The sequence below is a fragment of the Diachasma alloeum genome, unplaced genomic scaffold (genome assembly GCF_001412515.2).
Source record: "Diachasma alloeum isolate Michigan unplaced genomic scaffold, Dall2.0 Dall_scaffold_00200, whole genome shotgun sequence".
Lineage (NCBI taxonomy): Eukaryota > Metazoa > Arthropoda > Insecta > Hymenoptera > Braconidae > Diachasma > Diachasma alloeum.
In genome coordinates, this window is record NW_021680365.1 from 114,305 (window position 1) to 184,710 (window position 70,406).

Consider the following 70,406-nt stretch of genomic DNA (forward strand, 5'->3'; position numbering starts at 1 on the left):
GTGGGTGTCAGGTAATGAGGGTCTAAATATAAGTCATATATTATGCTTGATCACCGTTTTTAGCCCTTATATGACCCTCATTGCCTGACACCCACTTTTTTTAACCCTAACATTCTGACCCTCATTCCTTCACCTTTACATTCAGGCCCTCAGTTTTTGACTCTGATATTCCGACCCTCATTTTTTAATCTCCACTTTTTGACCCTTATATTCTCACACTCAGTGCCTGGCCTTATATTACACTTGAGAGCGCTTGGTACAACCCGGGCTGATACGAAATAAACACCCATCCCCCATTGACTTGAAATAAAAAAAAGTCTTAAATTTTGTTCTTTTTATTGCAAGACATTACGAACCCGTCTTGTCTATCTAAAGACACAATTTTTCACAATGCGATGAGAAAATAGAGAGCGAAAATTTAATTCCTTATTCAGGAATATTCCCGGAAAAATCAGGGTATCGCGTTCTTTCCCCTTCAATAGACACTCGATCTATCCCCGGAGCATTGTTGTGACAGGACATGTAAACCCGACATTCTCTTATCAGTCCGCCGTTTACTGCTCACAGCATGTGTGGAGATACTCCCGAATTGATGAACCAAAATTTACGGGAGACATGTCGCATAAGTCTCGTACGCTGCGAAAATTGTATCCTCAGGCAGCATACGGAAAACTCGGTAGTCCGCTGGTTCTATCCTCTTTATGGATTACCTCCACACGAATACCCAACAATGAACGTGGAATACATCATGAATGTAAAAAAAACTAAAGGATCTTCGGGACAAAAGACCCGCCGTAGTTTCATTTCATTTGTATCTGGACAACTCGTTACTGTCAGAGAAATGACCCATTTGAAGCGAATAACAATCTTTATCTGAGAATTTTTTATTTATTCCAATAATGTTTTGTATGAAACTACTTAATTCACAGATTCATTGAGATAAAATTGTCTTTTGTTTTAATTACAGAAAATAAATAAATCGTTAATTTTAAATTGTCGATGATGATTTATCTTCATTTGTAATTAATAAATGTGTTGAGTCTATATTTGGTGGTTTTTTCTTGAAGGATACTCAAGTACTTTGGCTATATTTTCCCCAGTGAAATGCCTTTCTACTTTTGTAGTCGAACATCAGAGCGTTTATTTTAACTCCATTGGACCCTAAGTTTCCGGGTATTTTACAATGATTTTATTCTTTAAATTTTGAAGGTCTGAATTTGAATCTCGATATTGAACCGTTCGAAAGAATTTTTTTAATTTAAAAAAAAAATTAGAAAGTGTACTTTTAGAGGAAGATTGAAAATTACGAGAATTTTGTATAAATAATTTATAAACAATCAATTTTCCACAATAACAATCATTTGATTGGGCTCTTAACAAATTTATTCATATTCAGAATTTTACTAGAAATGGATTTCATGACTAAAAAAATACGGTTTCAAACAGTTTAAACAATTTTAATTATTTATTTATAAACAACGAATATTTAAAGAATAATAATTCTCCGCAAAATGCAATTTGAATGACCCTGAAAATTAATGATTTTTTCCAATTTTTCTTACGCAATTTAATTAACAAATTTGATGATTGCAAATGATTGACTCTATACAGTGTGGTCTGTACCAAACTATAAAAGATAATTGCATACCCTTCACAAAGAAATGTTTGTTTACATTAAAAAAATTATTTAATTGGAATAAACGCAAATAAAAATTAAGTTCACGTCTTGATAACAACTCAAAATAAACCCATTCAATAGATTCAAATAAATAACATCTCTGGCAGCGTCAGAAAATTTTGAATGGAATGGGGACACGCCGTTTTGTGTTCCGAACTCGATCGAGAGAGGATTTAACTTACGTGTTTACATGGGGGAGTAATGAATATCCGTGTTTGCGACTGAACAGTTAGCACAAAAACTTTGCACTGCACATTAGCACTGAATTCCGTATAAATCCTCTCGAACCACAGGACGGGGGATTCACATTTGTCTCACTGCTTCAACGTGTTATATCTGTAATTGCTCACTTTCACACAGTGTCAATTTTTTTTTTCAATGCTGAGAGAGCACGTTCATGCCCAGCATCAAATATTCACTTCACTGACTGAGTCTTTCATGTCTTTTTGTCACGAACACTTGTTTGGAAAAAAAATAGTGCAAAAAAGGGGTTCGACAAAGAGGAAAATCTTATTATCCTCTGTGACGGTTTCTACAGAACTATTGGCACTTCATTCCTTCACATTCTCTGAGCACGTGGGGGACTCATTACTTAGGATATTCCACGGGGAAAGGTCAGATGCCGGGAGTATTGCGTTCGCTAAAAAAATCTTGATTAATTAAAAATGTTATGGGAGTAAATTAAAAATTCTTGATCAAGGGGAATTTGTCATTTACTTCACCTCAAATTCCAACTGTTTTTTTGTAGTATTCAGGAAAAATCACCGTCTAAGAATTTTAATATGTTTTGATTATGTTTTTGTTTCTAATTCAGGTAGAAATTCAATTTTTAATTAGATATGGCAACGAAAGTTGCAGAATATTTGTAATTTATTGCGTTCACATTATGTTAGAAAATTGAAAATTGTTGATCAAGGGGAATTTGTCGTTCACTTCACCCCAAATTCCAACTAAAATCTTCTCTGATATTCAACACAAATTAATCAAAATTTAAAATTTTTAATATGCTTTGTTAATGAGCTTTGTTTTTGTTTCTAATTAAGTTAGGGTTCAATTTTTAATTAGATATAGCAACCGAAGTTGCTCAAAATTTGCTATTTATTGCGTTCACAAAATATTTTAATTATTTGAAAATATCACGAGAGCAAATTGAAAATTTCCGATCAAGAAGAATTTGTCGTTCACTTCACATCAAATTCCAATTGAAATCTTCTCTAATATTCAACACAAATTAATCAACACATAAGAAATTTAATGTTTCCTTAATGATAAGCTTTCTTTTTTTTGTAATTCAATTCGAATTCAGTTTCAATTACATATAGCCACGAAAATTGCTAAAAATTCGCAATTTATTGCGTTCACAAAATAAATTGTTGATCAATAAAAATTTCCCATTCACTTCACCGGCAATTTCAACTGAAATCGCTTGTAATATTCACCCCAAATTAATTAACATTTTCGAATTTCAATCCGTTCCGTCAAAGATGAGCTTTGGTTTTTCTAAATTCAGTTGGCATTAAATTCTCAATTAGTTATTCCACCGAAAGTAGCTGAAAACTTGCAATTTATTCCGTTCCCTCCAATTCCACTGAAATGTGAAATTTCATGATTTCTTTCCCCTAGAAGTTTAATGTAGCTCTCCAAAAAATTACCAGTCAACTGCCCACGAAATGTCAACTTTTCCCCAGTGTCTGTGACTATCAACACCTTTCAAAAAAATTCTGGTCCGAAAGTTATCCTAACAACAGTGTCACTGAACATCACATGGCAATGTTTGTAAACATCGTCAGCTGATGACACCAACAGCTCTTCGAGTATCTCCACAATCCCCCAAATTCCTCCACAAAATGTTCAAAATAATAAAATAAATAAATAAAAATACTAAAAACCCGGAGTGTAATGATCCAAGAAATAAGAACTGATCTGCGAAAATGATTGAAAATTTCACGTCGATCTTTACAAATATTCAGTATCACCAACACATTCTGCTCGGACGTAGCACAAATGCCTGGTTTACACCAGCTGTGAACACCACGAATATCCAATAACACGAGAGGAGTGTTTGTTGACGGAAATATGCCTGTGTATCTATTGGAGAGGATTTTCGTGGAGTGTGCGTCATGGAGTCGCAACACGGACTGAGCGCGAAGAGTCTGGCGGCCCGAGTGGAACGCTTTCGGTTGGCGCGACGCCCTGTGTGGAACCCCTAGAGCAATGTACGATGAGCTGATAGGGGGTGCATGTACAGGTGTACAGGGGATTACTTTGTGTTCAGCGCAAAATGTTCATTACGATGAGAATTGCCTGGGGATCGAATATTGATCTCCATGCCCGCAGAAAATATAGTGCGCGGAAATTACTCTCGAACCTTTGAGCGAACACGTACGAAAAAAAATTCAAAAACATTTGACAACAAGACGAGCGTTTGCGTAATATAGAAAACAAGACGAGTATTTTGAAAAAAAATTAATTAATCGGATCAGTAGTTTGAGAGACATTAGGCGGAACCGTTTTTTTTACAAAAAGTTGAATATTTTATAAACCACTTGTCTGATTTCGCCTACTCACAATTTCATTTTTAAATATCAATAAGAGCGAGAATCTCACCAAATTTAAACATCCTATCTAAATTTTTTCGGGAGTTATCCTATTCATTGAATTACGTTTCGCTCGACGGTTACTTTTCGTACAGTAAAATTTACCACGATTTTCTGGATAATTTTCATCCAACTTTTTTTTCACCGTGTGGTAATTTCTTAAGTCGGTAATTTTTTTAGTCAAAACAAAATAAAGTTTTGGCTTCCGTTTTTGTAATTTCTATGGCCTTTTTTTAAATCTTTTTTGATCATTTATCCCTCATTTATTTATTATCTCTTTTTGAACCCTTTTCAATCCTTTGCTCTGCTTTCTTTATCCTTGCTCTATATTTTTCTACTCATTTTCTGAATATTTTTCGATCATTCATCTCTTACTTATTTATAATAAAATAGATCATTTATCCTTTTTCAACCCTTTTCAATCTTTTTCTATGATTTCTTTATCCTTTTTCTATATTTTTCCATTCATTTTCTGAATCTTTTTGTAATTACCACGAAAATCAAATGTGGAATTTTCATGATTTTTCCATAATTTATTTATCCTATTTTTAACCCCTTCTTATCCTTGGCTATTCTTTTGTCATAAAATTTAGATTCGTCGTTTAGAAAGCTAGAGAGAGAGGGGGAGAGGATGACACTCGAGGAAAATAAACAAAAAAGCAAAAACGAAAACGTTATTGAAGTCAAACGGAAATTAAAACAATAGAAACGTCAAACTTCAAGACATGTTCCTAGACCCTTCATGATTATGAAATTCATTGATTTTGTCACCAATTTTCCGTGACATCATCACCAATTTCCCATAACATCATCACTAATCTTCAGATTAATTCCCCTGATTTTCAGGGATTCGTCCAATTTTTGGGAATCCATCACCAAATTTCAGTGATAAAAATCACTGCCGATCAGTCTTTTTAATCAGCATCCAGTATCACCCAACTTGATGATAGATTCCTATAATTCCGTGGCATGTCCCTTTAAATCAAACCCTCTGTGGATGACTCCACTTGTCAAAATCAATACTAAAAGCGGTTGATACAAACTCGCATGCAGTTTCCATAGCAAAAAACAGTCTCAACTCCACAACATACCTCCCATCCCACCCCGCCCCATGACATACCATATTTCGAGGGAAAAATAGAGATCAACCGAGTGAACCTCCCAATCAAAATGCTTTCGTATTAGCTCCCACCGATCCAAATTGTTGTGCCGCTATTGACCACAGGATGACTGACTCGATGAATCCCGGAATGTGAAGGACCATTTGGGTGACGATACCGCAGACTATCCTGTGGTTTTTCACTATTTTATGAAGTATCAGACAAACAGCGGATAAATTGAAGGGTGATCAATCGAACTCAACATGACGAGGGGCCATAGGTGCACCCAGAAAAATTGTTTATTTGAGTTCAATAAACATTATTTGAATCAAATGAATCTAGTGATGCGGAACACAGCGAAGCTTTCCGCACGAGAATTACGTACGCTCGTGAACTTTACTCACGCCGTGCGGAAAACAACCGCTTTACGCACACTAATCCCTTTCGAAAAGTGCACTTTTGAGGCAGGTATCACAAAAATAGAAAAAAAAACCTGAAGTAAAATTGTTTGTAATTGAACTTTTTTTATTTTTGTGTTGTTTGTACACGTTCTTCCATGAAATGTCGCATTTTCTTTTGTTTATTTAGTTTGTAAGACATCAGTGATCATTTTTTTGGCAAATTATTGCTTGAATTGACGCGAAATAATATACCGTTTTGGCGTTTTACCATTATTGACTGACTCACGAAGTTTCATGATAGTGCAATTATTTTCCTGCATTTTTTCTAAAGTTTTGTGAATTTCCGAAAAGTTTTAGAAAAAACGCAGGGAAATGATTGGACGATCATGAAATTTCGTGAGTCATTAAGTAATGATAAAACGCAAAAAAGATATATTTTTGCACGTTAATGAATTTTGGCGAAAAGGGTGTAATACATCCTTAACAAAAATATTAATTTTCCGATAAAATTAGAATAAATGCATATACAATACTACTTCATTGCCAATCCGCGACGTTTCACTCTTCATTCCAATAAATATTAATGAAAATGAAAATTAAATATTAAAAATAATAACAATGAACTAATTTCCGAAAAACGATTGCTGAAATGAAAAAAAAATCGATGGACAGTTTTACATTTCCGAGAATAGATGCCCAAATTATGAACGAAACTCACTGATTTACCTGACGAGACAAGGAATGATTAGTTCCTCAATATTGGGAATCCAACGCCGCTCCTCGTTCTACCCCAGACCTAATCAAACAGTGAATCATTGCAGGACCGATCGACTACCCGTAAATCACTTAGTATGCATCGTACACCATAATTACATCTCCACTTCCTGAATTTAATTGCATCTCATTACGAATAGAAAAAACTTCTTAGAGACTGTGGAAGGATGGAGAGAAGTCATTAATTCAGTTTAAGCTTGCAGAAGAGAAGCTTACAGAAGCTTACCCCTCTCTCAATTTTACACAAAATGCACCCGCGCCAAAGATCCCAAAGCTGTTGGTGTAATTGTGAAATAGTTTATCTAACTGTGCCTCGTTTTATGGCGAAACAGAAAAGTTGAGAGCTTCCATCAGTGGCTGGACAATTCATCCCCCAACTTTATTATCCTGGGACAGTTCATCCCGGTATTTTCCATCCTCTTTTTATCTTACAGATGGAAAAATGGTACATCTGAATCAAATAAAAAACTTTATTTGAAATTTTTCAATTTTTCAATCTTATCCAATTTTCTCCGCATGCATAGAAAGATATCTGAAATTTTGATTAACATACTATTCGCATTATTGGATATCAGATCTCGTGTTGGCTCCCCCTGCAGTATCTCGGAGAAAGGAAGTACTGTTTCCCCTCACGTAATGTTTAAACCTCAGACCTTTCTTTTCCAGATCACGAAGACTTGCAGTGCCCTCTAAAAGGGGTATCGATCGCCCCAACAGCACGAATTACCTATTCACGTAGCAGAAAAACGCTCGCAGAATGGCTTCAACGCCTGCAATAACTTGAAAAAGTCTTGAAAACCCTTTCATTTAGCGCTAATACCTTGGAGTAACGCTGGAAAATTTATTTAATCCGCTGAAGATAAGATGAGATTACTCAGTTTGAAACTGAACATAAGTTTCAATCTCGGAGAAGCTTCTTGAGTACAAAGATGGGTTCGAAGTCTTCTCCCGGGTCCCTCCCCTTATTTTCATGCTCAACAGTTCATAATTATTTTCGTTAAGCCCCAACTTTACTTGTTACCATTTAGCCACTGTCTATTCCATTAGTCGTGCTGTACTGTCAACGGACATTTTCGTGGTCGAAATCCCGGGAGACTTGCAGCACTGCGAGTCCTTTGAACTGTGTTATCATGGCAAACAAAAGATTAGCTTTAGCAGTGTTTCTATTACGATCTCTGACGAGTCGAGAAAGTTTTGTGTTTGAGACATTGCCGTAAGGGTGGTTGAAACCAGAAGCTATATTGAACTGGTGTGAAGGTTAATTATACTGAGGACAAATACACGGAGAAGAAAATTTTTGTATACTAAATTCTGTCAAAGACGTAACCGCGTTTGGAAGGGTGGAGGGCACAAGGATAAGTCAGGAGTTGGGTAGAGTGGAGGAATACGGGGAGGTTCCTTCTTTGGCAAGAAGCACTTTACGAAGTACTTCCTCAGAGTTAGTTGACATCAGAAACTATATTTCGTTAGGGACGAAGATTTCTTATTCTTAGTCCAAAACGTGGATTCATCTTCGAATATCCTTTGGATAAATACTGTTTATGAAGATCTCATTCAAATGAATTTACCTTCTGAGTGGTTCTGAGTTCCTCCTCACTCCATCTCCGTCGATCTACAAATGCTTTTAACCCGAACACGAGATTTGTTGTAACAGTGTTTCTATTACGACTTCTGTCGAGTCAACAAAGTTTTGCTTGTACTAAATTCTGTCAAAGAAGTAACCGTGATTGGAGGGGTGGAGGGCACAAGGATAAATCGGGAGTTGGGTAGAGTGGAGGTGTAGGACGAGGTTCCTTCTTTGGCAAGAAGCACTTTACGAACTATTTCCTTAGAGTTAGTTGGCATCAGAAACTATATTTCGTTAGGGACGAAGATTTCTTTTTTTGAGTCCAAAACATGAATTCATCTTCGAATATCCCTTGGGTAAATACTGTTTATGGAGATCTCATTCTAGTAACAAATATATGAATCAACAAATTTTATGAATTTTGAAACATGAATTTTGTCATATCGCCCTCAATTAAACGCATCCTACATTAAATCTATCGAATGCCTCTAAATGTGGCTTCTGAGTGGTTCTGAGTCGGTACTCACTCCGGGTTCCTCGCTCGACAAATGTTGTTAACTCTAACACGAGATTGGTTTCAACTGTATTTCTGTTACGACACCTGCCGAGTCAGCAAAGTTTTGCCCACAAGACATTCCCGCAGAGTTATTTGACATCAGAAATTGTATTTTGATAGGGATGAAGATTACTTATTCTGAGTCCAAAAATGTGGATTCATCTTCGCATGTCCTTTGGCTGAACATTGTTTATGGAGATCTGATGCAAGTGCCACATGAAATCATTCATAAATTTTGTAATATCAACCTCAATTCAACGTATTCTACATTTGATTTATCCAATATCTCTGAAAATAGCTTCTGAGTGGTTCTGAGTCTGCACTGACTCCAGTCAATTGCGCCACATAAGCTCATCCAAAGGGACCGCTTCACCGGTCCACAACAGTTACCGGAGACCCGAAAAATCGGAGAAAAATGAAATGTAATAAAAACGGTATTATACCTCTTCAGTGCAACAGGTGGATACAACGAATGTCGCCAAAAATATGAAAGTCCTTATCCATATTTACTATTTGGGTTCGAGAGGCGAAACCAAGATATCGAGCGTCAGCGATCGTTTCCAATTGAACGGGAATACCTACGATACGGACATGCCTTTCCAGATGATGGATAATTCCTCGAATACGTAACAGAGCTCATGAATATAGAAATATAAGGACTTCGAGCGATCAATACAGAAGAGGAAAGAAAATTACGCTGGTGTGTACTGCAGTGGAATCCACCGAGAAAAAAATCGACGAAAACAGAAGAACAATTAGTGTCTGAAATTAAGATACTCTTGTCCCCCTTTTCAAGACATTTGGGTGTACAAATTTAAGTCATTTCTAGTGTCACAAATTAAGGCAATAAGACTTGTACTCCAGACATTCTAGGCAGGGATGGGCAATAATATTAGATTCCGGAAACATTAAGAAGCATTATCTCATTATATTGTACAAAGTTTAACTATATTTAAACATTTTAAATATTGTAAAATTTAATAACTAAATTTTTCGATTATTCGTGAATAAAATATTTGATATTTTTTGAATGTAAATTTGTCGTTGAAAAATTAATTCTCTTTTTAGGTACTTGCTTTTCGATTATTCAAATAATCGTCAAGCTTCATACCTAAATTATCAGTTAATAGATTATTTCAAAATTTGAATGTGGAAATTGATGGTCAATTTTATATTTTTGAGATTTTCAAGATTTATGTTAAACATTGACATCTTTATGGTTTGACGAAAATTATGATTGATGGATATGCCTAGCCCTCATTCTAGGTGTCTTAGTCTAGGATCTTTTATTTCGAAGCCACTGAATTACGTAATATCTACGTAATTGCAATTACGCAGATTGTACAGTAATTTTTTGTCGGTTTCTTTTTCCTTGTACAGAACAGTAGCTCGTTAAGCGCGTGTAACGAACGAAAAATACGGTGGATTAGGGAGTCTATTCTCGAGTTGAAATCGTGCGTTCGATTTCGATAGGTCGCATGCGACTCGTGGTACGCCTTATGGGCCGTATGCGACTTGTTGAAGTCGAACTTACGATTTCAATTCGAGAATAGGCTCCCTGAATCGAGTACCGTAGTGAATCTTCTTCGCCATTCAATTCCGTCGAGACGGTCCAACTCCTTTTCTCGGATTGGTGCCTTCAGGGAGGGATCAGGCACCAAAGCGATTACTCTGCCATTGCCCGAACATCTGAACTGCCATGATTGAAACCTAATTAACGCTTGAATTGCACCTCAGCGCATTTGCTCATTGATTGTGGCATTAGTTGGTTCCAAATCGGCTTACGCTCGTTCTGGAGCAGAGTGCCTTGTAAATCCTTCTTTAATGGATAATTAGTCGAGCGAAGCTGCTGTTTCCTTAAAGTTTTTTAGGTAATTTTTATTTTAGGTAATTTTACTGTACGAAAGGTAATTGTGGAACGAAATGTAATTTCGGCGCAAATTACCCTCACGTTCAGTAAATTTTTCCGGACCAACAGAGAAAAATTCACTATTCGTCTTGCACTTTGTCCCCAATATACACTGAGAAAAAAATTAGTTTTGTCGAATATCCATTTTCTTGAGAGAAGTATTTATTTTTTCAATACCATAATTCGTCACACGGGGAGAAATTTTTGATAAAAATTATCCTACCCTTCTATAAAAGTGTATCATGAGTCATCGTTTCTCCATTTCTATCCCGAAATTTAGTAAAAATTAATATATGACGAATTTTATTTTACGTTAGAGAAATTCTATCCATTAAACCATCTGAAGGACGTCTGTGAAACCTTTTGAAATACGACTGCTATCTGGATCTGTCGTCATTCTATTCATTCTTTCGTCATTCTATTCTCTGGAATTACTGAAGTGAACATCGATTGTGTTCCACGTTCGTAACTCATACACTGTCCGCCCCTTTTATTAATTCGCTACGTGTCCGTCCACCTCATTTCTCCAAACGTAACAACATTACCACTAATACCAACCAGAACATTCCTCCTCATATTATCTTCCATTTAGAATTCATTTCAGATTTCAATCTCCACGATTTGAGTTATGTTTACACTACTCTGCTGTGTGTTAACGCTCCTCACAATTTCATAATTTCAGAACAGTTTCTTTGATTATTTTCCCCTTCTGTTCCATTAAAAGAACTTCACAACGTACTCACCAACAGTCCGCGGTAATAGTACATCAAAGTATAAAGGCACATTTGTTGAAATGATATTTTACCCAACGAGTTGCTAACTGACGGAGTCTACAGCCGGAGCCAAGGGCGAGTCAAAAACGTAATTTACCCCGAGTTATGTAAAACTGATAGCGGACTCCCATCTGCATAAATCTGCGCATCACGTTAATCACAATAATTAAGGCTTGAACCCATCATGGGAAATAAAAATAAAAATTCTGAAATACATTCCATCAACTAAAGGATTTTCATCCAGCAGTTTCACATTCGTTTATACGGATTTATTGCCCGGAAACCCGTTAAATTATTATGGAAAACTGAGCCGAAGCCGGATCGGAAGAATTTGAATTGCAAAATTGTTGAATATTCGGGGTTTCGTTGTACTCTCCCATATTTGATATGAGCAGTCCTTTGAACGTCATATTAATTCGAATGAAAATAAAAATGGATATTTACAGATGGAAAGGGAAGTTTCAAATGCACTTTGTCAATCGTTCTGTGACGGTTGTGAATGTTTGCGGGCTATCCCGTTTTCAATACGTTTGAACAAATATGACTTCGACATGGCCATGAACAATATTTTGAGTACACAAAGTCGGATGATTTAATTCTAGGGTTCATAAGTATTTCATTCAACAATAATAACTAGATTGATAAAATTTAATAACTTGATTTGCCGTGGACAAAATGAAACCCGAATGTATATGGCGTGTGCAAATAGCAAGATTTCTTCATTTCCATTATTTCGGCATTTCTGGCACCTCTGAGGGTTTCATTGGCATTAGAGGGGCCAATCAATACAGAATCAACATTCACTTGAAAAAATTCGATTTTGGCGAAAGTTGCCTTTCCCCCGGAAAAAATCCAAGATCTGACCCTTGACCCAGTGAAAACGAAAAATTTTTTTTTCGTCTTTCCTGTCGCCTCCGAGGGTTTCATTGGCATCAGGGGGGTCAATAAATACAGAATCAACGTTCGCTATTTTTTATTTGAACACCCCATGCAAATGGGGAGATGAGGGCGGCTAAAATATATTCTGCAACCCTCTCTCCTTGTTGGGTACAAATTTCAACCCTCCGCATACATGTCTTCCCCCTCCTCAAATACCTTACCAAGTTACCTTTTTGTACCTCGAGTACAGAAAGTTGGACGAGTCGTCAAAAAAAAGGTATTTACACGAATATAAATTCTTTGGTTAATAAATATTCAATTTAACCAAAATAAGTGGATTTGTATAATGCAAGAATTTTATATTTCATACATGCCAGCTCTCGCTATGAATTTTGGCTTCTAACCATGCATAAAAAGAGGACCCGAATGAAATCTATCCTGTACAAATAGCAAGCTCTCTTCATTTCCATATCAAAATATTAACCAGACTCGGAGCGATCAAACTGGACGAGAAATTACTCGACACGGAGGAAAATGTATAATAAAATTATGATGGTAAACTGAGTCGAAACGGGATCGAAAAAATTTGGATTAGAAAGTTGTTGAACGTTTGAAACTTTTATGTATTTTTTCATAATTAATATTCCTTTCAACGCCGTATTAATTCGAATGAACATAAATGGATATTTACAGATGGAAAGAGAAGTTTTACATGAATTTTACAAATCGTTCTGTGACGGTTGTAAATGTTGAAACGAATACAATTTCGAACTGGTAATAAAAAATATTTCAAGTACAGAATGTTGGACGAGTTGTCAAAAACCAGGTAGTCACACGAATATAAATTCCCTGCTTCATGAATATTCACATCAACAAAAATGACTCTATGATCCAAAAACTTGATATTCCATGTATGTCAGCTACAGCAATGAACCTGGACTTCTAGCTCTGCATCAAAATGAAACTCGAGTGTAACGTGGCTTCTGAAAATAACAAACTTTCTTCATTTCCATATCAAAATATGTACCAGACTGAGACCCTCCAACTGGACGGAAAATTACTCGACTCTTATTAATCGACGCTAATAAACGGAAATCAATGTTCAATCCTCGCTTAATGAGGGCGGCGCCGCCCGTTTTCATTTTTTTTATATTTCAGCGTGTTTTTCGACGCTTATAAATTCTGAAAAAAATTGGAGTTCCTAGTTCAATTCTTTTAATAAGCGTTGGCGTTGTCCGCTTTTTTCCCGGGAAATTTGTTCAGCTAATAAAAAAGAAACGTGGAGCGGACAGAACAGCGCCGCCCGGTGCGCATGAGTCAGTGTCGACCGCTCGAGCGACAGTGTTGCTACATTCACTGCCACACTTGCAATGCGCGCGCGGCGGTAAGCGCCACTGTGGCAACAGCGCGCTCGGCTAAGCCGGCTGCGCTGCGCTAACCGCGTGCCGGATGAAGGCTGGCGTCCGAGTGCGAGTGATCGAGGGTTAGTAAAAATTGATCTGTGAAAATTGCTCTTTGTTATCGTAAATTTTGAAGAATAGGATAGTGGGGTGATAATTGCCTTCTTCGTGTAGGAAAAAATTACAACTTCTCACTTCTCATAAACCTCCTCACCAATGGGCAGTATTAACCCCTAATTTACATTTCACCATCACATATTTCAGGCCGTTAACCATGACTAATAGTACCCCATCATCAGGTTAAACCCTCTCTCCAGTAGCGGCGAGGAAATAAAAGAAAATTTAGTCGGTTAGAAACACGCGAAACACCGAGTGACTCCCAAAGGGAAGCAAGTAAGAAGTAACACTTCGATCAATAGACGCCACCCTGTATGAAGACAAATTCGCCATTTTCCTGTACATACTGTGTCAATTTTGGGCAGACCGGAATTACACATCCACTGAATGAGGTATTCTGGAAATTGCATTAAGCTCATTGCGGATTTCCGAGTCCTCAGGGCCGAGTGAATTTTGCGCTGGAGTATTTGCTCGACCGTAAAAATTATCCAGCGTTACGGGAGACAGATGGAAACACTTCTTGTTGGATTATCAAAGTGTGTTAAGCACATCGGGTTGATGCACAACGTTTTATAAAGAATCGGAAAATCGGATTGCAGGGAAATTCACGTTTCTTAGCTGATTTCTGCTCGAGATTACGCTCCAGCTTGTTCTTATTTGTGAGGACTAATGATTATCTATTTTTGGGAAATCCCAACTTTTACATTACATTTGCCTGGAGGGAAGCTAGTGGGGAATCGCTTTCCTCACAACATAGTCTATATATTTCTGTTGATAGAATTGAATAAGTTTTATTGAATATGAAGAGATAAACTTCTTTGTTTCAAATTTTCGTTAATAAATTGGCAATTTGGTTCCGAATGGAATTTCAAGAAAAAGGATTTGATTATATTGAACAAACAATTTAGTTATTTAAAGAAAAATATTAAATTTGAAAAACTAATTTATTTATTTCAAATAAACATTTATTAATAGTAAAAAAACATTTGTTTAATATAAGCAACACTTCGAATCCAATTTTTTATTTAATTTTAAAAAAAACTTTATTTGGTATTATTTAAATAACCTTATTTATTTAATTTAAATAAACTTCATTTGATTCAAATAAATTATTCTTCTGGGCGTTGATTCAACCATTTTCAATCATCAAATTTGTCAATTAAGTTGCGTGTGGAAAGTTTGAAAAATAATGAATCTTCAGCATTTAAATTATATTTTGTTCTAAACTACTATTTTTTCAACCATTCGTTGTTTATAAATAAATCATTGAGATTGTTTAAACTTTAAGAAAAATACTGCAGGTAAAATTCTGAGTACGAATAGAGTTATTTCAATTCCGAACAAATGATTGTTATGGTGGAAAATTGATTGTTCACAAATTATTTGTAGAAAATTCTCGTAATTTTCAAAAATTGCATTTTTTAAATCATTTCATCAATCTTCCTGCAAAAGTAAACTGTCTCATTTTTTTAGATTGTAAAATTTTTTTCTAACGGTTCAACATCGAGATTTAAATTTAGACCCGCAAGGTTTAAATAATAAAATCATTGGAAAAAGTCCGGAAACTTGGGGTCAAAAATACTCAATTGAAAGCTCTGATGTTCGATTACAAAAGTAGAAAAACATTGCAGTGGAGAAAAAATAGGCAAAGTACTTGGATATCCTCGAAATCACGATTATAATTTATTCAGCTAAGAAACAATCCCTGAATTGGATAAATTCTGAAAATAACAAAAATAAAAATGAAAAAAATCCGATAAATTCATGACAGATTTCAGGAAAAGCAGTAAACGACCAAATCGGAAACATCGAAAAGAGATTAACGTTCGATAGAAATTTGTATATGCGCTTCGCATCGCTTGGATTCGGTCGGAGCGCACATACGGTAAAACTACTTTCATAATTTCCGTACCCCCAGCTGAACGAGACTACCACATCTCATTATAACTCCACAGGGGGGAAAGGGAACAGAAAGTTTTACGAATGGAGGATATCTCCGGGGGATAAAGTAAATTTGCGTATGTTGGCTCCTGTTCCAATGCTTGTTCAGACGTCGTGGGGTATCACATTTGAAGCATTTTGACAGTCCCCAGAATCTATCAAGAGTGAAATATGATTGGAGTAATTGTTTCAGTTATTTTGTCACTTGCTCCCGAAAAATCGTTGTTTTATGCGGAACAAGGGACAGTAGTTTTTCGTTTCGGCTGTCTAATAATCACAGACAAGAAATGAACCCTTGAATGAAACAATAATAATGATATGATAGCAATCTTGTAACTTAGGGATAAAATATTTGTTGATAAATTTTCCCCTATATGAGATATTTTCATCCTGAAAAGGCACCGTCTGGTGTGAATTATCCGCCTCTTGAGCCAAATATTTCGTTGCTGTCGAAAGCAGAACAATTATTCATGTTTGAGACTTTCAAAGTCGAACCAAACAAATTCTTTTTTGGCAATTTTCAACTAGCGATTTTGTTGGCCCAAACAAAACTTGTTCGACAACGTGTTTGTTTTTCTCTCAGTACAGCGATAAGAATATCCCCCATACAGCATTCCTCCCCCGCAAATACATGAATGCATTCCGATAAAGTTTGAGCGCCGCCGCAGTTCCTTTCGACGTTCGTCCCAGGCCACACGCTCCGCAACAATAAAAAAATTCCACCCGCAAATTCATTCCGCTCCGAGAATTCTTTTAACTACATATTTGAATTGCGAAGTTTCCACTTCCTGGTTATTATTATATTCATCTCCTTATACCCAGCATCCCACACTCACAGCATTTTTATTTTAATTTTCAGCGGATCCCACAGCGGATTCGTCACACGATCGTAAAAAGATGAGGTGTGGGGAGACGTGCGAAGAACTGCAGTCATGTTTCAAGGCGTAAAAACTCCCGGCATACTAAGCGCACGGCTATTCCTCACTCCGCTCATTTTCCACTTTCTTGAATTTTCCCCGACCCCCAGCTGATATTGATTGGCGAATGAACTGCGCTAGCGCCATGAGGGAATAATCAATTTTTACGAGACAGTCATGTACCGGAAAACCTCAATATAACTCCCATTTAATTGTCGTTGAGAGCCTAAAACGACATTATCGATTGAATTTGAAATTAATATCACGCGGAGGAAGGGAGTTTATTTCATAATGACCCTTACAGGAGCAGAATCTTCACTGTAGAAAACTTCTCGCTGAACACATTCCGAGCGGAATATTTTGACCTCAGAAGTCCTGGAGACGGCGGTGAATTATTCTATTTATGTCCCTTTTAGGAGCGTTTCAGGTTTTCCAAGGATTTTTTCGAGGCGAATATTTCGTTCGGGTTCAAGGTTTATCCCTAGAAAAAAGTTTCTTCTTATGATTGCTCCCGTGTTTTTCATAGATAATATTTATGATACTCTCCAGCTATTGAAAAAAATTCTAAGTAGCTGGACTACACAGTTTAGGAGATAGTAAATTTTACAAAACATTCAACGGATTCGGAATTTGCATGGACAAAAAAATTACTTGAATTGAGTATAAAATATACTTTAATCAAGTATATTTCTCTCAAGTGTAACATAAGGGTCAGACACCAAGTGTGAGAATATAAGGGTCAAAAAGTAGAGGTTAAAAAATGAGGGTCAGAATATTAGAGTCAAAAACTGAGGGCCTGAATGTAAAGGTGAAGGAATGAGGGTCAGAATGTTAGGGTTAAAAAATTAGGGTCAGAATATAAAAGTAAAAAAGTGGGTGTCAAGCAATGAGGGTCATATAAGGGCTAAAAACGGTGATCAAGCATAATATATGACTCATATTTAGACCCTCATTGCCTGACACCCACTTTTTTACTTTTATATTCTGACCCTAATGTTCTGACCCTCCTTTTTTAACCTCCACTTTTTGACCCTTATATTCTGACACTCAGTGCCTGACCCTTATATTACACTTGAGAGGGCTTGCTACAACCCGGCCTGATACAAAACAATCATCTTCGAATTGCAATACCCATCCCCCAATTTGAGTGGCATTTGAAAGCATGAGGACAGTCGTAAGAAAAACCTGTTTTCTAGGGATAGACCGGAAATTTCAATTGTTCTCCGAACACTGCGTAACAAAAAAATGAAGGTATTAAACAGAATTGGAGAACACGCGATATTTCCGAAGCCCTGCGGACATTATTTCTGATGATTTCGAGTTTTGTGTGTGTTGTGTGGGTAACGAATTCCTCGCTTTGTTTCAGCATTCCGCTATCAGCACGTGTTTTTTAATATTTCAATCCAAATATTCTCGCCATCGTTTTGTCAGGAATATTCGGGTGCGCATACCTCCCGAAATTGCCGGAATTCCGACACTCATGGACCCATTTACGTCTGGATATTGACGCATGCTTGAAATACCGGGTTTATGAATTATTTGCGAATTTGATTGGATCTCGGGTGTCATCAATTTGCGATCGCAGTAGGGAAATAGCAGAGGCCTTGTTACGTCGCGTTAACTTGACTCGGAAGTTGCAAATATTTGAATTAAAGTGATACTTTGGGTATTTCGAAGTTTTAGATGTTCACAATGAGTCGATTTTTTAATTGATTATTTGATTACTCTGTATGGATTATAATTGAATATTTCAATGAATTAATATAATTTTTGTTAGTTACTGGAAACAATCAAATGACGCATTCATGTGAATTGTGAATTGGCTTTCAATGTTAAGAATATTGTACAGAATTAAAATTATTTTATTACATACAAAATCAGGTAACTAGTACAATTTTTCAATTTTTATCAAATTAATTATCAATAAACATTTTAAACTTTTCAGATATGAAAATAATCATTAATCACATTTTTCAATTTTTCAAACATTTTATAAAAAAAAATTTCAGCAATCAAATTCACAAGACTGATGACTTTTAGATTAATGAAAAATGAAATTCAGAAATTTAGAATTTATTGATTAATTGTAATTAACAATTAAAAATTATTTTCAAATTTTAAACTAAAAACTGTAAAATTAAGAACATTGATTTCAGACAAATAAAGTCTCCTTTGACCTATAAAATATCGCTCAATGCGAAATGCCTCCAGAACTCATCACCAAACCCGAGCATCGACCTCATAAAAAATTCAATACAATTCCAGCCATCTCAATTTTCTCGTTTCCGTACCCTTTGTTCAAGCGTTAGATCTCCAAAAAAAAACAGAAGCAGGAGAGAATGCACTCCTCCAACTCGTCTCTCGTTTATTCAAGAGCCGCGCTTCCTTCGACCCCGTATTTTCCGCAAACAATTAGTCCTGAGAGATTCTTCCGATGGCTTCTTCCCCTCCCCTTGACTTACGTAAACTCGAATGCACGGGAATAATGAGGAGTAAACACGGATCCGCCAAAACATTACAGTCCAGTTCCGAAGACACAAACTGAAATGCAACTGGGAGAACTCTCTACTAAAGACATTCGTTTAAGCTTGTGTACCGTGAATTTTGGAAGCTTATTTTACCAAGAACATTGAAAAATTAATATCTTGAATCATGTCGAGAGATTTCCCTGAATTTTCCTGATTTTTCTGAATTTTCACAAAATAATTGAACTGAAAAATCAAGTATTTTATCGATTGATTTTATTGATTAGATTGACAAATTCTGAATACGGTAAATTTTTTGTAAAATTTTATAGAACATTTTTATAGAACATTTCCTCTGACCTAAATGATTAGGACAATTATGATTCATTTATTCATGTTTCATAGAATGATATTCAATTCTCGTTCGAGACATCCGTCATGCTCGAGTTCTCATTTTCGATTCGACCTATTGCCCATGCTCTTTTTGAAAAGGATGTGAGAGCTCTCAAATAAGGAACCTCCGTTCGAACTACTTTTCCATAAACCTCGAAAATTCCTGTTAACAAACACACTTCACTTCAACCCATGAAGATTGCCAGACGAATAAAGATTGAGAAAAATGTGAAAGATTGCGCAGATCGAGTCAACCATCACCGTCGGCTGGTTTACGACCATCCGTGCTGAAGGAATGTCACGTATAGTTTTCAAAGTTCTCTCGTCCTCAATGTTACACCGAGAATGGGTGAACCGCATGATGCCTCTAGGATCACGTTTTCTCTGTCCTATTACATTGGATCAAACTTCTCCCGATTCGGGAGGTTTACGGCGAGCACTTACACGTGATCCCTCCAACTCGACGAAGAGTTGCAGCTACTGGAGTCGATACAAGGAGATGGGTTTGGGTAGTTTGTAATGAATCTCAGGCGAACTGCTGTTTGAGTTTGCGGGGCACAATATTCCTGCGACTTGAGATCTAATTCGACTTGGAGAGGTTTGGAGGTCATAAGTTGGATTGGATATCACTTGTTCTCCAGTCGGAGATGTGAAATCGATAGTTATCGATAAACCAGAAGTTTTGCTGCGGTATCCGGTTGAGAAAGCCCACGGGCTGCACCCAGCGAAATTGCTTATTTGAATTGAATATTTCAACTGAAGAAAATAAATGGGTTTATTCAAATAGCTTGTTATGAAGCTTTTAGTTGAATTGAACTCTACGCTGAAAGAAAAAATTAATTTTATCAGCGAATTTTAGTTGAAGCAAACATCATTTGGTTGTTAATTCTCAAATTAACTTGATTTCATAGTGAATACCAGTTATCTCTTCTTGAGATACATTTGACTGGGTGAAATCGAACTTCTCTAGAATTGAAGTTCCTTTTATTTGTCGCAATAATGAGAGTATTTGCTTTCTTTCTAGCCAAAAGTTTGCCAACTCCAGGAATTCGTTGGTTTACTCAAAAATCAAAATTATTCTTATGACTAAATACGTTATTATCTCAATCAACATGATCATACGTTGTTCTCAGTAAATTATAATTGAAGTGAGCATTTCGTCTGTCGAATCAGGATAAATATTGTTACGCGGAAAAAGCTTTGAGATTGTAGTAAGATGTCGTTGAGTTGAAAGAAGTTTATATTTCTTGACTAAAAAAAATCGCATTAGTTTACGATAACAGAATCACAGATTACGGCAATTCAACACAAACTTGGATATCACAAATTTCGTTCAATGTGATGTACGGAAAGCTGAATTTAAACATCGGCTTCATTCGAGAAAACAACATTCAATTAATTCCTCAATGTAATCATCTCCATGAATGCCTGATTTATTCAATTTTCGATGAAAATATTGTTGAAAATGAATTGAAAAATTTGCAATAAAAACTTGTATTTTGGTGCAGACAACCCAAAATTTTTCAATTGAGGAAGCAACAGTAACTATACTCATTTATAAAAAATGCAATTGTCCACTTGTTTCTATTGACCGCAAAACCACAGAAATTGCATCAATTCATCAAATGTTGCAATTTATTTTATGCTCTCTTTTACTTCCTTATCAGGCATTTCCCGAGGAAATAAACCCTGCAGATAGGAGTGGCATCACACAACTTAACACGCTCGTTCAACATGACCTAGGAACCACCCATTGTCACGTATATTCTACATTATCAAATCAACGAGTTCCCCCGTCGTAGGGAGAGAACATCCTCGTCAACACCAGCACACTCGACGAGAATTTTTATCCCTCCTTAAATGAAGAAGATGTCGTAACCAGCTGTCGCCTCGCGAGCTACTGTCTCCTGCACTGAGAGTATTCATATATGAACATCATAAAGGAAAAAAAACTATTTTAGTTCTCAGGGACCTGCGGCATTTTAAAATTCAACGAGTGAGGAAACCTAAAATCAAGTGATTTTATCACTATGCGGAGGGAAAAGGTGCACTCCAAAAATAGAGTGTTTGACGCTCATCTGAATTTCAAATGGCAGACAAAAACAGACGTCGGAATCATCATAAATGTCTGAAAGTCGGTAAAATGTCTGACAATTTCAGAAACCACTGGTTTCTGAAAAGGACTCAAACATTTCTTTCATGTGAAACTTTTCAAACGTTTAGTTCTGATGTTAGTTCTCTTACTTCTGAAATTCCGTTATTTATTAGTCATTATGATATTTAAAAATTAATGTTAAAAAAAACATGACATTAATATTAATTTTTATGTTAATTTATTAGTTATTGTTATTAACATAAAAATTAATGTTAATGTTAATTTTCTATGGAAAATTAATGAATGTTAGAGTTCCGAATACATTTTACAATTTTCGGAAAAATCGCCTTGATCTTGAAAAATTCACCATTCATCTCGCATTTTTTTCCACGGCCCACAGTCCAAAAAACCTAGAACTGAATTTCATTCTACGATTACTTGATTTGTTTTATAATTTTTTCCCATTTTTTTACACCGTCTACTAATTTCAGTGACATTTTTATCAATTAGTAAATAAATTCAGTAGCGAAGTGGTCAAACAGTTTAAGTCGCTTTTGGCTATTGGCTAGTTTTCAATGAATATCTCGAAATCTAAGGGAGATAGCAAAATTTTTCTCATAACCTTTTTAGTAGGACTCATTACACTTTACAAAAAAGGTTATTATAAAAATTTCGCTATCTCCCTTCAATTCGGAAATATTTGTGGAAAACTCACCTAAAGACTAAATTGACTTGAACTGTTTGACCACTTCGCTACTGAATTCTAGTCGTGTCAGTAATAATCGTTAAAAATTAGGGATAAATTTCCACTAATCGAAGATCGACTCGAAAGAATTACGGAGATAGTATTAGTAGAAAGTCAAACTGTGTTCATCCACCCGCGGAAAAATTCCAATCTGAAAACCCCCTAATGTTTCCGCGGCTTGACCTTTCTGAAAGTGCCAATTGAATTCGTATATAGAATCCTGAAATCCCTGGGTGCAGTCGACATTTCTCCAGTTACAAATAAGGTTTTTGTGTGGTGGTGAGAATAATTGTGTGGTGCCGAGAAAGATCGTCTCCGTTTACGATGTATATCGGGAAGGGGAAAATTGACGTCTTAAGAGGTCTCTTGTAAAGTCGTTGAAGATTTGTCACCGCTTTTAGTAGGACTTTTCACACTACAAGATACCCTAAAACTCAAGGAGAATCTCGTGAGAGTAGCGCGCACGGAAAGAAATGTAGAGTAAAAATTACGGAACTCACAGTTCGCTCACCGATTACGGAATCGACTCAGAAAATTTAAGTGACGGTATCTCAATTTTTCACAGGAGATTAAGTTCCGTAAAATTTCCTACAACCACATTTCGCTCCGGAATTACGGAAAAAATACGTAATTTTTATTCAATATTTCTCTCGGTGCGAGGAATTATTTGGAGGGGAAAACACAACTGGAATTTTGATCTCCGACGTTTTGTCAATGCACTCTTACAAAACAATTAAATTGTAAATGAATGAAAAATCTTGAATTGGAGAATTTTATTTGATTCAAACATCTAACATATCTTGGTGCACCTTGTAGAATTATTCCACCCCCAGCCATGCCCCAGGGTACTCCAAAAACTGAGTAAAATTCGTCCCCCATACCCCCAAATGCTCGAGCTGCAAAATTAAAGAGTCCAAGCTCAAACAGATTCCCAGCCCCGGGGAACCTGTGAATGCAACATGAATGCGTATGTTTCTCTTTTATAGTACCCCTCAGGGAATTTAAATTGAAGATGACGACCATGTTGCAAGTAATATAATATCATGACCCCACGCGAGATCTTGAGTTTTGTGGCCCTCCGATTCCCTCACATGCATTCTCCCGTCACGTCTGAAAAGGCCCGCAGAACACATCCAACACAATTTCTCTGACACTTGCTCTCCATTATCCTGCGGTGCGGTGTTTTACGATACACGCGATCCGGGCAATTGACGGACGACTGAAGTACCAATATTGATCCGATCAATTTCCCGATTGCGAGCGTGCAATCAAATCCGTGACGAGAGAATGAATGAAAAGCGATTATCAATTGATTGAAACACTTTGTGAGGAATTAGTGAAATTGACACATTCAATAGCACATGGGACGCACTTGTTACACGAGCGGAAAATAAATACATTTAGTGTGACAAGTTGGACTGACTGTTGCACTGTTGCACTGAGAGAAAAATATGATTCTTCTGACTATATTCCATCACCATCGAATTATAGTCAAAAAGTCCTCAACAATTTTTCATGGGTTGCGGTAACTGCCGGAGAAGTAATTACTACAATGGAATGTAGTCATTGCAACTATTTTATAGTTCTACTCACGATAGATTTGTCGTGGTTAGTGATGCCGCGAGACATTTCACCAGCCATCACGAGACAATACTTTGGAGAGATTGCCTCGGTCTCAGTGAACACGCAAATTTTTGGTCTCATCTCCGTCTAGAAATACGCAGTGTCGGCTTCTCTCGTGATGACTTCGAGTCAATTTATCTCATCTCGGTTTCCAGTTTTTCGCATTTTTTATCTGTAGAAAACCGAGACGAGACAAACCGAGACTAGTCGTGGTTACTTTTGAATTTTGGTTAGTTTAACTGCATTCTGATTTGCAAAAATTACGCTTGTGAAGTTACTATAATGTTATGTGCCGCATACAAAAAAAAATCGTATCATTCACCAAAACTGCCTCAACTATTTTCTTATTGTAAATCGAACTCCTGTTTTTTTTTTCCTTGAAATTTCAGTGGTCATTAAATTTCAAGGAATCGATAAAAATTTCCAAAAAGTGTACCGGCAATTTCAGAAAAAAATTTTCAACACTAGTTGAATTTTCATAAATATGTTCTTCTCGCCATACAGTTATTCATTGAACCGCAGTCGAAAGCTCCGCTTCCCGCACATTCCCCAAAGCTTCCTTCCCAAAATATGCGCGAACTACCAATTTGTCCCAAAATGTTGAATTATTGACGACCACGGGACCCTCGTATGTACCTAACAAATCTCGTTTCACGTACACGACTCTCGTGGCACTATCTCATGCTTCTGACGCTCAACGTGCAGTTGCCTAAAATAAACTGGGACGTAAATACCGGGTGAAATTGAATCGTTCCTCCGCTGAACACGAACCTCTCGCTAGTATCACGCTTCATACCCTGGAGTGCTTGCAGTTCCCGCATTCACACTCCCCTCACAACAGTTTACATTAAATAAATAAATAAATAAAAAGGGAATAAATCCGTCAGAAATATGTTCACAAAGGTTTGTAAAGTGTGCGCGTGAAAATATTCGCAAAAGCGAACGCAAAGATCATCGAAAATCATTCTTGAAGTGAGCAAACCCAGACAGCAGAACTCAAACAGAAGTGAATACGGAAATTATGGAGCCAGATCCATATTACAGACAACTATGCTCCTCCGAGACGCTGCGTTCCGGGTCGAAAGGCTTCTTCCGGGACTTCACAGAGGCAGTGGTAAACAATGCAGGAGACACTTGGATTGCTAAAGTGTTTGGCGAACTCGACGGCGACGACGAGCGCATGCGGGTGATATTTACCGACCCGAGAATCAAGAATTCGGTCGTGAATACGCTGGACAGGGTTAGACATATCTACAGAGACAAAGACGCGCGAATTTCGAGGAGCAAGCGGCTCGAAGGTCTCAGTCTTGGTCGTTCGTTTTTTTGTTCAGTTGTGAGGACGAATTTTCAAGATCAAGAATGTCACTTGCAAATTTGAATAAATTCGTTATTTTTTTTTAATGATGAGGGTTGTTTGAGGTTTATATTAGGAATGATGGAATGCGAAATTTTAATGTGGATTATGTTTATTGAAATTTTTCGTGAATTGATGCAAGTTCAGGAATTTTTGATTTGCTACCACGCAAAAAATAGAATTGTCATTCAATTTTTAGGGAAATTGATGAAGACAAATATTCAAGATGAGATTTAATGCAGTTTAGCAATTTTTTTTACAAGTGAATGTTCTACGGAAATTTCAAGGGATTTCGTCACTGAAAATTCTCGCGGATTTCGAGGAGCAAGCGGCTCGAAGGTCTCAGTCTTGGTCGTTCGTTTTTTTGTTCAGTTGTGAGGACGAATTTTCAAGATCAAGAATGTCACTTGCAAATTTGAATAAATTCGTTATTTTTTTTTAATGATGAGGGTTGTTTGAGGTTTATATTAGGAATGATGGAATGGGAAATTTTAATGTAGATTATGTTTATTGAAATTTTTCGTGAATTGATGCAAGTTCAGGAATTTTTGATTTGCTACCACGCAAAAAATAGAATTGTCATTCAATTTTTAGGGAAATTGATGAAGACAAATATTCAAGATGAGATTTAATGCAGTTTAGCAATTTTTTTTACAAGTGAATGTTCTACGGAAATTTCAAGGGATTTCGTCACTGAAAATTCTCGCGGATTTCGAGGAGCAAGCGGCTCGAAGGTCTCAGTCTTGGTCGTTCGTTTTTTTGTTCAGTTGTGAGGACGAATTTTCAAGATCAAGAATGTCACTTGCAAATTTGAATAAATTCGTTATTTTTTTTTAATGATGAGGGTTGTTTGAGGTTTATATTAGGAATGATGGAATGGGAAATTTTAATGTAGATTATGTTTATTGAAATTTTTCGTGAATTGATGCAAGTTCAGGAATTTTTGATTTGCTACCACGCAAAAAATAGAATTGTCATTCAATTTTTAGGGAAATTGATGAAGACAAATATTCAAGATGAGATTTAATGCAGTTTAGCAATTTTTTTTACAAGTGAATGTTCTACGGAAATTTCAAGGGATTTCGTCACTGAAAATTCATAATTTTATCAAAAAATTAATGGAAACTGTAAATTTCAGTTCAATTGTTTTATGAAAATTCATGGAAATTAGGAAAAGAATAGAATTATTGTTGAATATTTAATGAATTGAAAATTGAGAGTTTTTTGGTACTGAATATTCATATTTTCATTGAAAATTCAAGTAACTTTGGCGAATTTCGTGTTTCTGTCACTCAAAAATTTGGATTCTCATCGAATTTTTAATTAAATTTACAGTTTTATAATTTCTCGTTTTGAAGTCGATTCAACGCAGAAAAAAATGCTGAAATTTTACATTCCACTGAAAATTAAATAAAAATTCCCTACTTTTGAGCAGCAGAATAACGTGAATTCCCCAACTCCATTAAATTTTCCTGAATTCTATTAATTTGCGTGGAATAACTAAACTGTCATTGACAGTTTCCATTGATTTTTTCATCAAATTGTGGATTCCCAACTAACAAATTCCTTGAAATTCCATCTTGAAAATTAATACGAAACGCATCAATTAAATATATACTATTTTATTACCCCAAGAAGTTATTTCTCTGATAACAAATCATTATTCTTCTCAATGCTTCTTATTTGAGCACTCCATAAATTATTTCATCACGCGAACGTCTAAGTTGTCCCATCATTACAGGTATACAATATTGTCGTTCTGGAGAGAATAAAAAGGCTCTGATACTACTGAGCCAGGCGGTGCTCCGCGCGCCGATGACAGGTAATGAACACCCGCTGATCCAATTTCCCCCCGTTTGTGAAATCCATGATCCAGGACAACTCGTAATCAACAATTTCAAGAGAGAATTCTCTTTGTCCGCAAATTTCATTGTTTGTTCCTCGGCAGGTCGAGTGAAGGCAATCGATGAAGGGTACAGCTTAGCATTGGCTTTGGTGGCACGTGCGGACGTACTAATTGCACTCGGCGAATTTCAGAGGGCTGTTGATGATTTGAGAGCAGCCGGAGAGGAGCAGTTGCCTAACGACTTCAGGTATTAAAGATTAAGAACAATATTTTACTAATAAATGCACGGAATTTGTGGGAACGTATTGACGTGTGTGGGGCATAAAAACTAGTGAAAAGTTCAATAGAAATTCAATAGAATTTTCCAGCCAGTGATAGGCATATCAATCAATTATAATTAGCGTTAAAATTTTCACGGAGGCATTCACAGACATTTGAATAACCTAAATCAATTTCCGTTTGTTTTCCGTGAAAGGGGAAGGGGATGAATGAACTCAACCGATTTCGCAATGGTATTCTTTGTTTGACAAATGGAAATTTTGTGGTGAGTGCACGGAGGGAAATATTCAGTAAAAATTAAGGAACAATTCACGTAATCCGCAATGGGGAATCGTTTTCCGGAAATTTTTACAGGAATGGAAGAGAAGAAATCTGAAACTTTCAGTGAATTTTCAGGTTCATCACCGAACAAAGTACGAAATTGTCACGTAATTTTTCCCGAAGAAGTAAAATCTTACAGAAATTCGCCGACTTATTATGCCTCGAAAATCAAAAAATCTTGAACGTTCAACAATTTTTATGAAGCTGGTGAGTTATTTCCACGTTCCGTTCCGTTAAATTGCTCAATCGTTGGGGAAAAATTACGGAACGAGTTGTTGTCTCCACAGCGGTGAGTCATCAGACGGGTGGTTAATTTTTACGGAACAAATCGTAGAATTTACGTGGCGATTCGTACAATTTCAGTTCTGACTCACACTTTTTATTGAATTTTACTTCGCTCGCGGATCACGTTTTGAAACGTAATTTTTACGTTTTTTTTTGGTAATCTTTCTGAATTCTCTCCGTATGGGTTTACTATTGGCTCACAAAGACAGGAGTATAGAATGAGGAAGTCTCATAACAGCTGCCCCATCGCTGTACAGCAGAGCCTATGAAAATTGCGACCCTTCATGTACCATAAATATGACGAATTTCGCGTCACGCAATAGCTGAAGTGCACGCCTCCCTTGACGCTGGCAGCGATTGAATTTTCTAGCGAATTCCCTAGATTTTTCTATAAAATTTTGTCATGCGTGTGCCTTTGCCATTCCCGAACAAAAGGGAACACAACTCGGAATTATTCACAGACATTTGAATAACGTAAATCAATTTCCGTTTGTTTTGCCTGAAAGGGGAAGGAGATGAATGAACACAACAGATTCCGTAACGATATTCTTTGTTTGACAAATGGAAATTTTGTGGTGAGTGAATTTGCTATTTTGGCTCACAAAGACGGGAGTGCAGAGTGAGCAAGTCCCGTAACAGTTGTCCCATTGTCATAGTCACCGAGGGAAATCTCGGGCGAGTGATGCACAGTAGAGCCTATGAAAATTGCAATCCTTCATGTAACATAAATATGACGAATTTCGCGTCACGCAATTGCTGAAGTGCATGCCTCCCTTGACACTGGCAACGACGTCTGCAAGTAGACTCTCGAGACAGTACTTTTCGTAAAGGCATAACAGAATGCCGCTAATTTCCCAAATTTTTGAACATATTTCCTGCTGAGAGTTATCGATATTTCTTAAAATCAAAGCACGTTGATCTCCAGGAAGTGATGATAATGATCAATGTGGTCTGGGTTGAAAAAATATTGATAACTTTGGGCAGGAAATTTGTTTGATTATTTTTCTCACTCGGATTTCAGCCAATCAGAGCGCAGTATTTGAGGCTGTCGAACAGTTTTATTTCGGTAATTCACTAGTAGCTTTGCAAATGTTTCTCACCTTTCAACGCATTTCACGTTTAATATTCTGTGTGGNTTCAAATCGATTTGTGAAGTTAAAGAGCTGAAACTTTGCAATTATCCACCGGCGAAAGCTTCTGCCTTGAATAGAGCTCGATAAATAATTGCATCCATCGACTGCCGCGTGATTAAAGGATCGCATGCTATTCGATGGGATTTCCACAATACCTGCGTCATGAATGGATTTCTCTCATTCTTGAAGACTGAGAGGTAACAGAAAGCCACAGTTTCCTTGAAATTTTCAGTAGTAATACCATTAGTGCTTCAAAATTATCGGATATTTTCCGATAGCTTCGTTGCCTAGGAACGATTGTGCCAAATTTTGCAGAAAAATCCCACGTGCTTCGCACTCGGGATTTTAAACCTGAAAAATTTGGCACAATCGTTCCTAGGCAACGAAGCTATCGGAAAATATCCGATAATTTTGAAGCACTAATGGTATTACTACTGAAAATTTCAAGGAAACTGTGGCTTTCTGTTACCTCTCAGTCTTCAAGAATGAGAGAAATCCATTCATGACGCAGGTATTGTGGAAATCCCATCGAATAGCATGCGATCCTTTAATCACGCGGCAGTCGATGGATGCAATTATTTATCGAGCTCTATTCAAGGCAGAAGCTTTCGCCGGTGGATAATTGCAAAGTTTCAGCTCTTTAACTTCACAAATCGATTTGAATGCGCGAGAGAACACTCGGGGAAGAAATTACTTGTATTTAAGAGTTATATATTGCGCGTGAAGAATATTTTATCGACACTCTTGGATAAAAACAGAGATTTCATGGGCAATTGAATAGCAATTTTCAGGAGAAGGACAATGAATTCTATTGAGAGGAGAAGAAATTATGTAATTTCATGTTCCACTTGAAATTCAATAGAATTTTGCATTTTTGAGCTGCAGGAAGACGAAAATTTCTTAACTACTTTCAATTTCAAATCAAAACATTAACATTCGGTATCAAATCACGCTTTCTCAATTAATTGAAATTACATTGAGAGATGACTAGGAATTTTCGGAAGGGTAACAGTCAATTCGATTGAAGGGGACAAATATTGAAATTTCCCATTTTTTTAATTTTTAATGAAAACATGAATAATTAGTACCTAATGATGCTGCGTTTTACTATTAATTAATTGCTTATTCCTGCTTTCTATTAATTTTCATGGAAAAATTAAATTAAAATTCAAAGTTCCCATTAATTTTTTCATAAAATTTTGAATTTTCAACTACAAAATTCCTTGAAATATTTTTTTTCAGCAACGTTCGGCAATTATTTATTGAGATTTCATGGACAGTTGACAAATAAACTTCATCCGTGTAACATTGAATTCAATTCAAGTGGAAAAAATCCTAAAATTTCAAATTGCAGTGAAAATTCAATAAAATTTCCCTTGTTTTAAATGTTCAATCAAAAAATGAATCGTCAGTGCAAAATTATGCTGAATTTTGCCATTAATTGAAAATTCAGGAATATCTTTCCTTGAATTGTCCTGCTTTCTATCAATTTCCATAGAATTTTAAATATTCAATGACGATTCTGATTCCTTGAAATTAAGTGGAACAATAACGTGATAAAAATTTCCATCAAGTCTACCCGAAATTTCACCCATCAATTTTTAACCGTGAAGAAGAACAGATTTGCTCGTGGTAAATGAGTTAAATCTCCTCGACGGAATCAATATTCCCCAATAAACCAGACCTTCCGTCAAAAATTTCGCTGGTCCTCTAGAAAATCCCATAAAAAACAAATAAAAAGTTCACGCAGAGTAATGATGCAAACGTGACGTCCTTGCGGCGATATTTTCCTCATCCGCATGCACAGTCCCTCGTAAATTTGGTGAGATATCACGGTGACAACGTGAGCGGCATCAGATCGCGTTGCATATGAATCCAGTGGCTAACGTGAATCCTTCCATAACCTTGCCGGACATTAGCCACAAAAACCCATTACCCCGGAAATATAATTCCGATTATCTGCACTACGTGCCTTATCCCGCGATTTATTCCGAAATCAGTTTTGTGTCACGGGAGTGGGGGAACAAGAACCTCCGGTTTTAATGCACACACGTATTATGTAACTTTGTGATCACGAGTGTTTTCCTGGGGCATGTCTTTTTGTTGACATTTCCCCTCATCTTTCTTACGCGGAGGAGAAACTGCAGGAGAAATTACGTGACAGCTCACTTCATCGGGGGATTGATTGTTAATTTCGGGAATTTTTACGGAAAATCGACAAGAAACTGAGGATTAATATTAATGTTTTGCTTTGAAACGTTATTGAAACGAAGGATATTTGGGAGTTAATGCCCTTGAAAAAATTTTTTTTTAACTTCGTTTGGGTCGGGAAAAATGTATTAATCCAGATTTTGGACCTGATATAAGCAGAAAAGTCGATTAGTTCAGGAAGAAACGTGTCTAATGCCGAAATCGACTCAATTCACATCGATTTTTCGACTTGATTCAAGTAGATTTTTCGGCTTGATTCAAGTCGATTTTTCGCCTTTATTGAAGTCGATTTTTTGGCTTGATTTGAGGTGATTCTAGGTGATTCTTCTTATATATGGGGCGGTCGAAAAATCGACTTGAATCAAACCGAAAAAACGACTTGAATCAAGCCGAAAAATCGAGTTGAGTCAAGCTGAAAAATCAACTTGAATCAAGCCGAAATTCGAATTGCATTAAGCCAAAAAATTGACATGCATCAAATAAAAAAATTGACTGGAATCAAGCTAAAAAATCTACTTGAATCAAGCCGAATTTCGACTTGAATCAAGCCGAATTTCGACTTGAATCATGCCGAAAAATCGACTTGAATCAAATCGAAAAATCGGCTTAGGTTAAACCAAAATTCAACTTGAATCAAGCTGAAAAATTGACTTATATCAAGTCGATTGCGGTTTGATGCAAGTGGAAAAATCGACTTGAATCAGACCGATGTGCCAGTGTGCATTTCTTCGAGTCAGACTTGATTCATGCCGATGATCCGGCATGAAATAAACGGACCCCCGGCATAATTCAGTCCGACTTGATTCAAGCCGATTTGTCGGTTTGATTCAAGACGAATTTTTTGGGAGGTTTATTTGAATTAAATAAACTTTATTAGAATCAAATCAATCCTCTACTAGAATCAAATAAACAACTTATTCGATTCAAATAATGTTTATTCAATTGAAATAAACCATTTTTCTGCGTGTAAAATTCACTGATGATCGGGGTTATTCGGAGTAGTGTCCTGTATCACCAATAATTGGTGATAGATTTCCGAAAATCAGTGGCATGTCCCTGAAAACTGCTGATATGTTTTTGAAAATCAAAACTTTCTTTACTCTGTGTACTTTTTTACAATTTCTTTCTCCCTGTAACTCTGTGATCACGAATGTTTTCTTGCGGCACGTCTCTCTCCCGACATTTTCCCCAATCTCTGGAAAACTTGTTTACGTGTTCCATAAAAATATCGTAAAGTCGAATCCGTGGGTTGCGGGTCGGTTTCCCAAGTGATATGACATAAAGCGAAGAATACTGCTGGGCGGTACTACCAGGATTAACCGCCCTATTTCCTTCCTATTTTCAACATCCAGGCGATGGAGATCTTTAGTGCGGTCCCAGGGGTGAAAACAATTCGCTGCGTGGCAGGATAAAGTGAATGAAAGGAGCCGAGATACTTACCGGGTCTGGTTTATTCGTCGAGATTCTGTTTTGAGTCCTGTCAATTCCCGGTATTTTCTGCACTATAGCGCTCTTCATAAACTCGAAAAAAATACCAATATTATCAACCATTTGTATTTCTTTTGTCGAGAAATACAAATATTCCAGAGTGGACGATAAAACAGTTTAATTGAAATTTTTCTATTTATTAAAAAAAATTTCAATGTTAAATTTCATGGGTTTATTCCGGCGAAAATGTTTCAGCTGTCATGAAATAACTGATTTATTCTTCCCAAATAAATTCAACGAGAAAAACATTTAAAAAAAATGTAATAAAAATGATTGCGAATTATCTGTTGAAAATTCAATATAATTTACCCTTTTTTTTAACTGTGTGAGCAACAGCCCACAAAATTGACTGTTGGTTTGCGAAAAATTGTGGTTTAAAGCGGAAAATCCATCCTCTGCGCCGCGCATTTTTTCACTGGGGAAATGTAATTCTGCAGGGAGAAAAAAGTTGGGTAAAAATTGCCTAGAAAATCGAGGCAAATTTTACTGCACGAAAGGGACTCGTGAAGCGAAATGTAATTCAATGAAAAAATACCTCGCTCGGTAAAAAAACAGATCTATGGATGCGAAAATTATCCTCGTTTCTACACTGTTATAAATTTCATGAAATTTCATAGAAGATATTATAGTAAATCTCATGAGACTGACATTGAATCGGATTTAGGGAAAAAATTACTATGATATTTCAATTTTTAAGTAGAGTTCCCGGAAATTCATTTNATCAGTGGCATGTCCCTGAAAACTGCTGATATGTTTTTGAAAATCAAAACTTTCTTTACTCTGTGTACTTTTTTACAATTTCTTTCTCCCTGTAACTCTGTGATCACGAATGTTTTCTTGCGGCACGTCTCTCTCCCGACATTTTCCCCAATCTCTGGAAAACTTGTTTACGTGTTCCATAAAAATATCGTAAAGTCGAATCCGTGGGTTGCGGGTCGGTTTCCCAAGTGATATGACATAAAGCGAAGAATACTGCTGGGCGGTACTACCAGGATTAACCGCCCTATTTCCTTCCTATTTTCAACATCCAGGCGATGGAGATCTTTAGTGCGGTCCCAGGGGTGAAAACAATTCGCTGCGTGGCAGGATAAAGTGAATGAAAGGAGCCGAGATACTTACCGGGTCTGGTTTATTCGTCGAGATTCTGTTTTGAGTCCTGTCAATTCCCGGTATTTTCTGCACTATAGCGCTCTTCATAAACTCGAAAAAAATACCAATATTATCAACCATTTGTATTTCTTTTGTCGAGAAATACAAATATTCCAGAGTGGACGATAAAACAGTTTAATTGAAATTTTTCTATTTATTAAAAAAAATTTCAATGTTAAATTTCATGGGTTTATTCCGGCGAAAATGTTTCAGCTGTCATGAAATAACTGATTTATTCTTCCCAAATAAATTCAACGAGAAAAACATTTAAAAAAAATGTAATAAAAATGATTGCGAATTATCTGTTGAAAATTCAATATAATTTACCCTTTTTTTTAACTGTGTGAGCAACAGCCCACAAAATTGACTGTTGGTTTGCGAAAAATTGTGGTTTAAAGCGGAAAATCCATCCTCTGCGCCGCGCATTTTTTCACTGGGGAAATGTAATTCTGCAGGGAGAAAAAAGTTGGGTAAAAATTGCCTAGAAAATCGAGGCAAATTTTACTGCACGAAAGGGACTCGTGAAGCGAAATGTAATTCAATGAAAAAATACCTCGCTCGGTAAAAAAACAGATCTATGGATGCGAAAATTATCCTCGTTTCTACACTGTTATAAATTTCATGAAATTTCATAGAAGATATTATAGTAAATCTCATGAGACTGACATTGAATCGGATTTAGGGAAAAAATTACTATGATATTTCAATTTTTAAGTAGAGTTCCCGGAAATTCATTTGTTTTTAGTGGGAGTGAGATGGAAATTTCACAACTTGATTGAATTTTCAGTGGAATATTCAGAAACAAAATAACATGAATTTTCAATTTTTCCCTGAATTTTTCCGAATTTTCACAGAATAATTGAACTGAAAAATCAACCGTTTCATTGATTTCTTTATTTCTTTGATTAATTTGTTCATTAAATTCTTGTCTGAAATAAATTTGATTGGCAGTATTAAATTTTTTTCTCAGTGTTTATAAATTTCAGTTGAAAATACCTGAATTACAATTTTGCTCTCCGATCATCTTCATTGAACATGAATTTTTTGTGATTCTTTCCTCCGTGCAGAGCGTCATCAGTGATAAGATTTCAGAAGGCTCGGATTATCCGGGGAATTCAAAAAACATCTCCGCGAGGCAAGTTTACACTGTCAACTTTACAGAACTAACGGAGGTGCTCCTTGTGGAATCACGATGCTATTGATCGCAGTACGCAGACGGATTAAATATTCATGCTCCTAAGGATTATACCAGGAGTGCATGAGCTATATTTCCAGAAGAATTGAGAGATATTTTAACATGAAAAGGATTTCTTCTTAATTTTTTTGTGATATACATGGAAAAAAAACGAAGGAAAAAACAACAAAATAAAAAGGTTTCTTTTGGAGGCAATTTGATGAAAGGATTAAAAAATTACAATTTATAAAAATTACGAGCATTCTTTATAAATAATTTATAAACAATAAAATATAAACCATAAAAATTATTTATTCGGAATCGTAACAAATTTATTCATTTTCAGAATTTTACTAGAAATCGATTTCATGCCTAAAAAAATAATGTTTAAACAAATTTGATTAATTCATTTATTTATTTATTTATTTATATATTTATTCATTTATTTATTCATTTATTTATTTATTTATTGCTGTATACAGATCCAACAGCCCACAGGCCAATTATAGCGTCAAAAGAGCACATTGGACATTTACAGAATATAATATATTTATAAAATAACAGTTTCAAAAATAAATTAACAGATATCTCGATATTGAACCGTTAGAAAACATTTAAAAAATCTGAAAAAAATAGCAAGTTTATTTTTGGAGACAGTTTAATGAATTAATTAAAAGATTGCAATTTTTTAAAAATACGAGCATTTTCTACAGAAAATTTATAAACAATCAATTTTCCACCGTAAAAATCATTTATTCGGAATCCTAACGAATTCATTCATATTCAGAATTTGACCAGAAATCGATTTCATGCCTAAAAAAAATTGTTTCTCAAAGCTTAAACGATTTCAATTATTTATTCATCATCAACGAATTTAAAAAAACTAATAATTTTGTGCAAAACGTCATTTGAATGGCGCTGAGTTTTTTCAAATTTTTCTCACGCAATGTAATTGACAAATTTGATGATTGAAAATGGTTGAATCTATAGTCTCGTCTGTACCAAACTGTAAAATACTTAGATATCCTTAATATAGAACCTGTTATGTGACAATATGAACTTTCAATGGAGTACGTTCCATATGCAAACCAAACAGACAAAGATTACTGCCGAATATCTCGTCAAATTAAACTTGTTCTTGTCTATTCATCTTGAATCAACGCTCCATCCCACTTTCCCGAAAATCCTCCAACTGATTCTTCGGGCTCTGAGCAAATGAATCGACCTGGAAAATGAGGAGATCACTTCATTATATCAAGATTCTCCCTCAACCCCTCGGCTGAAATTCCACACAACTGAATAATACCGTTTCATCTGTACGGAAATCCTCTCTCTCGGAAGTGCTTCGATTATCGAGCATTCTCTCCCCCTTCGCTTTGCTATAACCACATTAGGCCTCCTTCCACTGCATCGGAATGTCGAAGGTTTTCTTCATAATTAGGGTGTACCACTCACCGCACACCCGAACAAACATAGTTTCCGGAGAAGCCGTGGAGAAACAATTTGATATTCTCGGTGAAAACAGCATTTCGGGAATGAATTCAGGGCAGTTACCGCAATTAATCTAATTCAATCATTCATGAAGTAGAAAAGTTGTGCAAGAACTACAGAAAAGCTCAAGTCATTTAGCAACTAAATTCCCTTACAGGTTACTATTACTATATTGAAGACAAAAATTAAAAAAATTTTTTTTTTAACAAGTTAGCGAATAAAAAATTCTATCAGTTTTTTGTCGATTCTGTCAAAAAATTGCGCTGTTTTACTGTGCGTTTTTTATACAATTTTTTTACTGAGGTATTTTCTGTAGGAATTCATCGACATGAATTTCCGGCATTTTTTCCACTCATTTTTCTTCTCTTTTCGTTAAAAAAAATCAAACGAAAAACTAGGCAAAATTTAAGCCGATGAATGTCTGTAGAAAATATCTCAATAGAATAAGTTGTGTAGAAAAATCGAATTCTACTCGAAACACCCAGATAAGCTGCGGAATATGTCGATAGAAAATTGGCTAAAATGTAATAGAAAGGCCGATTGAAATCCAATAGAATTTTCTTTCTTGAATTCTCATATATTTTGTCCCAAAATGATAATTTATGGAGAATTTTATCAAGATTACTGTGAATTAATGTACAATCTTCACAACCAAAAAATCGAGACTGAAATTTCAATCATCTTTTTTTAAGAATTGAGGAAAATTGACAAATCTCGCTTTCAAAATTTTTCAGTGAATTACGATGAGAAATAAAAAAAGAGACGACAATAAAATTTCTCGTAAATATCGCGATAATTTCTCACCTTTTTTCTCGTGTTTGCCGGAGGATTATTGTTGACGGGGTGAACACGTGTGCAAATTTCTCTATTTTTAACCCCCGGTAGTCATTATCAGAACGAAAGATGCTTTTTATTCACATAACACTGCACCTTTGACTCGCTCAACTTGCAGCTGAACGTAGCATGTTTCCATAATACATAATCCCTCCCTCATTTTCCGCACTCAACCACAAACAGTTGCCGCATAATGAGTGCTAGATGGTATTTCCATCGTCAGCCGGAAATTATCATAGTGGAAATTTGATAATTTCGAAGTATATGCAAACTTCAATTTATCAAAGCGGGAGGGATTCGTTCAGAGGGAAATGCTACAGAAAGTGCTGAATTATTTTATAATAAAAATGAAAACCCCCACAGGATTTTCACAATTCGATCATTCAGTGGCTTCAAAAAATTGTTGTGAAAATGACAAAAAAATTGATGAATTACAATACCTAACAAGAAAAACGCAATTCTAGTAATTTGAGGCATAAAAGGGAAGGAACAGAGCCCCCGCCCGAAAATAATGATCTGCTAATTTAATTTTCAGAGCACAAATCGACTCAAAATTGAAGGAACTTGATGAACGTCTCGAAGACGTCCACAAAGCAGTGAAAATACTGGGACCAGCCAGGAGAGACCAGTACTGTAAACGTAAGTTCACCAAGTTCACTTGCAGTTCAAATACGAAAATGTTAATTACAGGAGTAATTCAGGATCTCATTTCCGTATGTGGGAACGGACATTTGTGAGTTGGGGGTGACTACAAGGGAAATGGAATACGTATACCGCAGTGGCATGACGGAATTAATTCAGATACGTCAAGAAAAATATTGTTCTTGGGCCATTCCCTGTTTTCTGCACGCGAATCTCATTTTTAAATTATTCAGTTTTGTGTCTTCTCTTTTTTACTTCCGAATGGAAACCTTGAAAGTGTACTCAAATTTATCGACGCAGTTTAACCTGTCGAAATAGGGTTGACAATATGGGAATCGACAAAAAAGGAATTCCATTCTCCCACACGAAAGGATTCCAACGCCAATCGAAATATCCTCACTGACATCAACACTGGATCAACGAAAAATCGGGTATAATATAGCAGCCGGCAATTTACGTGAGTCTCATTCTGCGATGATATCGGAGCGGCAGGTCTGCACTGAGTTAATTGGGAATTCGTTTATAGCAGGTGGAATGAACGAAATTCCCGGAATTATCGAGAGTCCGAATGAAATTCACACCGGACATATCTCCATATATTGGGAAAATGGCCGCGGAATTGGGAGGTGACGCGTTATTGAATCGCAGAGAGGTACTACTCGGAAAGAATATAAACTTATTTTTCACTGTGGGAAAAATAATGAAAATAGTAAAAAGCGGTTTGAACACTTCAGAATTTTTTTTTTTCGTCCGTGCATTTTATAAAAGTAAAAAAATGAATTTCATGTGGCAAACATTCGGTTAAAATGAATCTAATTTTCAAGTTTTGCCGGTATAGTCCTCGGTTACCATGTTCGCAGTGTAATTTTAATTTTTATATTCTCTCCGTGTGGATAAAATAGTCCCGCAGAATAACTCTACTCTGAGAGAAAAATATAGTTCTACCAATCAAATATATTTCAGACGAACAAATGCTCGTAATTTCCACACAAAATTTTACTATAACTTCTTATCTGAAACAAATTTCATTGGAAGATTTTTTTCTCTGCATTCCTATTGATCCTCACGCAATATAATCCTAAGAAAAAAAAATCCAATTAAAAATCCTCTTGTACTCATATGAAATGAATGTAAATTGAATTTTAAATTGAATTTTCTATCTAAACATGAAGATTCTGCATCAGATTAACCTGAATTTTTAATTGATATCTTAATTTTCGTTGGAATAAATAAAGTGAAATTCACAATTTTTATCAATTTTTCCATCAAATTGTGAATTTTCAGTGAGGAAATTCCTTGAAATTTCAGTAGAACTGTCGTTTGTCATAAAAATTTCTAAAAATTGTAGCGGTAAATTCCATTTTTCACGATATTTCTCTCTCCATCTACGAAACCATCTCTACCCGTTTCATCCAATTTGAAATTGCGTAGGATTGATTGGTCCTAGGATTTTATTGTTCCCATCATTTTTAGGATCAATCCATCCGAATCCGTTTCACCGAGATCAACTGATGTGTCACCACTCTGCGAGATGTGTGTGGGCCGTACCGTCAGTTCAAACAAAACCGCGAGTTCAAAGCCTCTGAAACGACTGCACTGTATAATCAACCGATTTTCTATCCGACAAACCTTCCACCGCTTATCATGTCCGCCGGCCTTCATAATTGGCTCGATGAACCAATATTGATCTTGAGTTGGTGGTCTCAGGCGGCTCAATGACCCTCAGACTCGCAAATTCGGAGTGGCGGGACAAAAAACATTGGTGAGCGAGCAAACAGCTGAGGGCACATCAATAGCTCGCTGTGAATCAGCGAAGCTTAGACTTTAGAGTGACGGATCATAAACGGAAAAGAAGAAAACGGAGGTTCTGCAATCGCTGGGTTTCTTCGTACTCTGAGCGAAAAACTGTAAACTAATGCGATTTTTTTTAGTCAAGAAATAGAAACTTATTTCAACTCAATGACATCTTACTATAATCTCAAAGCTTTTTCCGCGTAACAATATTCATCCAGATTCGACATACGAAATGCTCACTGCAATTTTAATTTACTTGAAACAACGTATGATCATGTTGATTGAGATAACAACGTATTTAGTCATGAGAATAATTTTGATTTTTGAGTAAACCAACGAATTTCTGGAGCTAACAAACTTTTGGCTAGAAAAAAATCGAATACTCTGATTATTGCGGCAAATAAAAGGAACTTCAATTCTAGAAAAGTTCGATTTCTCCCAGTCAAATGTATCTCAAGAGGAGATAACCGGTATTTACTATGAAATCATGTTTATTTGAAAATTAACAACCAAATGACAGTTAGTTCAAAGAAAATTCTCTCGATAAAATTAATTTTTTTCTGTCAGTGCGATCTGTTTTTTTGATGTTACATTTTTTCCGCAGAATCTTTCCTTTTAGCTGAAGTCATCGCTTTTTTCATTTTAATGATCGCGATAATTATCACGATATTAGTGCATTACGACAGAACAATACAAATTCATTTCTCCTAAATTTCAAAATAATTTGATATTCAGAATTTCGAATTCTCGATGAATGTATCAAGCTTGATACCATGCGAAGCTTCAGTCAGAAATACCCAGTTAAAGCTCTGTGAATTCTCCAATCAATGCAATTGCAGCGTAAAACAATCGCGAATGGTCAGCATTCAATTAATTTAACTTGTGTAATCCGACAATATGACGTATATCAATGTCGAATTTAGCTTCGCAATTTGCGGCCACTAGAATTTTTCGCGAAGGGAATAATCAATGAGTGCCACACTCATAGGTTTTATTTACAATTAATGAGCGGATTCTTTTGGAGGGGTTTCCATTGAATCATCGGTGAGATTCATGCATTAATTGCCGATGCACAACGCATTCGACAATAGCGTGGACCATGCACAGGCTCTGTTTATGAGGGAGTTAAATTTTCGATTCAATTCTCAACTACGATTCATTAATTGTTCGCGAATAATTCATTGATTTTAACGCTCTGTAGTCAACTGAATGATTTATTAACTATGAAGCTTGCGGAAAAATCTAGGGGTGATCCCTAGAAGAGTGACATTGAATTAGATTTGAGTGGAAAAGGCGTGTGAAATCTCATATGTGAGTTGACGATTTAAGTAAATTATTTGATATCAAGTGGAAATAGAACAAAAATTTCACAACTCACTATGAATTTTCTGTCAAGACGTTGGCCGCTTGAGAGAATGTCCGGGATCCGCATAAATAAGTCGAGAGTTTCACAGTTTACATTAAATTTTCATTTCAGCATGAATATTCAGTATTGAATTGGGGAGAAATTTAATTATTATTTTACAACTCAAGAATATATTCACCTGAGTTGTCCCAATTTCACTCATTTCACTGTACACTGAGAGAAAAACGAACACGGTGTCAAACAAGTCTTGTTTGGGCCAACAAAATCGCTAGTTGAAAATTGCAAAAAAAAAATTTGTTTGTTTCGAATTTGAAAGTCTCAAACATGAATAATTGTTCTGCTTTCGACAGCAACGAAATATTTGGTTCAAGAGGCGGATAATTCACACCAGACGGTGCCTTTTCAGGATGAAAATATCTCATATAGAGGAAAATTTATCAACAAATATTTTATCCCTAAGTTACAAGATTGCTATCATATCATTATTATTGTTTCATTTAAGGGTTCATTTCTTGTCTGTGATTATTAGACTCTTATCATTATTCTTATTATCACAATGAATAAATATTAACCTTCTATTACAATTTACCGCGCGCCCTCTTCCTGGTACAGGCGAAAAAGTGCGGGGGAGCTCGCATAACGAACTGCTGAGATAAAAATTGTTATCAGAGTGCCTACTGAATATTTAAATCAATTTTTTCAATGCCTCTCTTTAGCGATTCCACCCCAGTTAACAGATGGACCGAATCCAGAATTCCCGGGGCTGTCGCGACTCGTGGAGATCCGTGAATCACCGGATGTGGGGAGGCATGCAGTAGCAGCGGGTGATGTACGAGTTGGAGATACTCTTGCGACAGAACCCCCATTAGCTTCGTGTCTTCTGCCAGATTATTATGGGACTCACTGTCATCACTGTTTTGTTAGGTGAGTTTGCAGGATAAAGAATCTTTGGAACAGAATTTTGCGCGAATTTGGTGTTGACAAATACGATAAATTTCGAACTGGATGATGAATAGAGGCGTTCGTATTAACATATTATGAGGGTACTGATTCATTTATTAAAATCACATCTGAATAGTCTGACGTATCTTATTATTGCATGAAGAGAGAAAAAATCAAACGATTTATTTAACTTTACATTAACTTCATTTCGATTAAGGGAAGAGTACTATGAGTTTTAAAAGTCGTGGGTTATTGGAGTGAGACTTTTCATATGTTGAAAATCCATTATATAGATCTGAAAACGAATAATTAGTGCAAAAAAAATTTTTTTTATTGTTCGTTTGCCCGAAAACGCTTAAACTGCCGAAAACAGTCCAGGGCCTCCAATTTTTTAGCTAGGAAGGATTTTTTTTTTCAACATTTTCAGAAAAATATGTGGAATAACAATCACGAGCTAGTTTTTTTAAAATTCGCCTCTTACATGGCTAAATTTGCTTTTTTGTATTTTTTTACATTAATAGTGAATTGTTTTATATGAACAAAACCGAAATCAGCTGTGTAGGAGTCGAATTTCAATAAACTGGCTCGTAATTTTTGTTCCACACATTTGGAATTTTCCGAAAATTTTGAAAAAAAAAAATCCTTTGTAGCTCAAAAATTGGAGGCCCTGGACTGTTTTTGGCATTTTAAGCGTTTTCGAGCAAACGAACAATAAAAACAATTTTCTTTTGCACTAATTATTCGTTTTCAATTCTATATAATTGATGTTCAACGTATGAAAAATCTCACTCCAATAACCCGCGACTTTTAAAACTCATAGTAGTGTCCCCTTAATCAATATACGCGGAGAGAAAAGTTTAATAAAAAATCATTCTCAGTTACAGAAAAATTGTTCACAATATTGAGCAATCATTCTCGTTCACTGGGATAATTTTTAATGGAATGCAGGGTAAACTTTACGGTTTTGGCACAAATTACCGTCACGTTCAGTAAATTTTCGCCGGCCAACGGAGAAAAATTCACCATTCGTCTCGCATTTTTTCCCGATAGAATGTGATAAAGTACTGAAAATCGAGTTCAGTCCACGATTACTTGACCTGTTCGGTAATTTTTCTCTAGTTTTTCTCTCCGTGTAATAATTTTTATACATTTAATATTGAATACATTTTGTATTCAATAAAAATCTTGTACTCCGTGATATATTTTGCATGAAAATCCAGTGAATCGATATTTTGGGCGGCTGTCAACATTGTAATGAATAACTGTACTGTGTGTTTTCATAGCTCTCCGTTATTTTTGAATATGTCATCCTCAGTGATCGCTCCTGATCAATTTAATGAAGTGTACGATGACATTCATTATCTCATCAAATGAATCATAATGCGCATCCCCTAGCCCCCGACAGATTCCTCTCGAAATTCAAATTATTCCGAATTTATATTCAGAGATATACTCAGACTTGTTGGCACTGGAATGCTCAGTGACAGCCTCGTAATCAAGCTATTCACAATATTTATTCAGGGCATGCTATGCAGCTCTTGTTAGGGGATAGCTGAATGCATTCCGCTGTAATTACTCTCATTCGAGGAAGCCCATTAGTTTATACTAAAGAGAATGATCGGTGAGAGCTACCAGGCTCCTTTCTTTGGTTTCTTTTTCTTCGATTTTTTTTTTCAAAATTCTTTTCTCTGTAAATTCCAATTATCTTTGATTTTTTTTCTACGATCATGCCCGCCTTCCTCTTCCATGAAGCGTGCAAAGTGGCACCTGATTTGTGCAATTTCGACCATTTTTCATTGACTTATGAGACTTTTAGGCGAAAATTTCATTTTGATGTTTTACTTGAAAATTAAACTTCGGTGGCGCTTTTCGATATTTCTAATTTGAGTAAACGGGAATATTAGTGGACCTACCATTTCGAAGGCCATTTTCTGTTCTTTAAAATGATGTTATGTAAATATGATTGGATTAAATTTCCACCAAATTATTCCAGACTGTTTCCATTTTTAGCGTTATACTAGGGGGCCACGCCCCCTGCTCGCTCTATCGTCGTATTCTGACCCCTGTGACCCTTAATCTGACCCTCGTGACCCTCATGATACCCCTTGTGACCCTTATTTAAATCCTTGATTTCTGACCCTCAATTTTGGAGTCTTAATTTCGAACCCCAAATTTTCATTATCAAAAGTTGTTTTGGATTTTTACAATATAAAGAGATATTAAGACCCTTAGTTTGCCCCTTGTAACCTTTAGTTTCTGACCCACATAACCCTTATTTCGACCCTTAATCTGACCCTCATGACCCTTAATCTGATCCTTGTGACACTTATTTAGACCTTTAATCTCACTCTTGTGATCCTTAATCTTGCGACCCTTAATCTGACTCACATAACCCTTGATGTGACACTTGTGACCCTTAATCTGCCCCTCATGACCCTTGATTTTTATCACCAGAAGTCGATTAGGATTTTCGTAATATAGATTATACTTTAAAAATTACATTTTTCATCAATTATCGAGGTTTTGGTCTTGACTACCGGGGATCTGTTATCTATCAATTTTAAGGTCTCAAAGTTATTTTCGAAATACTCCTAATTAATGATCAATGTAAATTTCACAATTTAATAAAAGAAAAATACTAAAAATTGAGAATCTCAGTTAAGGTATTCCATGAAAATGAATAAAACAGTGGGAAATTCAGGGGAATGAGTTCTTGAATTTTCAATTGACATCTTCGAGACGTTTTTCATTACCCATTCATCTCCATGTAAAGACCGAATCCATAGGTTCACTTACCATCTTCATCATCCTCGGAGGCGCCTCTCAGTAAGTGAATCTGACGCCCTACTTATCCTCATGTCGACCAAATTCGCGCAAGTGGGCAATTTCCGAAAGGGAGTTAGGGCCCTCAAGTGAGCACAGGATACATGATACTGTTTATGGTTGGTGCTCGCCCTGTTTTTCATTAACTGTTTTCCATTACGTGTTCCAGTACCTCTTAAATTCTAATATCCAGCGGACCCGTCTGTGATCGTAAACACTTGCTACCTTGATATTTGAGAACGCGAAACAGCTGTGGAAATACTCACTCTCCACAAGGAGCTGAAAGTTTTAGAAAAAGGACCATAAAAAGAAACATAAAAATTACGTTCGGAAACGGGATCGCTAGTGATGCCGTGAGACAAGACAAAACGAGAGTTCTCCACTTTCTTGTATTGTCTCGCCAGGCAGCGAAATTCTCTTTGAGCCTATTAAAATCTGTATTTATGTGAAAATTGATGAAAATGCAATTGGATTCAAGACACTGCACCGTTAGAGGGAAATATTCAGTAAAAATTACGGAACAATTCACGTAATCCGCAATGGGGAATCGTTTTCCGGCAATTTTTATAGGAATGGAAGAGAAGAAATCTGAAACGTTCAGTGAATTTTCAGGTTCATCACCGAACAAAGTACGAAATTGTCACGTAATTTTTCCCAAGGAAGTAAAATCTTACAGAAATTTATCGACTTATTATGCCTCCAAAATAAAAAATTCTTGAACGTTCAACAATTTTTATGAACCTGGTGAGTTATTTCTACGTTCCGTTCCGTTAAATTTCTCAATCGTTGGGGAAAAATTACGGAACGACTTGTTGTCCCCACAGCGGTGAGTCATCAGACGGGTGGTTAATTTTTACGGAACAAATCGTAGAATTTACGTGGCGATTCGTATAATTTCACTTCCGACTCACACTTTTTATTGAATTTTACTTCGCTCGCGGATTACGTTTCGGAACGTAATTTTTACGTGTTTTTTCTGGGAGTTTTTATTGAATTTTTTTCTCCGCGTAGTCAGAGTTTAGTTAGGATTTAATCAGGGCTTAGCCAGGGTTTAACTTAGGTTTCCTCCACATTTTTTCAGACTACGAGCGCCCATGGGCTGCCCTCACTGCAGCACTGTTGCCTTCTGTGGTGTTGGATGCAGGAACGAAGCTATGGAAAGTTATCACAAGTATGAGTGCAAAGTTTTAGCTCTTTTCATAGGTAATGAAACAAATTTAATTAAAACTTACGGGGGAAAGCATTGCAATGATACAAGCCTGTTTTTGCATTTTTTATTTAAAAAAATTCATCGTTTTTTCATTATCTACAAAAAGCGTATTTTACTAGATAAAATTTACTTATTCACTACATTTACTCTGTTTAAATTCTAATCCTCTACAAAAATTTCGTTTTCTACAATAAATCGGCATCACTCATTACTTTAGTAATATTATGAGAAGTTTCACCTCACAATAATTAAGATTTACTTATCTCCATTGAAATTTGAAAAATAATATAATAATTGGCAACTTAATTTCTCAATTACTAGTTGATAAAATAATTCGGAATTTGAATATTTACATTGATGATTATTTTTATAATAACAAAATTGGTGAGTAATATTAACAATTGACATATTCAAAATTTAATTTCAATTCAAAATTGTGATTATGCCGACGTCTGTGTTCCACTTTTACTTGAAAAATCACTCGTTTTTAAATGATCCCAAAATGAATCCAAATGATCCAAAAATTGAAAATGAATTATTTCAACTACAGGTCAAAATGAATTTTCACAAAAAATCAATTTTTCTCTCTAAATTTTCATTCTCTTGGAATTTTTTTTTATTCCAATAAATAAAATATTCCATAATTTTTTTTTAAATTATAGAATTTTGTATCTAAAATTCCGTAATCTACAAAAAAAATTCTGTCCATTGTGCTCTACAGCAACTAGTCAAGATAAATGAACATTTCATTTCGATAAAGTTGTAATTACCCTTTGTACTTGAATTGTCATTTCATATAGTCTCCAATCCCTCACTATTCTCCGCACTTGCAGGGTCTGGAATGAGTATTCTCAGTACACTTGCCCTGCGCATGGTGACCCAAGTAGGCCTCCAAACTTGCCTGAAACTCCACCGTAAGTGCAAGGAGATTGCGGAATTCAAAACCACGAGAAACGAGTTGGAAAGTCAAAGTGAAGCTTCTGCAAAGCCCGAGGGTGGCATGAGTAAATCCGCTAAACGGCGTTTGAGGAAGAAAAAACTTCTGGAACATTCACAGCAGATGAAAGGCACTGGAGATGTGGATTTCCGGGCGTATGAACTCGTTACTCACGAATCAATGAGGTCACCTAGTGATTTTTTTGAACGAACACTCATGGCCGCTTTTCTGCTCAAATGTCTGATGACTGTTGACTTCTTTGGAAGCACGCGAGCGAGTATTAGTACGTATGTTTGACCTTTTGCAGCTCCAATGAATTAATCAGGAATATTCGGATGAAATCAATAATGAAGTCGTGAAATGTCACAGAATTAATTAATTTCCTCTTTCTTTTTAAATGAAGAGGGAAAAAAGTCGTTCAGCAAAAAAGGAAACAAGTCTAGTGAGAATTTCAATATTTTTAGTAGAATTTCAAAAAATATAGACAAACCTACATAAACGTAAATTACGTTTTGCTCAGTGTGAAATACGCAAAAAATCATTTACTCAAATGATCAATTAATTATTTACTCAATGAATCAATTTACTCAAATTTCAAGGAATTGCGTCACTGAAAACTCCCAATTTGATGGAAGAGATCAATGAAAACTGTAAATTTCAGTTTAACCATTCCGTGAAAATGAATAAAATCATTGATAAATCTGTAAAATCTGTGTTAATAAATTCTCGAATTCCCAATTAATTGAAAATCCTCTCGAGATAATTCCGTAACTCACAGCACAAAATAAATTGACTCGTTATTTTTACATCTGTAAAATGAAGGAAACAAACTGAATCCCTTGTTATGAAGAAGACAATCAATTTTTATTCATCGGATTTTTCTGCCCTTCTGAACATAGACTCTCCGACAGACGAGGAGATAACAATAGGCTCACTTCTGCTCCGCAATCTGCAATTACTTCAATTTAACGCTCACGAAATTTTTGAAACCCGCAGTGGTAACGAACACCGCTTTCGGGGTAACAAAACCGTCTACCTGGGGATAGCTATTTATGCGAGCGTGGCACGCTTCAATCATGATTGTTACCCCGCTGTCACGAGGTAAGTGCGTGATGGATTTCAATGGATAATTTGCTAATTAACATTATTAATAGGACGGCGTCACGTGAGTTAGGACGAGTGTCCCAGCTATCTAGGGAAATCGTGATTATTCAGGGAGATGGCACATTTTTATAATCATGTGGGGAAGGGTTGGCTCGTCTGGCGATTAATAGCGGATCTCATATTCTTACCACAGGATTAACACTTCACCCGGAGAAATATTGTATTTAAATTCAATACACTTCATTTGAATCAAATAAATGGATTTATTCAAATAACTCCTAACAAAACTTCTGCTCAAATTCAACCTGACATTTATTTGCGTTTTTATTCATGTCGAATAAACTGTTTTATGACAAAAGAAAAATTGTTTCCTCGATCTAAATTTCAAGTTCATTTATTAGAACTTGAATCACAATTCAAACGGCGAAGAAAACGAATTTATTGACATGAAATAATCGTTCATTTGAAATAATCGTTCACATCATTGAAGTCTGGAGTTATTACGGGATTTTCGTGTCATACAGAAACGTTGGAACTAAATGAATTTATAGGCTAAAAGAAAATTGTGACTTGAATAAAAGCTCTTCTCTAAATTTATTACCAACACTCATCCGGAAAGGTTAACAATTTTTGGTTGATTCATCTGGCGATCAATAGAGCACCTCCGGCAATGAACGAACCGGTGAAAGCGAAATTATTCAACTTGCCATATTTCTACCCCAGCATCAACGCTTCAGCCGGAGAAAAGGTGCATTCAAATTCAATACACTTCATTTGAATGAAATTAATGGGTTTATTCGAATAATTCATAAGAAAGCTCCTATTCCAATTCAAACTTGATATTTATTTGCGCTTTTATTCACGTCGAATGGATCGTTTTTATGAAAGAGAAAAAATTGTTGCCCCGATCTAAATAAAAAGTGCATTGGTTAGGAATTAAATCGTTATTTAAATGGCGAACAGGAAGAATTGAATGACATCAAATAATATAACGAATGAATTAATTTATTTATTTATTCTTTTCATATTATCGAAGTCTGACATTATTACGGAATTTTCGGGAATGTTAACAATTTTGACGATTATGACACAACACTCACACAATTTATTTATTTATTCTTTTCATATTATCGAAGTCTGACACTATTACGGAATTTTCGGGAATGTTAACAATTTTGACGATTATGACACAATCGTAGTGAGTTGCCTCGGGTATTTATAAACGACACGGAGAGAAATATTCAGTAAAAATAACGGAACAATTCACGTAATCCGAAATGGGGAATCGTTTTCCGGCAATTTTTATAGGAATGGGAGAGAAGAAATCTGAAACGTTCAGTGAATTTTCAGGTTCATCACCGAACAAAGTACGAAATTGTCACGTAATTTTTCCCGAAGAAGTAAAATCTTACAGAAAATTGCCGACTTATTATGCCTCCAAAATCAAAAATTCTTGAACGTTCAACAATTTTTATGAAGCTGGTGAGTTATTTCTACGTTCCGTTCCGTAAAATTTCTCAATCGTTGGGGAAAAATTACGGAATGACTTGTTGTCCCCACAGCGGTGAGTCATCAGACGGCTGGTTAATTTTTACGGAACAAATCGTAGAATTTACGTGGCGATTCGTGCAATTTCACTTCCGACTCACACTTTTTATCAAATTTTACTTCGCTCAGGATTACGTTTCGAAACGTAATTCTTACGTTTTGTTCTGGTAATTATTATTGAATTTTTCTCTCCGTGTATTCAATTGAAGAACTGTTCATTCATACTTTCACCAAAAAAATTAAAGAATGAAATACACACAAATCAGTAATTTTTATACTATCGTGTTTGTGAAGACACTCAATGAGACAAGCCGCAAGGGTAGAGCCACTTTAACCGCCGAATTGAAGGAGGTAAATCACATTTGACTGGTTTCCCGTAGTATTCCCCTCAATCAGAGGGATTTAATCACGACACTCCCGGCAAATTCATCATGCCTGAGCCCGTGGGACCAGTGCCAATGCCTCGTAATCAAACAGATGCTATTTACCCCGATCGAATGAGTGTTTCCTCCGCTCGTTGTTCACTGTATTTCAGTGCATTAATTACGGAATTACGGGATTAATGGTTCTGTTGTAATGATGGAAGGTACTTCACGGGCCGGGACATTGTCATAAGGGCGACGCGCCCGTTGAAGCCGGGAGAGGTGGTTGCCGAGAATTACGGACCGATTTTCATGAAGAGGAGTCTCAAAGAACGGCAGAGGGTACTCAGTGGACGCTATTGGTTCAAGTGCACTTGCAGAGCTTGTACTGAGAATTGGCCGGATTTTGATGGACTCGTTGATTACTCGACACGATTGAGGTGAGATTTCAATTGGAGTGCGGTTAAGGGCGCGCTGAGAGAAACAATTAGCTCTGCGGAAAAATTATGCTCCCCTGAAGAGACCTTTTGTCGTGTTGAATGACTTTACTTGGGGACAAAAAGGAAAGTTTCCACTGAAACATGATGATTTTCGTAGTAGTAATTTATCTCGTGAGACATTTATGTGTCTTTCGGGTAAATAGATTCGTTCTACAGAGAATTATATGAGGCTCCGGTTTTATCAAGTGAATGGTATTGAGTAGTGTATATCTTTGGCCAATAAACATTTATAATTTCCATGGAGCAAATAATAATTTTAAGAGGAAACTACAATTTTTTTGCCGATAACTGTGTTATTGGCGGAACTAAATAATTTCGAGGGGACAATTTTTTTTGGGACAAAAATATTCTTTCCTCGTCAATGTATTCTTTCTATAGTATAAACCTATGGAGTTCTCTCAGATCAAATGATTGTCGTACAATAGATTATATTTTCCTCCTCAAGTAAATCTGTTCCACTCCGTCCAAGATTCTCACACGGAAAGTGTAGTTTTTCCGAAGAGCTAATTTTTTCTCTCAGTGGGATTGTACGAAGAGAAAAGAATTGACGAATAACAATGTTCAGTGGAAAAAATTATATTGTAAAATCGACTAAATTTTTTTAATCGAGTAAAATCGAGAGATCTGCTTTTTTCCATTATAATGTGTTAATTTTTTTCTATCGAAAATTTTCTGTTTTTCATTGAATTGTTCCTTACACACAGAGAAGTTGTTTATTTTAATTAAATAAACTTCATTTGAATGGAACGATGAATTCATTTGAACAGATCGTGATAAAGCTTTTATTCACATCTGAATTTTATTTTTAATAATTTTTTCATTCATATAAAAAAATAATTTTTAACTGAAAAAAATATTTCCTTGAATCTAGTGGAAAATTTATTAGGAATTAACAAATTTTTTAAATTTATTGATATAACCAAAACATTTTTACTTGATTAGATGTATGAAGTTTAATGATTTCCACCAAAAATATTCACGAAACGCTCAGATAAATTTATAATAAAGAGTTTTATTCGTTTCAAACGCGTCATGACGACCTTTTTGCTGGGTGCACTTAATAAGAAAACTCTGAATAACGAATTCAAATCAATATTCAGTCGTCGGATCGGAAATAAATCTCGTAAAATGTGAATGAGAAGAGTTTTTTTTATCTCGCTCCATCTTCCGTTCGAACATATTCAGCTTCATCAAAGGATTCATGTGAGTATTGGAATCGATCCGGGAAGGCTAGGTACAGAGACACAAAGGAACCCGTGGACTATCAATTCCGAAATATGCCAATTGATGTATTGATACACATCGAAATTCTATCAGAACCTGTATGAGGGAAACGAGCATCTCCACTTTCTCGGAAAACTTTTCAATTTGAATGCATCAAATGCACTAGATTTCTAGATTTCATACAACAAATAATGAAAAGGAGATTGCAGGAGAGGGACTGACAGCGACGGCAGAGTAAATATTGAATCATTTCCATAGAGAAATATTCGATTTCTACGTCAAGATAATGGACGATATTTTTCGTCGTGAATTTTTTATTCCAAAGGAACGCTTCTCAATGTTTTTCTTGGTCCACTTCTTTTAAAGATAATGAATCGAATATAAGATGATTACATTTACGATAACTTCAGTCGTGAAAAATTCAATTTATGGACTTTTAACAATCCAAGAATTTTCTGTGAGCCGCGTTACTCACGTCAAGGGGAAAATCCTCGCTTATGTCAGACCGAGAGATCACAAAAATTCATCATGACGAATCAAATTTTCTTCAGCGATGAGACGAATTTTCTCGGATAAATTAATAAATATCGAAATTTTACCAGACATTTCTCGCAAAACTTTTCAATTTAAATGTATTAAATTCACTAGATTTCTAGATTTTATACAACAAATAATGAAAAGGAGATTGCAGGAGAGGGACTCAATGCGATGGCAGAGTAAATATTGAATCATTTCCACAGAGAAATATTCAAATTCTAGGTCAAAATGATGGACGATACTTTCCGTCGTGAATTTTTTATTTCAAAGGAACGCTTCTCAATATTTTTCTGGATCCACTTCTTTCAGAAATAATGAATCGAAATTAAAGATGATTACGTTTCTTAACTTCAGTCATGAAAAATTCAATTTCTAAACTTTCGACAATGCCAAGGATTTCCTTTGAGCCTCGTTACTTACATTAAGGGGAAAGGCCACGCTTCTGTCAGACCGGGAGATCACGAAAGTTCATCATAACGAATCAAATTTTATTCAGCGATAAGGAAAGTTTTCTCGTATCTGGTTTCCATCCCAATGCAGACATGAACAGTTTCCGTAAGAGGAGGAGTTACTGTGGACTCTGAATTTTCATATAAAAACTCTCCGTGAATTTTACCGGTTGAAACTATTATGAGAGCAGGGATGTGACTGGGAAAAATTCATACTGTTAAACATTCCTGCTTGGATTTCGATAAAGTATCCTTGGAATTTAATTAAAGATTTGGATTCTCACGGTTTCACTGCGAATTACATTTAAATTGACGATTTTTCGTAGAGAATTGCATATTAACGTCAAGCGGATTTTCCCATTAATTTTATTATGAGAAGTCACTTGTGTTTTTTCGACAAAACTTAAGTTTTAGTGAACAATTCATCATAATTATTCAGTGTTACTGGAAAATTCGGTTTCATTTTTTTTAATGTCTCTTAGGAATTTTAGAAAAAATTTTGTTAGGAATTTTTTATAAAGGTTCTTTGGAAATCAAATAGTCTCAATCTCTATATAATTGCTGGTTTCCACGAAAGATTACGTGTATAAATAGTTAATTTAATAGTCACACGAAAGTTGATAAAATCTTCTCGTTCGCAACTTTTCTCTTTTTTTCCTGTTTATCGCAACTCAATCATGCCTTCATCTACCACTTATATGTACACAATTCAACACTTCAATTTACCATGTATAAATGAATGTATTTAAGGATATCCAAGCATCTATTCAATTCTATTCATCAGATTCAACCATTTTCAATCATCAAATTTGTCAATTAAATTGGGTGAGAAAAATTTGAAAAAAAAATCACGAATATTCAGCGTCATTCAAATAAAATTTTGCACATAATTATTATTTCCTTAAACATTCGTTGTTTATAAATAAATAATTGAAATTGTTTAAACTTCGGGAAACCGTATTTTTCTAGGCATGAAGTTAATTTCTGGTCAAATTCTGAATGTGAATAAATTTGTTACGATTCCGAATAACCAATTTTTATGATGGAAAATTGATTATTTATAAATTATTTATAGAACAATTGCAATTATTAAATTATTTCATTGATCTTCCCACCAAAATCGCAAACTTTCTAATTTTTTTTTCCGATTTTTTAAATGTTTTCTAACGGTTCAATAAAATCATTGTCAAATAGCCGGAAACTTGGGGTCAAATGGGGCTCAAATGAAAGCTCTGATGTTCGACTACAAAACTGGAAAGGCATTTGACTCGCAAAAGAATAGCTAAAGTACTCGGACATCCTCAATTTGACCCTACACATGTCTCTATAAACAATACATAAATAAATAGATTTTCCACTTAATTGTGTTACGAACAATGAGTCGTAATCAAATTTCAAAGACAAAATTCCTCTCCACTGTCTCTAAAATTAATACAAAATATAAAATTGTAGTTAATTCAAAGAACAGCAGCCGATCGTAAATTTCGCTTGTGTTTACACTCCCCATCTAAAAGGGAAAAAATTCCAGACTTCCCGAAAATGCACGTCAAGTGCTCATTTATTACTAATCCCCAGTTCCGAAATTTATGAATAGACAGAGTGTCTCCAGTCCCTCAGAAATTGTGAAATTTACTATCTTGTTTTCCGCTCGCAAGACGGTCGTAAAGTCGGGGAGATTGCCCCGACCCAGACCCAGCAATGGCCAATAAGAAAGTGCGAACAAGAGAATCTCCACCCTCTCTCAAGCAACTTCCAATGGAAATATGTAAAACTGTGAAATGACCAGTGAAACCCCCCTCTAACCCCCTTCTCAAACCCTTCCACAATCTTCGAGAAACGAAAAGGCAAAATGTAAGAAGTCAGTTTAGTGTTGCTCTGACAACAGCCGAGAAATCCATGAATACAAAGTTTTATCACTTTTCCATTTTATTACTCTGAAATGATAAAATGTAATTTAGTGTGCAATTCAGTAATGAGGAAAGAGGCAAAATATAAAACGAAGGGGTTTGTGAAATTCAAGAAATCAGTGCTGATATTAACTTTTTTTTTAAATTAGAATGGACTCGAGTGCTCATCTGTTATCTCATTTACTTGTTGAAGAGTGTGAAGAACTTGTTTTCTCTCATTAAAATTTCAAATGTATTGAATTTTATACGCTTATGATGCATTATAAACCGACGTCGGTGGCCGAGTAGACTAGACGCAAGTCTACACTGAGAGAGAAACAAACACGTTGTCAAACAAATTTTGTTTGGGCCAACAAAATCGCTAGTTGAAAATTGCCAAAAAAGAATTTGTTCGGTTCGAATTTGAAAGTCTCAAACATGAATAATTGCTCTCCTTTCGACAGCAACGACATATTTGGCTCAAGAGGCGGATAATTCACACCAGACGGTGCCTTTTCAGGATGAACATATCTCACATAGAGGAAAATTTATCAACAAATATTTTATCCCTAAGTTACAAGATTGCTATCGTATCATTATTATTGTTTCATTTGAGGGTTCATTTCTTCTCTGTGATTATTTGACAGCCGAAACGAAAAACTACTATCCCTTGTTTCGCATAAAACAAAGATTTTTCGGGGGCAAAATACGTATGGGAGTATCGAATAACGAAGGAGTAGTGCTGGAAATGACATTTCTTGCGTGCACAGAGAATGCCATTTTTTTTTAACTACTAAATCTATTTTTGCGACAAAAATTTTTCATTCCGGCGCACTCTCTCCATGTTTGGCACAAAAAAATCCTTTTTTGATAATTTTCAAAAAGCTATATTCTTGGCACAAGTAAGACTTGTTTGAGAACTTTGTCCTTTTCTCTCAGTGTAGTGTGCGGAAGGTTGCGCGTTCGATCCCATGTGGTACCGAATTTTAATTCAATTCAATTCCTTTGGTTGGCTATATCCCCCTGATGGAGGCCACAAAAAAATTTATAACAATATCAAATAAAGGATTTTGACCCTCTTGACCTACACGGAGAAAATTATTTGGTGAATTTCAACGACTAATTGTTAAATTTCAAGTTGTTGAAATGCGATAACTGGTTGGTAATTCATTTTCTCAACAACTAGTTTTTGAAATTCACCAAATAATTTTTTCGTATATGTGGATAATGAAAATTACAATAATTAATTATCCGTTGTCCACCTATTAATCATAATCGAGGATTTGGGTTGATGAGGGTATACGGCTGGGGTTACTCCGTTGGCAAGAAGCACTTTACCTGAGACTCCGGCGGGCGGAAGGTTGCTAATAGAGTAACCGCCTGTACCGGCGTGACTTTCCTGTGGTTTCCCTTGCTACTCCTATGTTCTATATTAGATTTATTATTAATCTATAAGAGTGCGAATGGGGCGCAACGTAGAATCCACAGTCGCACGCGTAGCGTTAGATAGAGTCCTGAGTGGGGCCCGAATGCATTACAAAAATTAATGATCCATGTAAAAAAATTCAATTAATGATGTCGATGAGTGTTGAGTGAAGAATTTCCTGAAGGTGTAAAATCACAAAGATGTTTCATCTCAATTTTCCACATTCGAATATTTTCCCGAACTAAAACAAACCATTCCATTTTTACAATTCTGTTCAAGCCCACTCCCCTCAATTCCTCCGACTTATTTTGCAGATGCACAACTGAAGGATGTAGAGGATCACTCCACCGATTGAAAAACGGAAATCCGAGTATCAAATGTACAACTTGTCAACGAAAGATAAATCTGAAAGAGCGTATTGCGCGACTGGAGGAATGCGAGGAGGAGTATAAACGTGGATTCACGAGTATGGAGGAGGAAAAGTCGGATGAGGCTTTGCGTCAAGTGGCGCAAGCACTTGAAAAATTTCACATGCATGCCTGGCCGCCTCACAGGGATACGCATTTGGCGGAAATAGCACTGGCTGCTTGTATGGCGGAGAATGGAAATGCGTGGAAAATTTTTACCGAATGATCTCCCTCGGGCTATTCCAGGCCGAGTTATTGCATATCCGTATGATATCTGATATTCATGGTTGGGAAATGGTTGCGAGTGGAAGGGATGTTTTCGCGTTCAGAGGATGGACATCCTGGGATTAATAATCACTGAGTGAACGTTTCGATGAGTTTATAACCAAATAACGCTAACGGAAATATAATTGGAAATTCGATGATTTTATTTTCAATTTTATGAAATGTAAAAAGTTGAAATAAAAGGGATGGTGGTGCGCAATTTAATTATCCATTGGACTGTCGAGTTGCTTCATCAATATTGTATGGAGTCTATTTCCGTATGTAGAAAATTGAAATAAATGAAATTGGATGGATGGACGTTGGGTTGGATTCGAGATTTTTTTTCGCCTGAATTGAGTGAAAAAACGGGTGCCCGGAATTAAATGACGTCACTTTTTCAAATGAGAAGTCTGAGAGAAGAAATTAGTTCTGCGGAAAAATTATATGTTCCCCTGAGGAGATCTTTTGACGGGTTGAATCAATTTACTTGGGGATAAAGAAGAAAGTTCCCACCGAAACATGATAATTTTTGTAGTAGTAATTGTTCTCGTGAGACATTTATGTCTTTCGGGTGAATACAGTCGTTCTACAGAGAATTATATGAGGCTTTGGTTTTATCAAGTGAATGTTATTGAGTAGTGTATATCTTTGGCCAATAAACACTTATAATTTCCATGGAACAAATGATAATTTCAAGAGAAAACTACAATTTTCTTGCCGAAAACTGGGTTATTGGCAAAACTAAATAATTTCGAGGGGACAATTTTTTTTGGGAAAAAAATATTCTTTCCTCGTCAATGTATTCTTTCTATGGTATAAACCTATGGAGTTCTCTTAGATCAAATGATTGTCGTACAATAGATTACATTTTTTCCTGCCAACAGTTCGAATTCTTCTAGGGTTAATTCTGATGATCACGACAAAAATTTAATTTGTGTCCGGGGAACGCAATAAATTTTTTCGTTCGGATGAGAATGTTTCCCATATTTTCCGCGAATAAAATATTCATAAAGCCAATATTATGCGAGCAAACGAATCCCCGGTCATTAATTAACAGTGGCAGAACTTTTCGACGCATATTTGACAAAGTGAAGCTCGCGGTAACATCACTGGCAGTTTAATAATTCCATGTTTGTGTCAATAAAGATGAAAATGATGAAGGGATGTATTGTGAGTGCGGACTTTAATCATCATTTTTGTAATTGCTCGCGGTTTACTTCCACATGGGCAAAAATTTTAATAAACGAAATTGCGTGAATTACCACCGCCACTCGTTCGTTTGGGGGACATGAAAAAATGCATGTCCACGAAATGAAATGAAATGCTGCACCCCCAGATGAGAATATTTCCCGAATTTTCCGGGGATAAAATATTCATGACGCCAACATTACTGGATTGTAGAATCCAAGATATTGCGTGCAGTATTCGTACTCGTATCTGTTGAGTGGATGGGCAAATGTTGCCATGAACATTTAATCCTCGTAAATTCCACTTCCTGTTCCGCTATCGTGACATTATCATAATTGGCTCTGGCTATTGTTCCGTCAACAACGAGGGTCGCGTCCACTCGTGACGATTGCATGATGGGTAGGTAAAAAGCGATGGTGGGCTGTAAGAGAATGCTGTGCGAATCCCGGAGATATTTACGGGCGGGGGATTTAGACGGATCGATGAAAGAGGAATTCAATGCAGTTTTATGACGAATCGTTGCTGTTCAAAATTTTTGGGTGAAATTCCCGGTACATTTCTTGGAAATTTTTATCCCATTGCAAAAGGCAATATGACCGATGCGAATCATATTACAATAAATGATTTGCTCATGTTCTAATTCCTACGCTCACTGAATAAGATTTTACTCAGAATTACAATTCAATTCCTTATAGAACACACTTTAGAGTGTGAATTTCTGGAATTCAACGTTTGTTGATACTCTGGTAAAAGTGCGTGCCCACACTGTTATCAATTTTTAGTTAGTTCACACGGTAATTCAATTAATCTGTTGTTCATCTCATCAATATAATTCCGTGCTTAGAATATTGTCATCTCGTGTTTTCAGCACCAAATTAAAAATTAAAACTTCATTTGGAATATTGAGTCACAGATTATTTTCGTCACTGAAGCATTTCGTCACTGAAGATGTGAAATATTATGGAAAATGCATGAAAACGCTAAATTTCAGTTCAATTACTGATCAACGAAAAAAAAATTTAATGCAGTTTTATAACGACTCATCATTGTCAAAAATTTTTGACTGAAATTTCCAGTAGACTCCGGGATTTTTATCACATTACAGTTCAATTATTCCACGATAATTAACAGTAATCAGGAAAATTCAGGTAAATATATTCTTGAAGCTTCAATTAATTGAAAATGCCGCATAATGTGGCACTGAATATTCATAATTTGGCACGGAAAATTCTCATTCCCCTACAGCTCAACAATTAAAAAATTCATTGAGTTTTCTATAACTGAAATGTCACGATTTCAAGAAAATAAGATTAATGCTGTTATTGCATGGCATATGTTTATTGAATGAGGATTATATATTAATTTTTCTATTGAAAAATCACGAAAAACTGAGAAGTCACAGCCAGTCGAAGAATACGTCATAATGCAGACGTTTTCAATGTCCTCCAACTCATTAATTTCCCACCAATCCCCAAAATAAAATAATACGTATCTAATATTTTTCATGAAATTATCCAGTAATAGAGCCCATATCATGCAGAAGCCAATGGAGACTGCGTTCCACTCGCCAGGGATTAATCAGGAAAAATAAATAAAACCACTGAAGTACAGTTTCATGACTTTTACGATTTTTTTGTTCAATTTATTTTTTATAATGCACATGTTTCGTGAAAAAATTAAATTCCATTTATGAAAATTATCATTTAGCGCTTTTCAATGTTTCGGTACAAAATTCACTGGGCAGTCGACGTGGTTTCATCACTCCATCAAAACAATTACTGCCACGTTCAACGCATTTTAATTATATCGGTTAATCCAAGTGATTGGGCTATCACCAAGCCCGCAAAATTGTTTTTCCATAAAAAGGAAGAATTCGGTGAATGCCAAACTAATACCATTCATCTCCCTCCTTCTTCCTCCCCCTCTGCATGTACATCATGCGAGATATCAATTCAGATCTAATTGACTGTTTGAAAATTTCAACATTTTTCAACATGCTTTATCTCATCTTTATTAAATATCAGTAACGAAGTTCTAAATGGAATTTAGAGAGGACTGATCGTGCGTTCTTCATCCGAGCTATTGAATTTTGTAAAAACCTCAATTCACTCATATATTTTCTCATTCCAATGAATTTGATACAAACAAATTTTCGAAATAATTAGCATTCCATTGACGAAAAGGAGAGGCAGGAGGTGACATAAATCCCGAGACTCGTTTCAACACTGGATCTCCACACGTGGTACAAAAACAAAGCGGCGTGTGTCGCGTCTCGCAATTAATCCCTCTTCCCTCTACTTCCCTCCGATTTTAGAGAATTCCGTCGTCACCTCCAGCCTCTCTTTTATCAAAAAAAAAACTTGTTCACGCGCTCATCCGCGAACACCACACGCTGGACATAGAGACTGGCTGTTATCAAATCGATGGTTCATTATTCTGATTCCTTTTTTGTCGATATTATCACGAGCGAAAAACATTTCATGAAAAAACCTGGCGAATTCGATAGAAATTCACATTAAATTTCTATTGAAACTTTTTCTATTGACCTATTTTCCATAGGAATTTCTCGACATGATTTTATTCCACTCTATTTTTCTTCTTTTTCAACTGAAAAAATGAAATAAAAAATTTGAGACGAAAATTTGAGCCGAAGAATTTCTACAGAAAATATTTCAATAGAATAAATTGTTCAGAAAAATCAAACTCTATTGATTTTTTCTATAGAATATTTTTCAACGACATTTATAGTGAAAAAACACAGTTAAACATCAATTTTTCAAAAGTATCAATAGAAATTCAATAGAATTTTCCAGCGAATTCACCGGGTTTTTCTATTAAATTTAATCGCACGTGATATTCCTCGTAGCGTTTGATTTCAGTCAACACATGCATTGTACTTTTTCGCAGTCAGTATTACAACTTGTTTCTTTAATGTTTGTCCCTTAAACACTCTCATGCAAGCCTGATTACTTTTTTTAAATTCTTTAATGTTTACTTCGTAATTATTAATGGTTTCTCTTCTACGGTGCATCGTGTTGGACCACGCGATTATGTTAATCATCGAATTGATTGGGCTTATCACTTTCCCCGTGTACTTGAGCAATTTAATGGTAATGCTTGATCAACGAACGTGTGCTCATCAGGAGAATATCATGGAAATATAAAAAATTGATTCAAAAATCGTCAATCATTGATGTAACGTAATCGCGAGTCTCAACTAAATGTTCAATCATTCTCGCATCTGCTATTCTGGGTATTATGCATCCACTTGCTTTCCTTCGTAAAAGTTTAATGTTCAAACACAGTGTTGAAAGGTTTTGGCGAAAATTTCTGGTGCACTATACGGACAGTTTTGGCGCACGTTTCACTGAAATTTCAAGGAATTTGGCCATTGGGAATTGACAGTTTTTGGGAAATCAATGAAAACTGGGGATTTTAGTTCAATTATTTCACGGAAATTCTAGTGAGTTTGAGAATTCCATTGAATTTTCTGTGCAATTCGAAATTTCATAAGTTTTGTGGCATTTCCGGTGTCAGTTTCATGAAATTTCAGGAAATTTTGTAAAGGAAAATTCACAATTTCACCAAAAAAAAACGGGTAACTGTAAATTTCAGTTCAGTTATTCCATGAAAATTCCGGAGAATTGCAGAATTGCTCGGAATTTTCTGTGAAAATTTTAAATTTCATGATTTTCAAGCCATTTCCTCTAAAGTTTTATGGAATTTCGTCACTAAAAATTAACAATTTCACAGAAAAATCCACGGAAACTGTCAATTCCAGTTCAATTATTCAATGCAAATTGATATGAATCCAGGAACCTCTTTAATTTCCATTAGAATTATATTCTTGAATTTCCAATTAACCGAATATCCATCATAATTTCGTGCTGAATATTCACATTTTGATCGATAATTCAATTGAATTACGAAATTCTTCCCTTCCTGCGGAAAAATTTGGAATTTCCCATAATTTCCTGTAAAATCTAAAACTTCACGATTGCTCCTCCCAAATCGAGCCCAACCTAACTCCCCAGAAAGTCCCTATTCAACTGTCCCTGAAATTTCAATTCTTTCCACCAGTGCAGTTATGAATAAAAAGAAATTTTAAAAAATGAAATGAGAACAAAATAGATCGGCCTTCGTCAGGGTGAATTTTGAAGATTCGTATCAAACAATAAATAGTCAACAGTTATTATCGAAAAAAGCTTTCAGATTTTATTTCGTGATGTTACTACAAACTAAAATTAAAAAAAAAGATTACTCCATGCAAAAAAAATGTATAAATTCTCTCATTCTCTTTTATCATAATCAATTTCAATACATATTACTCTCTTGACATATCGTGATTGAATAGTCAATCAAGTCTGCAGACAGTTAAACAATGACACCCAGTGGTATTTTTATTCCAAATGAATCAGCCCCCGTTTGACGTACAGCTGTCAAAGAACAATAACTCTGCATGCAATATGATACTTTTATGCCAATTGTCCACGGGGTATCATTGAATATTCTGATTGTCCAACGGGTAAACAACACGTTAAGTCCAATCAATAATTTCGTCAAGTGCGGGACCCACCAGGGGTCGTCACTGCGTTGATATCAACCAACGATTAATTTTAAAAATACAATTGAGTCGCGCAATACATATTTTTATCGTTACAATGATTTTTCCGCACATAACGCAATTTCTTCATTTATTATTCTTATTTTTTCACAAGAGAATTCTCCGGATTTTGATCTCAAGACATTTTCAATGTATGATTTAGTGCCAATTTTCTGTATCTTCAGGTATAAACAGTGAATACAAAAAAACGCAATGATTCAACACAACTGAACGCGAATTGTTAATAGGGAAAAATAAACGAGAACGAGTACAAATTATTTCTTATTCTCTGTTGAATTTTTTTTCGACTTTCCGTTGTAATTTTTGTTTCATTTCAGAGGACTGCTTTGATGTCATTAAACTTTCTTTGGATGCCTGATAAGTCATTCCGCACCCTATTTCTACGTATTTCTTGATTTTTTTTTCACAGATAATGATTATGCAATTAGACATTACCATTGTGTTCGCCACTCGATTATCACCTCAGGTGTTTTCTGTTACTCGTTACATACCTTGAAACGCTTTAACTTGCTTATTATCGTGGGGAGAGTGTTGAGTAGTGTTTTCTGCTGGTATTTCAAGTTTCTCTTTATGTTTTAAATTTTTCGTATTCTTTCATTGTTATATAGGTTGTTATTGAAATGTTGCTGCTGCTTATTGTTCGTGATGTTGAGATGCCGCTGCTTCTTCAGTGTATAACGGGTGTTGGTGTTATAGTTTTTTTTTATTGTTTTTTTTTCTTTTGAGGAGTGTTGATACGTGGTAGTAGCGGTTATTGTTGTTAAGCAGTGCTCTCCGTGGTGGTGTTCTGCACAGGCTGGCTCTCCTGGAAAATCAAGAGAGAAATTGCGGGTTTTAGGTCGATTGGAATCGTAATAATTCGACATTGTTAGTTGTTAGAACTGATTCGGTGGGGAATCCCAAACATTTGCGGTAATTGTTTCTCGCCGATTTGAATGATTTTCAGGTATTTTTTTCCTTTTCGTTTTTCAACTATTTTTATTGATTTATGATTGAGAAATTAAATTTTAAAAATAATAAAATAATCCTTTATGTGAAGTAATTTTTAAAAATTGATTTCTCAGCCTAAAAGTCACATTTTCGAAATTGTAACAAATTATTACTTATTATTTACAATAACAAGGAGGCAATGTTGAGAAAAATATTTAGTATTCTTTTTTTTCTTTGCTGAATTTTTTTCCCTTTTCGTTTTGAAATAATTTTTATTATTTAAACCTTGAATGTCTCAATGTGAATCTCAATTTCAAATCGTTCTAATACCTACTTTTCAAAATCAAAAAGTCTATTTTGCAATAATAAATAACATATATAATATCACGGAAAAGTCATGTTTTTGGAATGTTGACAAATTATTCACCTTCGTCTGAATTTTTCTCACGCAATTTAATTGACAAATTGCAAATTAAAAATTGCAAATGTACATGACAACTGTTTTTTAAATGCATATTAATTCCCTCAGTCACATTTTCATCATGAAATTAAATTGATCCCATTAACAACAGAGGAAAAATTAACGTGAAGATGAATAAGAGAAAGAGGAAAATGACGTGAATACGTCCGCCAGTCCTCTGATTTCCCCCTCGATTTACTCCACTCGCCTTTGACCAACTTCGAGTCAGTAATTGCTACATTAATGAAGGAGAGTGGCAATCAACTACCTAAATAACCATGCACAAGATCCTCCTATTCTCGAAATAAGAGATAAGTGGTAAATTGCTCCAGGAGAGAAAGGAGAATAATAATGGAATGCATGACAAAAAAAACACTGTGAGAAAGGAAACAAGAACGAAAGAAAATAAATTTACCTGAGGAGCAGGGACAGCGACTCTTGCATCCGGATCGTCACATGAAATCTGAATCACTTTTCCGCTTGACTTCTGCTCCTGCTACAAATAGTACAAAGAAAACGTGCAAAAGTGTCGTCTAAATTCTACAATGATTGTTTTTTAGAAAATTAAATCATAAGAGAATAAAATGAATCAGGTGAAAATGAAGAGTAATATTTGTCTACTTATTTGCACATACAACGTGGAGGGGATAATTGTTGGAAAAATGGCCATTCTGTGTTAGCTATTTCTTTTATCCTATTTATTCATTTATTCATTTCTTTATATTATCTCATTTATCTACTAACTATTGAATTAATTGAATAAAAATTATGCAGACCTTGATATAAACAGACAACTACAACAACTGATATTTAAAAATACTCAGATTGAACATTAATTATGAAATAATCCGAGATAATTAGCCTTCTCTAAATAAGAGTTGCTCTCATTAAAGATTGTAAATACTAAAGTAATCAGAAGTTTAATTGAGTGAATCTCTATGAAACGTTCAGATATTTATTCAAGAATAATATTCATCAACTGTTATCTATTTGGTTTATTCTATCTATTTATTTATTTTTCTTATCTCATTTATCTGCTAATTATTAAATTAATTGAATCAAGTCCTGAAGCTTTTGATAAATTAAACAATTGCTTCTGATACAGACATCCAATTTAGCAACTGACATTTCAAAATATTCCCGATGAATATTGATCGTAAAATAAACTGGGATAATTAGCTTTCTGTAAACACGAATTGCTTTCATCACAAATTGTCGATATCAAAGTTACCAAGAGTTTAATCAAGGGAATCTCTATTAAACATTCAGATGTTTATCCAATAATATTGTGTTATTTACGTCGTTTTTACTCATTTATTTATTCATTTTTGCCATCCCATCATTCCATTAATTATTCAATTGATTGATGAAGTTCTTGATATTAATAGACAATACAACAACAGATATTTCAAAATACTCCCATCGAATATTAATTACGGACTAAACCGAGATAATTAACCAGCTACAAACGAGAATTACTTCATAGAATTGCTTTATAAAGTTTAACTGACTGAATCTCTATAATCTCCATTCATCAAAGAATAACATCGCTCGTCCCATTAATTTATTCATTGATTAATCCTTCCACTGTCCCATTCATTTCCTAATTATCATAATAAATAAACCAATATCATGAAGCTCCTGACATAAACATCCAATTTTAGAAAGTGCTATTTCAAAATATTCTCTTGAATATTCATCGTAAAATAAACAGGGATAAGTAGCCTTCTCTAAACAAGAATTGCTTCCATAAAAAAAACGCTAATATCAAAATTACCAAAACTTTAATGAACTGAATTTAATTACCCAAGGCAATGAAAAAAACTATTAATGAATAATTAATAAACCTGCATAACAACACTGTCATCAGCATCAGGAAGGATTTTTCCAGGTATTTGGGATGGGAGATTGGAATCAGGTTGAATATTCTCTTTGTTAATGTATCGTGCATGGAGCCCAGTGGATTGTGCACGTTTGTAACGTGGACGTTGGACCCTCCCCAGGTGGCACCCCTCACCAACGCCCTCCTCACAACCACTCACCTGACGAATCATTTATCGAGGCAAGAGCGGATGAATCGAGAATGTGAGAGATTTTCATGATAAAGTGAAAAAGAATGCGAGAAAATGTCTATCGATAAATAGAGAGGAAGGATATTTCATGTTTTCTATGATATAATTTTATCAACCCACCTGATTGAATTCTTCCCTGCGTGGTCTCATGCCGCCACCACCTCGCCCTCCACGGAAATTATTACCACGGAAGAAACGTCGCGGCCCACGTGATCCACCACGTCCACCGCCACGTCCACGAGCTGGTGCACCACCTCCTTGACCACCTTCGCCACCCTGCTCACCCTTCTCGTACCGATTGTCACCGGCATCACCACCATTCTCTCCCTGATTCTGGGGTGGGCCAGATCTGCGTCCACGGTAGTAACCACCCTCGAAATTCTGCCTTCGTGGCCGATAACGTCTCTGGCCACCACCCTCGTTCTGCTGGGGCTCATCACCACCCTGTTTAGCTTCACCTGAAGATATTTGATCGTCTGATCATCAAACTTTTGGGTTTAGATATTGTATTGGTTGATTATTCAGGGGGGGGAAGGTACATTTAGAGGAACATTTCAACGGTTTTAAAGTCTTGTTTTAAGGATGTCCAAGTACTTTGGCTATTTTTTCTCCATTGACATACTTCTATTGGTTAATCTTTGCAGGTCTGAATTTTAATCTCAATATTGAACAGTTAGAAAACATTTTAAAAACGTGAAGAAAATTAGAAAACTTATTTTCGAAGGAAGATTGATGAAATAATTTAAAAAGTAAAATTTTACAATTTACAAACAATTTTAAATAACATATAAACGGTCTGTATCAAACTATAAAAGATACTTGGATATCCTTAATGTCAAAACCACTTGTTTTCAATTTAAAATTTGCATAATCACGATTTATTATGTAATTCAGTAGTGAAGTGGTAAAACTGTTGAAGTTTAAGTTTAACATTGCGTTTACTAAGGTTTTCTTCGAAAAAAGTTGATTAGAATTAATAGCTAGAATGATGAGATTATCTCAATTTTTTTACGTTAAGGATAGGAGAATCTGAATGCAATATATTGAAAATGATGATTGATTTTTTAACTTTGAACAAATAATATTAATATCCAAATACAAAAACTGTGACTCAATATTCCAAATAAAGTTTTAATTTTTAATTTGGTGGTGATATCACGAGATGACAATATTCTAAGCACGGAATTATACTGATGAGATGAACAACAGATTAATTGAATTACCGTGTGAAATAACTAAAAATTGATAACAGTGCGGGCCCGCACTTTTACCAGAGAATCAACAAACATTGAATTCCAGAAATTCACACTCTAAAGTGTGCTCTAGAATGAATTAAATTGTAATTATGATTAAAATCTTATTCAGTGAGCATAGGAATTAGAACATGAGCAAGTCATTTATTGTAATATGAAAATTTAACAGCTGATAAATTGGGACACACATAAATTGGGATTCTCATCGGTCGTGTTATTTTTTGCAATGGGAATGATTGTAAACAATTAATTGAGAGAAGGAATATCGAATCTAGCAGGAAAAAGGGCATCAACAAGCCGACCGCAAGGGCTAGTATGATTGAAAATGGTAATGAAATTTACTGACCATCGTGTTGACCTTCTCGGGGGCCTCTGCGCTGGGGTCTGGAAGCCGCACGCTGTCGATAGTACCATGCACGGTAACCACGACGCTTGTCCGCAGCGTACGGTGAGCCCTTCACAGGCTCACCGTCTGGTCCAGTGACATTTGCTGCCTCGTGGCCCTTCTCACCGATCACCACGTCAAACTCCACTACTTCACCATCACCCACGCTTCTTACAGCCTTCTTTGGGTTATTCTTCACGATGGCTGACTGTTGAACGAGAACAAATGGCAATAATTAAAGAGAATTCATCGTCGACATCATGAAATAATTTCAGAGATTTTTAATGAAAATTATTGTTTTTTCATAAAAAATTATTTGTTATACTTTAGTCAATATTAGAGGTATGTAAGAATTTTATGACACGTCATATGACGTCACGTGACCAAATAATGACGGCATTAATGTGACACAAATTCTATGTGAACATCATATTCCATGTAAATAGCAGTTACTATGTCAAACTACTTAAAATTTAATGACAGCTGCTAAATTTTTGACATTTTTTGTGACAAATCGTATGTGATCGTCATATTCCATTTAAATGGCAATAAAAATGTCCCATTTTTCGAAATTTCATAATAGCTTCTCAATTTTATGACATTTTTTTCACATAGATTGCAAATAAATAATAGTGACAATGTCAAACTACTCAAATTATGACAAAAAAATATATAACGTCACATGACTGTCAAAAATTTCTCATTTGACGAAAAAATAGATCTCTGCATCTCATGGAAACAGAAAAATTTGCATATTTTTTTGCAGATCTGGAAACCAATCAACAAATAAAATTGACTCATCTTATTATGTCAACCGACTAGTCAGAGATCTTCATTTTCATCGAGAATTAATTCTGCAAAAAAAATGAAGTAATAGAATACTCACTTGATGGACAAATACATCCTCCTTGATGTCATTCCTGGAACAAAAATAGAAAAAAACTCGTCTATAAATAATGATTTCGACTCAACCCATAATTTCCACGCATCCATCTTCAAAAAAGGAAAGAGCATCAGAAACAAATTTAGACCCTTCACATGAAGACTTTTATATCCCCTGGAAACCCAAACAAAAAACCCACGGGAGCATGAACTTTTGAATTCCCTATGAATATTGATCCCAAAGGATCACATTCTAGAAAAACAACTAATAAAAATTTGAAATCCTCAAGCAACTTTATTCACGAGAGAACCTGGGAACAAAACCACGTTTATTTTTACATATATAGTATCGAAAAAATATTCTAGTTATAAATTTCGTTGGTTTAACGGAGAAGAACATTAAATTATTCACAAATAATTTTTGAGAATAATTAAATATTCGGTTTTAATGTAAAAAACGAGCAAAAATTGAGTTTTCTTTTTTTTGTTCATGGAATCTTCCATTCCATCTTCATGGAAGTGTCCTCATGCCGTAATTCTCAATCCTTTACACATAAAGAATATATTAATGAATATAATTCAACGACGCTTTTACAAAATCTTCATTTTTTCGTGTTTTCGATTTTTTTTTCGAAATTCCTGCAGCTGAAAAATCTGAAAAATTGTTCCAGTTGAAGTGCACAATGAATCATCGAAGCATGATCTTGTTCACATTTTTTTCATCATTTTTCTCATCACATCCTGATTAAATAATTAAATAAACAAATAATCAACTAATTAAACTGAATAAATAATTCGAAAAATGAAAAAAATCTCATTCAATAATTGACAATCAACTTGAATGACTAATTTAAAAAATTATTCTCTCAGAATGAACTACAATATTCGAAAAGCCTCGAAAAACTCCAAACCATCTATTTTATCCCACCAACAAAAATAATCCCTCAAAACTCGAGAAGCGGTTGTACAGTGCCCCATTGAGAGCGAGCTCGTGTATTAGATGGGCGGCTACACCCACCATGTCAACACAGTGAATTGCGACCCTCTCAACGTAACTGTATCCCTCCTAGATATACAGATATATCTGTAGCCCGTGAAGCTGCGGAGCAAAGCACGGAGTCGAAAGGTCATTGAACTGACGCTACATCCTACACTCTACAGGGAAAATACTCGTGCTAACGCCACAGCTGCTAGGACTCGATGGGACTAATGTCGACATGCGCTCATCCCATCAACCCTCACCCCACCCCTCGCCCCCCATCCTGAGCCCTTGCTGATCAACTCTTCCATGTGTCTCTCGCGTCAGGGATTTTCCCCTCATTTTAGTTTTCATTATTTTTCCATATCTAATTTTCTCCGGGGAATATAGAATGGGGGGAAAGGGGGAGGGGGTGCCTTTTGATAATAAAATAGTGGAGATCAGACAGAGAATTTCAAAGGTATGAACAGAGTGATGACAACAAGATTTTTCGTCGTAATTAGATTTTGCAATTTCAGCTTTTTGATGGGAATTGTGTTAAATGGGTTGTGCAGGGCTTAATCAATGTCCCTAATTGTCAGGCATTTAGCTTGACCATGGCTTCACTCATCGCGTGCTACAGTTTGTGAAGTAGTTGTGGGACTTCAGACTTTTTGCGGTCGAGTTGTATGAAGACCTTTGATAATTTTGTGGTGATGAGCCTTTGGGGCGTCTCGG

The 70,406-nt window shown here is 35.6% G+C and overlaps 2 protein-coding genes across 6 annotated transcripts in view; one reads left to right on the forward strand and one right to left on the reverse strand.

The window, feature by feature from the left end:
* Positions 1-24,700: 24,700 nt before the first annotated feature.
* Positions 24,701-57,474, forward strand: LOC107035722 (SET and MYND domain-containing protein 4). 2 transcript variants are annotated; one of them, XM_015253284.1, is made up of 10 exons: positions 24,701-25,228; positions 27,026-27,106; positions 27,233-27,377; positions 38,031-38,134; positions 42,014-42,221; positions 46,144-46,265; positions 47,106-47,492; positions 48,109-48,310; positions 50,448-50,663; positions 56,560-57,474. In XM_015253284.1, the coding sequence occupies exons 1-10, from the start codon at positions 24,952-24,954 to the stop codon at positions 56,876-56,878; spliced, it is 2,061 nt and encodes a 686-aa protein (XP_015108770.1). In that variant the 5' UTR covers positions 24,701-24,951; the 3' UTR covers positions 56,879-57,474. The 2 variants fall into 2 exon arrangements, with proteins under 2 accessions (XP_015108770.1, XP_015108771.1); XM_015253285.1 differs by having other exon boundaries at positions 24,701-25,044.
* Positions 57,475-62,293: 4,819 nt separating this feature from the next.
* Positions 62,294-70,406, reverse strand: part of LOC107035772 (Y-box factor homolog) — a 19,952-nt gene continuing 11,839 nt past the window's right edge. Inside the window, exons 3-7 of one of the 4 annotated variants that reach the window (XM_015253353.2) lie at positions 68,715-68,748; positions 67,790-68,036; positions 66,311-66,648; positions 64,534-64,614; positions 62,294-63,533 (exon numbers count right to left, since the gene is read on the reverse strand). In XM_015253353.2, the coding sequence (XP_015108839.1) occupies positions 63,489-63,533; positions 64,534-64,614; positions 66,311-66,648; positions 67,790-68,036; positions 68,715-68,748 (745 nt within the window). In that variant the 3' untranslated portion in view covers positions 62,294-63,488. Of the gene's footprint in view, positions 63,534-64,533; positions 64,615-66,310; positions 66,667-67,789; positions 68,037-68,714; positions 68,749-70,406 lie in introns of all 4 variants that reach the window. The other 3 variants (XM_015253352.2, XM_015253351.2, XM_015253354.2) reach the window with 3 other exon arrangements.

What these genes read in the sequence shown, in the direction of transcription:
- LOC107035722 (XM_015253284.1), top strand. Translation starts at nt 24,952, where the DNA reads ATGGAGCCAGATCCATATTACAGACAACTATGCTCCTCCGAGACGCTG. An exon ending in GAGAGACCAGTACTGTAAAC is followed by an intron (nt 38,135 to 42,013) that starts GTAAGTTCACCA and finishes GCCTCTCTTTAG; the next exon opens with CGATTCCACCCCAGTTAACA. An exon ending in GATTACTCGACACGATTGAG is followed by an intron (nt 50,664 to 56,559) that starts GTGAGATTTCAA and finishes CTTATTTTGCAG; the next exon opens with ATGCACAACTGAAGGATGTA.